Genomic DNA, 61,073 nt, shown 5'->3' with positions numbered 1-61,073 from the left:
GAATATGTTAAAGCTGTAGTGAAATGCTTCTTCTAAGCATGTAGTTATTAAAAATAAAAAAAAATGATTAAAAAATAAGAATTAGTAGATGTGAAAAACATTACCATTGAAATCTACCTGATGACTTTATATCTGTGCTCAGATGCCAAGGAGCTCAGAAAGTAACCGACTGTCACTAGTAATAATCAGATATATAGAGATTACAAACGCTTGTGCAAACATCTTTATGTCAATTGCATTAAAAATGAACTTTTCTGTATGTAACTGTGTATTTTAGTAATGAAATGGAGATCGTTTTTAAAGGTTAAAAACTTGTTTAATTTTATGTCTTATAGGGGTTATACTGAGTACAATATTGTATAACTGCACTAATTCAACTGTAAACCTAAAAATTTACAGACAATTTTGAAAAAGATGCATCTTAGCTCAGAAAACTGTTATTGAATATGTCAATGTTGTTGTAATGAAATGCTTCTTCTAAGTATGTGGTTATTAAATAAATAGTTAGCTGGACAAAAAAAAAAGAATATTAATCTTAGTATCATTTAATTATCTTTTTATTTTATATCTATGAGTGTTTTGAGTATTTTATGAGTGTTTTGCCTGCATGTATATAAGTACCTCCATGTTTTCACTCAGCATCACATCTTAAATTTATATTTTATTGAATTTTTGTGCATTTCATACATCTTAATCATACTCAGACCTCCCTCCCCTCTCTGCATTCCTCCATAGCCGACCCACTGAATTTTATGCACCCTGTCATATATGTCAAGGTCTACTCTATTAAGTTTGTATACCTAGATGTTCCCGTGCATGAATTCATTCACTGGGGCCTGTTCAGCCTCTCTAGTGTCTTTCCCTTAAAGGGGATCAACTGCCTCTCACCCAGCAGTGATCACTTCCAACTGTTCTTCAGCTAAGGTTGGGGCCTCCTGCCCATTACCCTAGTCCTGTACTGGATTTTTGTCTGAGTTTGCATCGATCTTGTACATGCTGACGCCATTGCTGTAAGTTCATACAAGCAAGTTTCCAAGGCCTGGAAAACTCCCTTTCCTTATGATCATGTACCACTCCCGGCTCTTATAACCTTTCTGCCCTCTCCTGCAATGATCCCTGGGCCCTGGGTGGATGAGGTTTAATATAGGAGTCCTATCCAGAAGCATGCACTCTGCAGTGTCTTATTCTCCCCACTTTGGTCAGCTGTGGCCCTCTGTTACAGTTGAGAGACGCAGCTAGGGGCTACAACAGTGAAGAAAGGACTTGCCAGTGATAGCAGGGAATGCAAGTCCAGATACCCCATGTAGAATTCTTATACACCATTCTCCACTTTAGGAAAATTCCATTCATGCAATTTGCTGTAACTTCTTCGTCAAAGAATTTCTTCTACATTGGAGTCAATATTTCCTTCCAAAAGAAGAAATTGTCACTTAGCCTTGTCAGCTTACAGGAAATAGAGTCTCACAATAATCCAAAGTATGCCACCTCCCAAGATCTTTCTTGCCTCTGTCGGGTAGTGTGTTGGGAATAACCTGGACATTGCACCTACCAGAAATTTCCAGAAGCAGCTTTACATTGTGCATTAAATATACTATACCACAGTGTGCAAAAGAAATTGCATGATGAAACAGAGCCTGGAATCCACAGCAGAAAGGTGTGTGTTCTAAAGTCACAATGGCAGTTTGTTGTCCAGATCCTGGTTACGTCACAGTGAGGCACTGCTGAGCATCACATGCAGTCATCCTGGAAGTGGGAAAGACAACCTCATGTGCTTTAATAGGCTAGCTTTTCATCAAGAGAATGCCTAAATGTTGACCAAATTCTTTTATGCAGAGTCTGCGAATGGCTGGGCCTGCATGTGATGTGCTTGCTGTTCAGAGGATACTGATAGAAAGTTCTTTGAGGCCGCTGTTCCCAGAGTTTTCACATGCAGAGCGTGGGGGCTGGGCAGAGACTTGTGTTCAGTGGTCTCTTTCATGTCCTGAGAAGGACAGTCATGTGTTTTAGTTTAGCTGATACATTCCAATAAAACGGTTTTCAAAGAGAATGGACAAATAATAGGGGCTTTACATATGGTGGCCGTGGATGTCACATGGACCTAATTTTCTCATACACAATATATTTGTTATTCCATGAGCTGGTTATAATTCATTTAAGACTCGTTTTTATTCAATTTTATCTAATAAACTAATGAAATGGCCCAGTGAAGTCTTTATGGTCAGTATAATTTGGGTGAGTGACTTAGTCTACATTTCCTTTAGGATGTTAATGATATCATTACTCTCCCTGTGTTTTCCCCTTCAAAAAGCTCAAGGAAGAGAAAGAACCCCAAGTCTGGGTACCATTATGATATGTGCATTTTAAATCATTCTCAGCATGAAGATTTTCATGGAAAAAAAGTAAGCTTTAATTTACTTTTCTTCTCTACACAAATAATTATTAGCAAGTGATTTTCTTTATTTCTCATGGTGTCAATGTCAGACATAAACTGCCTTTTATCCTTTTAATAATTTCCTTATTATTACATGAATCTCCTTAATTGAGACTGGGAAGATAATTCAGTCAGAAAAGTGCTTGAAAGGCAATTGTGAAGACCCACGTTTAGATATCTAGTACACACATAAAAAGCTACCACACCTAGAATCCTAGCTCTGGAAGTTGGAGTCAGGGCAATCCCAGCAAGTACTGACCAGCCAGTCTTACCAGATTGGTGAGATCCAGGCCTGGTGAGAGGACCCTTTCTCAAAAACCGAGATGAGGAGCATAGAGGGAGACATCAAACATCAACTTTCAACTTTTACACACATGTGTGATCTCTGTCTCTCTCACATACACACAGAATCTCTTTAATTTATTGATATTATTTATTGAAACAGCCTCTTTTATCTTGGATTGATGATAGTCATGAATATGAGATGTTATTAAAGAATATGTATTAGAAAGAGGACATTTCTACTGAAGAAAATGGACCATCCAGGAAATTAAATAGTAGGTGATGAAGAGATAGTGCCCAACGTGTAGAAGCTGTCCTTGCAAAACGACAAAGTAGCTGGGCACGGTGGCACGACTCTACTCCTGGCACTTGAGAGGCTGAGGCAGGAGGCCTGCAAGTTGCAGGCCAACCTGGGCTATGTAGAGCTACCCTGTGTGAGAGAGAAGGGGGGAGGAAGGAGAGAGAGAGCAAAAAGAAAGAAAGAGAGAGAGGTAGGAAGGGAGGAAGGAAGAGAGGATGAAGGAAGGAAGGAAGGAAGGAAGGAAGGAAGGAAGGAAGGAAGGGAGGACTTTTAAAAAATTTCAGGAGATTTTTTTTTGAGGGGGAGTTCTTTGCTCATTGCTTGAAATCTAAAGCTGAATTTGTTCACCATTTTTTCAGATCCAACATTGTTTTTACCACTCCTGCCCTTGTAAGAGTTGCCTTGACATGGGTCTGGAATGAATGATGTCATCATGTAACTAAATACCAAATGAAGAAGCCAGCCATTTCTGCTACCACAGGAACACACACATGTGAGTGACGCAATGCAGTTATAAACCAGAGCTAGTACAGAGGGCTCTGCAGTGTGGCAGGAAATGCAGTCCAATTAACCAGGTCAAAATGCTCAGCATCAGCGTGGCTCAAAGCTACTGTGCATGGAGCAGGAGTGGGAGTATCCCAGGCGTATCCTGTCTTTGCCAGTCAGTGTGGGTGATATCCTCGGTTAAGCAAGTGAGTGATGTGGGCTGGGAAGCCTTGACCTCTGTGTGACTGTAGATCCTCTGGTGTTGGGAGGAGAACATTTCTTAGAGAGAGGTATTCCTTGACCTCCAACCCAGCATTAAGTATGCTACTCACAAAAGGTAAATGTGGACCAAAGGGAATACTTCGACATTTGAAATAATTTCCCCATTTTTATACTTACAAACTTGTTAAAATGAAATAAGTTAAGAGGAAGGAAAAGATCAGATGGGGTGTAACTATTTATAGTTGCAACTTAGTGTGACGTTGCCTAGATTTTTTTCAGCTCTATAGGTCAAAGCAGAGCTTCAGACATGCTATAGGCAAAGGCCCTGCCTCTGAGGTCCTTCCCAGCCCTTTATTGTCTGGCGTTGACGGCCTCTGTCTACATAGATATATGCTCCACCAGCATGTTGAATACATAATGCAAATTATTTTCAGGTAATATTATGGTGTATTTTATTATCTACCGATTTAGAGAAAAATGTTTTAAATCACAAGGGCCATAGGAAACCCAATATTACCTTTTCAAGAACATTTTATTTGTCTTTACTAAGGTTCTAAAGATCCTGACATAGCATTTATACTGTTTCCTGTACAAGCTTATATTCTTTATTTGTTATTTCTTGTTTGTTTTTTTTTTTTTCTTTTTTTGAGACAGGGTCTCACTATATAGCCTTGGTTAGACTGGAGCTCACCTATGTAGACCAAGCTGGCCTCAGTCTCACAGAGATCTCCCTGTTTCTGCAGTCCTAGTGCAGGGATTAAAGGATTTAATCCTTTAAAACCTTTGCCTGTTTTTTTTAAAGGTGCTGGAATTGAATTTAGGGCTTCGCGCAAGCTGGACAAACATCCTGCCACTGAGCTACTTTCCCATTCTGTTAAGCCAATACTATTTTTTATTCAGTTTTATTTTTAGTTTGTGTGTGTGTGTGTGTGTGTGTGTGTGTGTGTGTGTGTGTGTATGAGTGGAGGTGCCTGCAGAGGCCAGAGGTTTGGTTCCCTTGGAGCTAGAGCTATAAGTCATTTGTGAACCAAACCACTAATGTGGATTCTGAGAATCAAACTTGCGTCCTCTGAAAGAGGAGCACATGATCTTAACCATTGAGTTTTCTTATCATTCCCAAGCTTATATTCCTTTACTTTATTATTATTATTATTTTGGTTTTTTTGAGACAGGGTCTCCCTGTAGCCCCTGCTGACCTGGAACTCACTGTGTAGACCAGACTGGCCTTGAACTCAGAGAGATCTGCCTGCCTCTGCTGAGATTAAAGGTGTGTGCCACCACGCCCAGCTCTTTTTACTTATTTTTATAAATAAATTAAAAAACTATTTGTGGCTCTGGCTGGCCTGGAACTCTCCATGTAGACCACTCTCACAGTGATCCACCTGCCTCTGCCTCCCAAGTACTGGGATTAAAGCTGTGTGCCACCATGCCTGGCTTGATTATTTTCTTGATGTCTTCTTTAAACTGCTGTTGGAATGACAGGTGAGCTTGAAACCATTCTGGGTAAATTTGGTCCAGCCCTTCCTCAGTTAAGTGGAAGAAATACTGAGTTGCACAGGCCTTCTAAAAGTGAGTTTACTCTTAGATATAACCAAAGCTTTCCAAAGAGAAGGATGGTAATATATTTACTCTGGTCTAGCTGGAGTTAGTTTAATTATAGGCATTTTGTTCATTTTCATACTGATAATCTACTACCTTGTTGGAGCATACAGTGCATTTTTTTAAGATTTAGATTTTAGTGCAAAGTTCTTGTATTATGTTATCTGATACATAATATTGAAATTAGTTCTTTTTTATTCCTTAATCTGGGCAGAGATATTGTTTAGTGGAAACAATTCTGGCATAATAGAAATTTTGTTTTCTGGTAAAACTAGGGGAAATGTAGTTTTGGTACAATTGTGAATTATCAACAGTTCTGTGGTCATACAGTAGTTTAATGTAAGATAATGAAGAAATGAAGTCATTTTTTATTTTTTTCCCCAAAATTTGGAAAGGCATTTATAGTGGTGATGATGTAAAAATAAGTATATCTCTGCCATTAAGAATTATGTGGTACAAGTGTTTCCTGCTGGAAGAAGTGCTAAGTTTCCCAAGTATGTGGAGAAAGTCTGGAATCTTCCACTCTGTTCTATCACTAGCTAGTGGACTATGATTTTCAATGCACCAGACCACTACCATAGAAGAAATTAATCATTTATGGAAATCTACATGAATTATTTCAGGCCAAATATTTCAGGTGAAATGACTGAAAGCTTATTGTTTTAGAATTATCTGAAAAATTCTGTATGTCTAATTAATATTCAATAAATATGTTATTTTATTAAGGAAAGTATGTGAATTGGTCTACCACTGGTTTTAGCAAGGTCAAGCATAGCTTGAGCCCTGACTGGGTTATGGAACAGAGCTAAACAGTAAGTGGCTCTAACTACATGGCAACAGGAACCTGGTTTCTCCCATGATTCCATTCTCTGTGCTGCCCTCATTTAATAATTTGCAAACAGGATTCTACAGGTTGAGACCTTGTCCTTCATTGTAGCTCAGAGACGATGAAGATGTCAAATGATCTGCAACATAACCTGGTGCTGCAGGCAGCTCTAGAGTTCTAGAAATATCTTCAGACTTAGGTCAAGAATGTACCAGGCTGATGGATGCTTGGGATCCTCTATTGGAGAGCGATCCACCATCATTCACTCAGCAGACCCAGCGGGGCTTTGCGAAATGAGTTTTAGTAATCAGTTTACTCTCCTTATAGCTTGTGTTTTATTTGGAAATTGCTTAACTTCTTCTAGCTTCAGAGCCACCTACAATATTCTTTGAGGATTAAATGAAATAATATCAAATAGGGCTTTAACAGTTATGACACTTTATACTTAACCTTAGATAACAATGACCACACTTTAAAATATAGCTGTTGGTGGCTGGAGAAATGGCTCAGTCATTAACAGTACATCTTGTGTGATGGTACACGCCTTTAGTCCCAGCACTTGGGAGGCAGAGGCAGGCTTATCTTTGTGAGATCGAGACCAGCCTGGTCTACATAGATAGTTCCAGGCCAGCTGGGACTACAGGGAGACCCTGACTGAAAAAGACCAAAAAAGAAAAGAGAGCATCTTGCTCTCTCAGAGGACCCAAGTTAGGGTTAACAGCAATCCATAGCATTTTATTTGGCAAAGAGTTATATTATAATTATCCTGTATTCATTATATTATAATATAATAATCCCATTAGATGGGATATTTAAGTGTAATTTGCTGAATTTTTCCTATAGTATCTGAAGTATAGAAGGTTTTAAAAATGTTCTTAATCTGTTTTGATAAACATATGAATAGATGATGCCATATGAAATTGGTGTATAATTTTACCTCATGACTCACAGCAGCAGTTTAACTGTTTAGTTGCTCATCCTTTACTCCACTTTCCCAAAACCCTTCAAAGTATTCCAGGTAGTGTGTTCTGCAGGCAAGGGTGACTTTAGAATTGTGAAATGAATTGAGCCCCAGAGTCCCTTTATACACTGGAAAAATCTAGATTAACCATAAAGACATCAGGTGGGTAAAAAATCACACCATCTCCCCCCACTTCTTCATAAGCGATCAGCCTCCTCAAAGTGTTTTTCTAGCCTCTTTACAGAGTAGTCATAGAAACGGACACATTCTACCTCATCAGAACAATGACCATTCATGCCAATCAGTAACAAAATCTTACCTTATATGAGTCCAACACACGTAGGATGGAAATCTGCCTCTTACAAGGCAGCAAGTCCTCACAAAGTATTTCATTGCTCACATGTAACCTCTCCCTAGAAATAACGTACAATCCTTAAGCCTTCCCTTTTTTCTGCTGCTCTTTTAAGCAGATCATGTGAATACTGTACACTTAAACACAGTGATGATTGTGATGCAGTAGTTGTCTTTTACAAGGGACCGTAGAATAGAAAGGTGCACAGCTGTCTATCTGCTTTATGTTTATATTTGCTTATATATGTTCATGATAAATGTCACTTTACCAAAACAACTGCTTTGCAAAATCATTGACTTGTTTGTATTGCAATTACATTTCTTAGACAATATGTATTTGAGGGTAAAATCAAAACAATAGGCCCACATCCTGTGTGATCATTGTCTGACTTGTACAAAATGTGACCCAGTACATCTCTACTAGTGGTTGGGGTTTTCTATTGTATATCTGATCCGTAGATGTAGTACAGAGGGAATAGGGAGACTGTTTGCAAATACAGATGTGTGAAAACCTTGCATCACTTTGTACTCATGTCTGAATGTAATTTTTCTTTCACAGCAAGGTTTGCAATTCCTGGATTTACTACAGAATCTCACAGTGTATAAAAGGCCCCCTAAAGAAAGGAGGTTGTCTTGCCAAGATGATACAAGGCTATAAAGAAATGTGCCAGCCTCCCTATGCCAAGACACCTACTGGGAACTCACCTCCTACTGAATCTGGTGTGGAATATTGACGGGCTGAACCCAGCCCGGCTCAATGGTCATCTAAGTCACCATGTCATCACACAGCAAAATACAATCAGGTACATATGAACCACAGTCAGTAAAACACAATCAGGTACATATGAACCACAGTTACAACTCATTTTTCGGGTGAGAATGTTGCCCCTCACAAGGCAGCAAACATGCAGTTTTAGCTGCAAGGCAGGATCAATCCCAGATAAAGGAGGAAGGGGATTAGTTTGGTTTCTTGACCTCCTACTGACCATCTCTCTTAGCTCTTTCCCTATCTCGGAACCTTTCTTTTGTTAGAAACTTTAAAAAAAATTTGTCCATCAACAAATTCAGCCATCTGGCACTTCTGGAAAGAGCCCATCTTCTGGGTTTATCACACCCAGTGGCCAATCAGTTGAAACCTTTGAGTCCAGATTGCGATGAAGTACATCATGTGATAAGGCCAGCAGACTCTTTATCAAGGTAAAAAAATAACTCCACACCTCTCAGGTAAGTCTTTTGATACAGGATGTGCTTATAGTCACTGACTATAGTCAGCTTGTTCTATAGGAGACAGGAAGATCTCAAAGCATCACTGGCACTGTCCAGTATCAGTGCAGATCAGCACCAACCAGTTCTCTCTGTATTGAGGTTCTAGAGCTTAGAATTATTTAGAATTCTGACAAGTTATGGCTGGGATTGTAGCTCAGTACTGGTAGAGTGCTTGCCTCACACACAAGAGAGTCTAGGTTCAATTTTATCCCTAATACTTTCTTAATTTACTGAAGTATTTTAACATACATAGCATGTATGATATACATATAATCTACACATACAATTTCATATATGCTGGGCTGGAGTGATGGCTCAGTGGTTAAGAGCACTGGTTGTTCTTGCAGAAGACCCGGGTTCAAATCCCAGCACCCACATGGCAGCTAGCAACTGTCTGTAACTCCAGTTCCAGGGGATCCGATGGCTTCTTCTGTCCTCCACAGGCATTGCACTTACTGACATGCAGACAATGTACTCAAAAACATAAAATAAAAATAAAAAATAAAATATTAAAAAATATTCTAAAACCATTTCATATATGTGAAAAGTGCTACTTACCAGTTTTATTTCTATTCCTTTCCCAAGAGATTACTATTGTTATGAATTTGGCATCCAGTCATCACTCAGTATTCTTTCTAGGATCCCGAAAGTTACCAAAATCTGTGACTGCTCATGTTCCTTCAAATCTGAATGGCATGTGCATAAAACCTATACACACATCCCCAGATACTTTAATCATGTCTAGATGACTTACAGCCCAGATTCAATGTAAACCTTACACAAATAGTGGTTCTATTGTATTGTTTTATAAGGATGAGAAAATAAAGTCTGTACATGTTCACTACATTTAAAAAAAATTACCTTCTATCTGTAATGGGATAAATCACATACAGAATTAATAGACACAGAGGGCTGACTATACTTAGGATCTTTGAGACCATAAGTTGCAAATGAGATTTAAAAAAAAAAATCTCATTCTGATTTTTCTCTTCATCTGGAGTCAGTCCAGGACATTCAAACTAGTGTTCTTTTTTAAGTTATAGGATGATGTTTCAGATCCTTTCAAATTGAATACCTAAAGCAGGGAAGAAAAAAGATGGTCAAGGGCAATTATTAAGTTGGGGCAATTTACATTTTTAATAACTTTGGGAGGTTAGGCAGGTCACATTCTAACTGAATATCTGTCATCTCCTCGGTGTCTGTTTCTTTCTCTATTTGCATAAGCAATTGACAGCTCATTAAGAACTCATTAGGAACAGAAAAGACCCTGTGATCAGGGAAACAAAAAATCGAGCAGTCCTAAGGAAGGACTCTTTATTGGAAAATTTCTTTGACATCTCACAAGAATATGAAATCCATCAATGATATCTGATGCGGAAGGTAAATAAGCCAAATACACCTATAAACTATAAATAAACAACAATGGAACTCTTCACTAAATCTGAGCCTGTTTATCTTAATAACGAGTGATATGGGTGAGGGAATATAAAACTCCATGATTTTGTCATGAAAGCAAATGCTAAAAGGCCCACATTCCTAGTCTGAACGTTCTTATTTTATGTATGTATATAATACATACATTAAATATATGTGTGTATGCAAATGTATTTACATTATATTTTATAATTATATATAGATACTGTTAAATTTTAGATAGCTATATATTGGAGAAACAAAATGATCTTGTGCTATGTTTTATAGAACACAGGAATCGATTTTATAGAACACAGCACAAACAAAATGATCTTCTGAAAAAGCTTGATCATACTTCTTCCTGATAAAATATGTTCAACCTATAAATTCGTTCTTTTTTACTTGCTCATATACTCTTGACCCAAACAAAAGAGACAAAAATCAGGTCTCCTTTGAATAAACCTTTGCTTGAAACTTTTAAATCTCTAGGTACCATGAACCCATTGTAAAAGCAAAGGCAACACTAGTTGCTCTTTTTTCCCCTCTTGTGCTGTGTTTTATAGAACACAGGAATCGAAAGCACTTTTAAAAACTCAGGGATCAATAGGACGGAAGCAGTAGGCACAACATAGTTATTCCCACTTCAATTTCAGGTCAGCAGTTTTGACCAGATGTTGTGGAGTTTCCAAGTCAAATCTATTTACCCCCTGAATATCGGCTGAAAGATACGGTATTTGAAAGTATTAAGACTCTTTCAGTCGCTGCTGTGTTTATTTTATATTATACTTTTTAAGTAGCATCAGAGAGAGAGAGAGAGAGAGAGAGAGAGAGAGAGAGAGAGAGAATAATTTTTTTTTTTAAAAAAAGAATTTTAGTTGTTTTTTCCCCTCTTGTGCTGTGTTTTATAGAACACAGGAATCGAAAGCACTTTTAAAAACTCAGGGATCAATAGGACGGAAGCAGTAGGCACAACATAGTTATTCCCACTTCAATTTCAGGTCAGCAGTTTTGACCAGATGTTGTGGAGTTTCCAAGTCAAATCTATTTACCCCCTGAATATCGGCTGAAAGATACGGTATTTGAAAGTATTAAGACTCTTTCAGTCGCTGCTGTGTTTATTTTATATTATACTTGAGAGAGAGAGAGAGAGAGAGAGAGAGAGAGAGAGAGAATAATTTTTTTTTTTAAAAAAAGGAAATTTTAGTTGAACCATCTATGTTGCCTTATTTCTTATTAGCATTAAAAAGTAAGGAGGGGCGAACCACAGATACATTTGCGTGCTTCTTACTTGGGTTATATTTTGAATGCCCAATTTGATCTCGACGGCACATTCTTTGTGACATAAAATAAAACATGATGCTCGGGAAAGTAACAGCATACACACCCAAGCCCTTTCAGCATAGTCTGTAAAGCTAAGCCTTGCCTCTCTGTGTGGCAGTTTCCCTTTCCTTTCTTTCCCTGTGACAAGCCGCCATTGTCCCCTTGGTGAGATCTGCAATATTACTTTGACCCCAGCCCATCAATCTGCCTCAATTGGATAATGATCTGTAATCACTTTCTTTCAGGGGAGTCTATAAATTTGCCAAGGCCCCATTCTTTTCTGAAGGACTCCTTATGTGCAAATGAGCTCTCTTTTGCAGGGCTAAATAGCCATGCACATGGTCCATTCTGTGGGGAGGCACCGGCTGGTTTTCTGTTGATTTTCCACGCTTTAGTCTCTTAAAGGAGACTAAGTCTGACATACAGGCACACGGTGGGGGGTGCCCTGAGCCAGGCCACATCACAGGCAGCCGCTTTTCTCATTAAGACTGACCCATCATTAGGTCACTTCAGTGCCACCCTCGCAATCAATGAGCTTAATGTTGACTGCAAACAAAAGTCAGAAGGAGTCGGGAGGTGGATGGGGACTGGAAAAGGAAGGGAGAGCACAGAAAAATCTGATAATCCATTGGTCTTAGCAAAGGCTATGAAAAATTCAAATATTATACATGTGATTTCTCAAACAACCGTACTCTGTCCTGTTTGTAAAACAAAACCGCTTATAAGGACACTGTCCCATGGTCTCCCCGTTTCTTAGTAAGTACGATGAAAAACTCACTTCTTGACTAAAGCTGGCCAGGTGGTCAAAGTCCAGAAGCTCTGGGTGACTGGGGTGTAAGAGGGATTACTATTAGGTAATAAGGATTTGTTTTATTCTTCTGTGGCACTCCAAAGAGATTTATAACTACAGCCAAGTGGAACAGATCAACTAAAGATCACAGTTTGGACGTGGTCTAAGCTGCTCCCTAATTAAAAGTGGTGAAGAAAATTTTGGTCTTCCCGTTTCAAACACAGAGGACTTCTCTGTGTAAGTAGAAAACGAACACCCTTCAAAAACTAAGTGATCAATAGCAGAGAAGTCAGATTAGCAGAAAGGTTCTTCCCTTTGAACAATAGTAAACAGAATAATTCTAAAGATAATGAAACTCACTGGAAATCTCTCTGATTAGTTCTTAGTTTCTAGCAAAGCAATGTTTTGCAATCAAATTTAGAGAAAATGGCACTAACAACAAAAGGTGTCAAAAGAAAAACACAGTTATTAAAAACAATTATTTGCAGTGTCTACTATCTCACATGGGGAGAAAAACATAATTGAATTCTTACATTCTCAGGGTCCTAGTTTTGACTGTTAAACACTTAAAAAATAATCATATAAAATATATGTTATTATAAGGAAATTTACTTAAATAAACATTGATTGATTTATTGATTCAATTATAGCATGCTTTTATAACTTTTTGCTTACAAAGAGACACACAGAAAATACATAAAATTCAAATACAGACTTCTAGATTTTTATGCAATAATTATGAAATAAACACTAATGTAGCCAGGGTACTGGTTAAGGAATTGCCATTTGTAATTGTAATATTGAAGTCAGAGGTTAAATAGAAAGATTAACTCTTTGAGAACATCCTGTCATGTGTCATCATGGGCTATTTTAGGCCTGATGAAACCCTTCTAGGTCATAGCATCAACATGACCAGATGGAAGAGACTGATCCCAGAGTGATTCTGTGACTTATCTGGGGATGAGTGGGGGCTGAATCCCAAGGGCCTCCAAAGAGAAACTTTAAGACAGCTCTGTAATGCAGAAAAATTGTGTGCTTCTGATAGATTCTGCTTTTCCTAACTGAAACCATTCTACCGAGTAGAATTGTAAGCACTGGAAAATGAAGCATTTCAAATATGGAGAAACCATTTTGTGTGACTTATAAATGGTCGTGCATATAAAAGTTGTGACAATTACCAATACTGACCCCAAAGTCATATGTAGGTAGTTTTGCTATTGATAAATATTCAATTCATAAGGCATCATTACTATTCAAATTTTATCACGTGTAAATAATGTCTTTTTGAATTATGATTCTTTACTTAGAAGATAATCATGAAATGACAAGATCTATAAAATAATCAATAATAACAGTATACATATTTTGCAAATACTTTGTTCTGAATATGTAAAGCATTTCCTAGGACATGCTATGTATTGAATGGCAACTATAGGATCAATAGAAGTTAAAAAAAATAAAATTGAGGGGGCGGTGTGAAGATATAGCTCAATGGTAGAGCATTTGGCTAACTTGAAAATTTCCCCTAGAGTCAATCCTCAGTACCAGACAAAGTTATGAATTTAGTAACAAAGAACTGTTGACCTTGAACATGGCCACAAAAGTGATTTTCTATTAATTTTTTTTTGCAGTCTTCCAGTTGTTAAGACTTTAAAGTTTTCTTTTTCAAATCTTGTTGGTAAATTTGGCTGTTGTTTTATCGAAGCTGCTTCATATATAAATATCACAAAAAGAACTTTATTGTTTTACAAAGGGAAAAACTGAGGCTCAGAGAGGCTTTCCTATACCTAATGTCATATAGCAGTTTAGAAACTTTGTTAGGATTTAAACATAGACCAAAGTCATATATATTTTCTTCTACACATTAAATTTAGTTAAATATTCATTTATTCCAGTATCCAAAATGTACAACCCAAAGTGAAAATTGTAACATTTTCTTTATCCAAGAATTAGAGGCACCATGGAAACAAAGACAATACACTGGAGTGTATCTCTTAAAGGTATTCAAGACTGGGTCTGGAGAGATGTCTCAGTGATTAAGAGCACCTGCTCCTCTTGCAGAGGACCTGGGTTCAGTTCCCAGCTCCCACATGGTGGCTAGCAACTGCCCATAACTCCGGTCTGAGGGTATCTAGTCTCTTCCGGCCTCCACGGTCATTGCATGACATGGGTGCACTTACACACATGCACACAAAACAGACACACAAACAAAATATATATATATTTTTTAAGTAGTCAAGGTTTCAGGATGGCAAGATGTCTAAATGCATACAGGCAGAAACCTGTTGACCTGAGTTTCATTCCTTGAACCCATACTGGAAGAAGAAAACTGATGAGAAAGTTGTCCTCTGACTTTCACACTTATGTATACATACACACACACACATACACACACACACACACACACACACACACCAAAATAACAACAAATAACATTTTTTAAAAAACATTCAAGGTTTCTCTGCAACAATCTATGATCTAAACAGACATTTTATGATTCCAAATGATTGTTATTTATTATTTAAAGCACTACTCATTCTATTCTGTGAAGATTTTCTTATATAGTTTGAGTTACTAAGAAATACATGATTAAAGGCCTTGCTTCTTAAATTTTGATCCTTCTGAAAAGGTAAATTTAAGTATAGCTTTTCGGGCTGGAGAGATGGCTCAGCGGTTAAGAGCACTGGCTGCCCTTGTAGAGGACCCAGGTTTGATTCTCAGCACCCAATGGTGGCTAACAAACATGAATAACTTCAGTTCCAGGGGAACCCCACGCCCTCTTCTGATGTCTGCAGTCATTGCATGGCATGGGAGCACTTATTCATATGCAGGCAATATACTCATACACATAAAATAAAAATAATACAAAAATTATTTTCAAAATAATAAAATAGCTTCTCTTTCCAGAAAGCTCCTTGATTAATTTTGACTCCCAAATATTGGACATAAAAGTCACCAACACACAGAAAGGCCCATGACTTCTCTCAACAATTGGAAGTTTCTTCTGTTTTGGTGCAAATGAGAAAAGTGAATTGAAAAGAAGTATTTCAGAAGACCCCAGGGTAATATTTTTAAAGATTTACTTTTATTTTTGATTATGTATATGTGTGTGAAGGGGGTTTGTGCATGTGAGTGCAGGTACCTGCAGAGTTCAAAGTTGGGTATCAAACCCCCCACTCTTAAGTGGACAGTCATCTTTCCCCTCCCTCCAGGATGATTTTTAAGTAAGGATTAAATTATTCCACCAATCAAAGAAAGTAGCATCTTGTGCCTAACCCACATGATCTTGGTCGGCCCCTTTTAGTCTTGCTTTAAATTTATCTTTGTAGGTTCAAGTACTAGTTTGTTTTAATTAATTAGGATTGACCTGAACAATAGTCCTGAAATAAATGTTCCACTATCTGCTGTAGCCTCACAAGGTCAGAATTCTGTAAGTGTAGTCACTGGACACCAGTCTCAGGTTGACCCAGGCTTGAATTTTAGTACCCTCCTCCCTACATTACCTGTGTGAACAGCAGTCAAATTAATTTCACTCTCTAAATTCCCAGGAAATCATAGACTTCTATAAAGTTGTCAGCCTTGTTCTTGGGACTACGGTTAGTGGAAATACTAGATAGAGCATTGACCCAGAAGCAGACACAGGGTCATTCTCAGATCAGTATCTAGTATGATCAATGTAATTATATCACCCTTCAGAATTAAATTTGAAGAGTACCATTGTGGAAAGACTGGTAGTTGTACAACTTTAAGAATATGATGTTATAGAGCTGGGTGTGGTGGCGCATGCCTTTAATCCCTGTACTTGGGAGGCTGAGACAGGTGGATCTTTGTGAGTTTGAGGTCAGCCTGGTCTACATAGCAAGTTCCAAGCAAGCCAGGGTTTCAGGGAGACCCTGTCTCAAAAAAAAAATGATGTTGTTCCTAAGATAGTTCTTAATGTTTCTCATTTTTCTATGGAAGCCTGGAGAATATATGGCTAAGATCAAGAGAGAAAATGATACTAAATTCTGGTGGGATTACAAACTCTTGCAACCACTATGGAAAGCAGTGTGGAGAACTCTTAAAAAATGAAAAATGAACCTACCATTCCACTCCTTGGCATATATCCAAAGGACTCATCCTACTCCAGAGATACTTGTACAATCATGTTTGTTACTGTTCTTTTCACAATAGCTGGACCATACAAAGGACTCCTGTAAATCAACCAGAAAAAAAAAAAGTTTAATGGTAAAATGAGCAAAATATATGAAGAGGTAGAGGGAAATCCTCAACCAAAGGAGAATATAGAGTTATTTGCTGTTAGACTTGTGCATATTTAAACAGATCTGGTGTTAGACTCTCCCTTACGCTCTATGACCTGTCTAATATCAGGTTCCTAAGTCTGATATCAGTGTCAGGTATGGACTCAATCCTATGAAGTAGACCTTAAGTCCAGTTAGAGAGTGGTTGGTCACTCTCATAATACGCAAAATATACATGCAGCTGTTGGACTGATGGGCATATCTTGCCAGGACACTTGTTATGGCAATTCACAGAATTCACAGCTGTGTAGAATTGATGATTGTTTTGTCCTTCCGGTAGCATGCATAGCACTTTCCAGTACTATGACAGCTAGCCAGAGCAATGAGGCTCTGAAGTCAGCACCAGTTCGATTTCTTCTTGTTTGCTCTACAGCGCATGTATGTAGTATTTTCAGCAATCGGGTCTTATCATCAAGTTCCAGTAGGTCATGAAGAGCAGGGACAATGGCCAGTATTGCTTGAAGGTCTACAAGACCCCCAGTCAACAGTTTCTAGAGGGGACTCTATTCCTGGCAGTGAGGTTTTATTTTGTTAGCCTATGATGTCTAGAGGGGGCAATGTCTTCCTGTTATAACTCCGTTTAATGTCTTTTGATAATATATGTATTCACTTTGGTAGATTTCTGTAATAGTGGGTTTCCATATGGCTTCTTCTGAAGGCCTTCAGGGTTACTTATCCCTCCCCATACTCCCTCCTCTGCCCTGCCCTCCAAATCCCCACCCCATTTTATCCTTCCTACTTTAATGTTCCCATTTCCCCCTTCAAATCACTCCTTTCTAATTATAGTATTAAACTGAGTCCTAATGACTTATGATCTATGGATTAATGTATATCTTTAACTTTCACCAGAGAATTTTCCTTATGCAGTAGATGGTGATTATCACAGAAATCCATAATTGGTCAATGTGCAGAGAATAAGAGACTGCAGCATCCTTATCCCTGAATAGGACATCTATATCAAACTTCTGCCTCCCAGGGTTCAGGGATTATTGTGGAAGAGGGGGCAGAGAGATTGTAAGAGCCAGATACAGTGGATGAGCACAAGGAAACAGTGTTCTCCAGATAATGGGTCAGTTACTCATATGAACTCACATCAATGCTGGCATCATACAAAAATCCCATGCAAACTCAAACGAGACATACTCCCAGCATAGTCCTGGGGAAGTGGGTAAGAAACGCTAACCCAACCTAGGGAACTTTTGGCAACTGATGGCCGCTGGAAGGGAGAAAGTCAGTCTCTTATAAGGATGAGAATCTTGATGGGTTAACCAGGTTCCAGTTGATGGACCCACTGAAGGGCATTTGGAGACACAAATTAGACTCTGTAGGTCATATTATGCATACAATAGAATACATTAAAATGATTGAGGGGTGGTAAGCAGAGGTGTGGATGGGGAAGAGATCTAAATACCATCAAATTATATTGTCTGAAAGTAGCAAATTTCAATAAAAATTGAGATCATGTTAAACGTATTAGAAAAAGAATTAGAAATACAGATAATGGTGGCATTGATGGGCTATGGGTGATGACCTCCTCACCCTTTGCCTGCTCAAGGGTGATTCAATGAACATTCTTCATAGAATTCAGTAATATCCAAGTTATAGACATGTTCTGTGGAATACGAAGTCTCAAGCAGGTTCATGAAGGAAATTGTGAGCAATTCAGCACAGTGATGCTTATGGAGATGGTAAACACAACAGGAAAAAAATATAATAAACATGAATTTTAATACTCATAAAACATCAGAATAATTACCTCAAACAAACCTCAAATAGGAAAGGGAATGGAAATTTATTAAAGATCAAATCTGAGGGTCTCTGCATGGGAAAGGATAGTGCGCTTCCATATAAGGGTAGAGTGTAAGGTGAATGTGCCCAGCTGTCTAAAACTAAGGGTTCATCAGCCCCAGAAATACCCTGGAATATTCCTCCTCAGGGCTCTGTTTAATGTCCTCATGATTTGTATGCAGTAGACAAAGGTGCGGTTATAGGAAAGAAATTTTGTCTTCAGGACCACAGTATGGAAGCTGTGGCTTGCTCATATTCAGGGCTGAAAGATAATAAAGTTCAGGTTCTTCTCCTGACCTAAGGGCTATGAATTCCTCGATATTTATGCCAGCACATCAGGAGTAACTATTGTATCACTATTGAGAACTTTGGGTGGCATTCTTGATGCAGGATTGGCTGAATACATCCTCAGCTCTTAGAGGCTGCCCCATTCCCATCATGGCAGCCTTCCAACATAGTCATTCATGTCTCCAGATCAGCAAGGCCCAACTCAGAACCACAGCTATCACATGCTTTTTTTGCAGATATGCGATCTAGAAAACAAATGACATGACAGTAAAGGGGAGCTGTTAGGAGGCAGGAAGGAGAGCAGGGAGAGAAAAAAGGGTAACGAGAGGGTGAGCATGACCAAAGCATGTCACACACATGTATGAAATGTCACCAGGAAGATCATTATTTCACACAATTACTTTATACTAATTTTTAAAGGAAAATAAGACCAAAGCGAACAAAAGAGAAAATTCAGTGTGAATTTTTAAGACTGAAGCATAATTATGACATGTGACATGATCAAGGGACCTTGAATAACCTTTGCCATGTTCTCTTGCAAGTCATAGTTCCCACCCACCCCCTAAAGATACTAAAAATGCTTGAATACCAGTCTGTGAATCATCGGACAGTCACTACAGAAGGAGACTCTCTACCACAGTTCTGAATTGCATAGTAACTCGTTATGCTAAGTGAAATAAGCCACTCAGAAAGGGAAGTGTCAAGTTTTCCATCATATGTGGCATCTATATTTAAATTTATGCACACACATGGACTCACACTCACATATATCCACATATTCAGGACATGAATGTAGACTGCAGATGATGAAAGGATAGAAGAGATCTAAACTTGCAGGCATATCTAACCCACAGGCCATCAGCCAAATACAACCAAGAACAGCTATGAAGACAGCCCAGCATAAACTTGAAAACTTTCTTAGAACATTGTAAGATACTTTTTGACCTTTTTCTATATCTCAATTATGAAGTTCACGAGGATGATCTCTGTAGATGGCATCACATCACATCACAATGTCAGTAGTTGGACATGGAGGGATGGGGGAGTGGGAGAGGCAATGGAATGTGATGAAAGCACAAGGACTTCTTGGGATGAAGATGAGGAACAGCAAGAGTGGGAGGAGGATGGGGAGGAGAGCAGCGTGCAAATGAAAACAAACCACGATGTTGTATATGGACAAGGTGCCATAATAAAGCCCATTACCTTTGAAGCCAACTGAAAAGTTAATTAAAGAAGCAGTAGAACATGAAATAGAGATCTATGTCTCTCCTAAATTAATTTTCGTCAGTGTTTAGTATATGAAGATCCAAGTTTTACCAAAGTAGACTTACTAATTTTATGACACCTTTTAAAAGTAAAGTGGGTCATATATTTTCACACCGTTTTATAATATTTTAGTTGATACAAGAGGGAATGATGGATTTGTTTAGTCTTTTCACATAACACAGAAAGCAATATACACAAACTATAAGTTCAAGTATATTTTTTACAAAGTGAGTACAGGCATCTTGCCATTATCCCGAACACGACTTTTGCCCATATCCTACAGTTACACCTCTTCCTTACTGACTTAGAGAAGTTATTTATATATTCTGGATATGAACTTTTATACTGCACAGGTAAAAACTGCAGAATGCCTGGAAGGCAACACTATAGCAAAGGAGACTTAAGTACCAAGCTGATGGCAAAAGAAATCATTACAAATTAGCTCACAGAATGGTAGATTCTACTTTAGAATTACAACCAGGTATAAAACACATGGAAACCAAAGTAAGTGTGGCAAATGTTATTTAGATTTCTGCTGTCACTGTACCGATCATGTGACAGTTTCCACCTGTCAATGTCAACTCTTCACAGATGAAATACTCTTAAGACACAAAGCAATCCAGGCCCAGTGCTGGTGGTGGTGGTGGAGGGGTGGATTGATCAACTTTTTTTTTCTCCAATCACCATAGATAAGGAGTAGTATAAAAACACAGAGCTGCCACTGGCCAGTGTCTATATAACAAAGGTGTTTCTTAGAAAGGCAAAGGTAGCTCATGGCCTAGACAAACACGCTGAAGCACATCTGGTCTGCAACACAGGGAGACAGTACTATGCAGAAAGAGAAGTGAGATTTTGCAGATAAAGAAATCTGTCTGGATATCAGCTTAATCACCTTTCCACTGAGGACATGTCCTCAAGGTACTGAAACCCTATAAATTAGATTACTCATCTTTAACACCAAGTTCACAGGAGTGTGCTATGGATGGGATCATTTACCCTCCTCCATGGACCTGCTATTTACTAATAAAATAATATAGAGGAAGAATTAGACTTCAAAGCTTAATTATATATACATATGACCAACTAAACTATCAGAAAACCTAACAAATTTGGAAAGTGATACAGGAACAAAAGAAAGTGAAGATGCTTATGGTAGAACTGGACATTAAAATACATAAACATTGTTTCCATTTAGTACCCAAAGCCTTTGTGAATAACACAAGTACTTGGGTCATACTTCATAGTAATCAAAATATATACCATAAGGTGAGATGAATATTGTGTTGCTGTGATGGGACCAAGTGAACCTTTCGACCGCACTCCCAAGGACAGCATCAAAGCAGAAGCAGAACCAGAAATGTGATATGTTTTGGGGACGCCCAGCATTCAACACTGTCCTTTATAACTGCAAGTGTATCTTCTATCTTATATCCTCTCAGCATCTACTGAGTCTTACACACTCCAGAGACCTCAGGCAAGTTTTTTGCCAGTATCCATTCAGTCACAGATATCCAAAAGACTAAAACAGGAAATTGGGAGTCAGATAAAAACTATCCATAGGTCTATCTACAGGAACAAGGGCTCCCTGGCATAGCAACTCGGTCCCCAGCCAAGTAACTCATCAGCACTGCATCGTGAAGATCAAAAGCCCTTGTCTGAACTGCTTGTTCATTCTCACACTAATTTTAGCCTCTGTAGAAGAGGCTGATCGTGTTAGATGACCCCTTTGATGCAACAGATCTTGATTCCTTCATCTGTGGTCATCATCTCTGCCTACCTGAACTTTTTTTTCCCTCACTTGGTTCTGCAGGGTTTGTTTATTTCTTCTCCTAGGGAATAATATCCATTTAAATTCTCTCTTCAATTCTTCCCACCTCACAAATAATAACATAGAACTTTTTCTTCCATATTCAGCCTTATGAAGTTTTATTGGCTAGTAACTCAACATGGTTATCTTGATATTTATTAATATGTAAGACACCACATTTACTCAGCTGTAATTTTTAAATTTTATTTTGAACTAAAACATAGAAAACACAAAACTGTCCACAATCCTGGAGCATTTTGAATGGAGTCACAAGCCATAAAATCATGTTATGTGTAACTATGGATTCCACATTTAATAGCACCCCTAGGAGACTATATAACCTGGTGATGTAGTCATCACTGTGTGTTTAAGTACACTCTGTGATGTTTGCACAATGACACAATCTGAAGACTGTGATCTCAGAATCTATTTTTGTTATTAAGCAACACATGTCTGGGCATCGAAATTAAGAATACCTTTCACAATCAGTTATTCAAAAACACTAACATGGAAAATTATATATGGATTTAAAGAGTTTTTTGAAAAACATGTCTGAATATTAATAAAAAATAGTTGGTGTAGTTATGCTAACAGCATGCAAAGTAGAATTTAAAATAAGTTTTCCTAGAAAGGAGATACAGTTCAGATACAAATAATAATTTATTGGCTGGGCGTGGTGGCGCACACCTTTAATCCCAGCACTGGGGAGGCAGAGGCAGGCATATCTTTGTGAGTTCAAGGCCAGCCTGGTCTACATAGTGAGTTCCAGGACAGCTGGGGCTACAGGGAGATCCTGTCTCAACAAGACAAAAAAAAAAAAAAAAACAAAAATCAAAAAACCTAACTAGCGTAAATCAATATGAATCCCATAACATTACTTAAATATACAGAGATCAAATATTGATAGAAGTAGAGAAAAATCATAACTGTTGTGGGAGACTTTATCACAGTCTCATCATAATTGCCAACACTCTCAGATAAATAGAAGGGAAACCATGACAGAGGTTGGCTTGTGATTTTTCTTTATTATCACAACTCTTTTAATTTTTATATCAATGTTTTACTAACCTCATCAAATACATTTAGAGGGAATGCTTTCCAGTATTTTGTAAATTAATTGTTAGAGATCTCTGGGATAGTATTCTGCTTTACTGGAGAGCCTTTAATCACATCTTTTGTTCCTTAGTTGCAGAAAAGTTTAGATTTATCTTTTTTCTGTTACTTTTGAAAACTTGCTCCTTAATAGAGAATTTTCAGCTTTTTCCACATTTGTAAATATATTAATATTAAACTGTTCATAAAATCTTTGGTTCAAATGTTTTCTTGTTTTCTGGGAATTTACTCTTTGACATACAGATTATTTAGAAACACAATCTTTCATTTCTAAACCAATGAGAATTTTCTAAAGTTGTTGGTTATTGATATTAGATCACCTCCACTGGGATCAGGAAACAAATTCAAATATTATTTCAGTCACTTCAAAAATGGCAAAGCTTGTGGTATCTTACTGGGTGTGTTCATTCTTCATGAGACCCAGGTAATTGACAAGCACAGACTTTATTTTCCTGTTGGGTGGGTGTTCTGGATATATTCTTAAATGGAGTTTGTTTGTGGTATTCAGACTTTCTATGGTTTCCCTTCTATTTATCTGAGAGTGTTGGCAATTATGATGAGACTGTGATAAAGTCTCCCACAACAGTTATGATTTTTCTCTACTTCTATCAATATTTGATCTCTGTATATTTAAGTAATGTTATGGGATTCATATTGATTTACGCACACATCTTGAACAAAGTGATAGGACAGCAAATGGAAAGACAGTTCCCAGTGATGATACCCAGGAACGGCAGCACAGAGACACATCAGAACAACACTGCACCAGGCATAATGGATGATTTTTCCTATTTTCTCAATGAGATATATGGCTTAACATGAGAAAATTATTGCAATTTATTCCATTAACGGAAAAGAGAAAAAGGGAATGCATACAGTCACCCCCAAAAGTACAGAAAGTTGATTGAACTTAACATCATTCAAGGGAAAAACTTACAAGATAGAGGTTAAAAAAGCAATTTTTCATCATTTGTTATCATGGAGAAGCCTGTGTGAGATCATCACACTAACAGAAAGCGCTGAGCTGTGCCACCAAAGCTCAGAAAGAGGACAGAGATATTCCCTCCACTAACCACAATTTGCATTTTACTGCAGATTCCACTTTGAAGTAAGGATTAAGAAGGTACAAATACATCACGGTACACACACAAACTACACATAGACTGGCACATTTTATGAGTGAATTTAGCCAGATTAAACAATAGATAGTCAAGACAGAAAAGCCAGTGCTGTCCTTACACTCAGCATGGACTATTAGCAAAACAAAAATTTAAATCTACTGTCAATGGACTGGGGTTGTAGTTCAGTTCTGGAGCACTCATAGAGTATGCACAAGGTCCTGCATTTTATTCCCAGCATACACACACACACACACACACACACACACACACACACACACGTGCACAAATATGTACATTTATTGATAATTCCGGAAAGCATCAAATATTATGAATAGAAAAATCTATGAAGAAAATTTATATAAAATGCTTCAAATAATGTTGAAAGACTCACATAAGTAGAGGAAAATAGCACTTTAGGGCCTTTGATGTGTGTATACCTGTGGGTATTAAATAATATGCTCATTCTAAATTTATAAAGAAATGAAAAGAATCAAGAATAACTGACTCTTGGATAAGAACAATGCCAAAGACTTGAGCAATGTGAACTACAGCAGACTGCTGCAGTGACAGAAATATAGTGGCATTGCAGGGCAGTTAGATAGTGGAACAGAAGAAGGCTCAGAACCAGACACGCGCACACACCATCATGGGTCTGCAATACACAGGAAACCAAATGATCTTTGCAGTAAATAATTCTAAATCTACTAGAAATCTTACTGGAAATGATCAATTTTAACCCTTCTCACACTCCAAGAACAATAGAAATTTTCAAATAAAGTATAGGTCTAACTTTGATAACAGATGTAAGTTAAAAGCAAGTTACAGAGAGGGGCAGTGCATTTGAACTGCTCTATCTAATAAAGACTTGCTCTGGTTATATGAAAAACTCCTACAAGTCACAGGAAAAGAGATACTTGATTAAATAGAACAATGGATAAACTATTCGATGTATTGTATTTTACATACAGTAGTTTACATTCAGGTTTTTTGCATTAAAAGTTGTAACTTTTTAATAAATATATTTTAAGTTCTCTTTTGTCATTGTTTTTGTTTTGTTTTGTTTTGTTTTGTTTTTGTGACAGGGTCCCCCTCTAGCCCCAGTTGTCCTGGGACTTGCTATATAGAGACCAGGCTGCCATTGATCTCACAGAGATCTGCCTGCCTCCTCATTAGGGCCAGGATTAAATGCATGCACCACTGTGACCAGCTAATTCCTCAGTTTTGTTAATGAAGAAATGAAAAATGAAAAAAACAAGTCCGTATAGGGCATGGGAGACGGCTCAGTGGGTTAAGCATTTCCCATGAAAGTTTGAGGACTTAAGTTTGAATCACCAGAACCCATATAAAGCTCACTGTGGTAACACATGTCTACAATCCCAGTTCCTACAGCAGGATGAGCCACTCATGAGCCAGCTAACCTGCTGCACACAGCAGACTGATAACAGGGAGCTTGTCCAGGCTGTTCTCTGACCTCACATATACAGCATGGCACATGTGCACCTGCACTCACACATACACACCCATCAAACACACACACCGCAAAAAGAGTTTTCTTAAAACAAATGACAAACACCTCAGTATAATCAATCCATTGTTCCCACATCAAACTGGGTAAAATGAGAAATTAGAAAATATCCATGCTGGTGAGGGTGTTGAGCAGTATAAGGATGGTCATAAGCTTAAAAGAGAAGTCTAAATTCGCACAAAAATTTAAAAAAAAGTTGGCTGGTGGTATTCTTTAATGTCATTAAAAATAACACAGTTTTAGTGCCCTTATGTGCACACCCAAGAGACAGCTATAAAAGCTAGCAGGCTAGCACTATTTTGGTCGTTCAAAGTGAAAACCACTCAGAAGAACAGATAAACAACTGCATACTTATTCAATGTGACCCTACAGAATTTGGCAAAGGAATTCTTATTGCTATGAGCAACAAGAAAATATATTGGGCAAAATATTCTAATATGTATTTAATGAATTACTTGACTTATATATTGTTCAGTAATCAGAGAAGAGCAATTCATTTGCTTAGAATTCAGGGCAATGGTTACCTTTGGGAAAAAGACAATGTGTCAGGTTCATCTGAACTTGAGTCTGTTGGTTTCTTCCTCGGGCTGCTGGCTGCAGAGTCTGTTTGCTTTGTTACATCTTGTTCATCCTCAGAGTTATGATTTGTGTATACAACCATAGGTTCATTATATTTTTGGTGTCTATTGAAAACTGAGAAAGTATTTACTTTAAAGGGGTTCCCTAGTGATGATAGAAGCATAGACTGCCTTAGTTGAGCTGGATGTGTGTGGTGTGTAGTGTGTGTACGTGTTGTGTGATAAAAATAAAATTTAGAATCAAGGAAGCAGGCAGAAAGCTGATAGCACATCACTCTGCTGCTATTGGGCATGGAAGTGATAACTAATTCTAGTGCATAAGCAGCTAAAAGAACTTGATTCAAACAATCCAGAACTTTCTGCTTAATTGTGGGTGCATGATTCAAAGCTATATGATTATTAAGTAATAAAATTGTTTCTCGAAGGGATGAAAGAAAGCCAAAATGGTTGATGTTAGGTGAAATATTTCATGTTTATCTTTAATTATGATTCTTTTCTATTCATTCTATAAAACCACTAATATTTTGTTGCATTCCAAATACTGTAGGAAAACAACTAAAGCAATTTTATGATTTCGATTTATTATTATTGTCTGATGTATGTGTTGGGGATGTGTGCTTATGGCAGGCATTTAGAGGTCAGAGAACAACTTTGTGAAGTCTGTCCTTTCCTTCCGTCTTTACAATTGTTCCAGGGACTGAGCTCAGCTCACCAGGTTAGTGTGGCAAGCACCTGTACCGTCTCACTAGCCCTAAAGCATTTATTAATTATTTATTTATTACTTATTATTGATTATTTTTGTGTATGATGCCTTGTCTGCATGTGCACATGCACCCGGATTTCAGAAAAAAAGCCCGATTCCTTTGGTACTGGTGTTACAGACAGTTGTTAGCTATCATACAGGTTTTGGGAAAGGAGCCCAGGTCCTGCAGAAGAGTGGGAAGTGCTCTTAGCCACTGAACCATCTCTCCAGCCCCACCCTAAAGCATTTTTAAAACCCAAATTCTTACTACATTACTATGAAGAGCTGAAAGTTTAAAATTATATACACTTCTTTTTGATGAAAAGGTGATTGTTAGGACAATTATCCATAGGTCAATGTAGCTAACAGAGTGAATTTAACTTTTAATTTTTGATATTTTATTTTATCAATTTCTATAATCATACAAGGTGTTTATTTTTCAAAATTAGAGTATATTTATAATTTATGGTGACTGATAACTATAATGTATAGATTTATTTTCTTACTTTTTGTGTCAATTCAAATACCATTTGATTAGTGAAATTTATAGAATTATCTTTATTTATGATGGGAAAGTACCAAGACAGAATTAAAATACAACATAGAAAACATTTCATGAATTACCCTCGTAAATCAGTTACCTAGGAAAAGAATTTGAGTCAAGAAATCAAAGTCTACATTGCTTGTACAATACAATGTGTTACTTTTCAAATCACAATTCACTTTTTTAAAGTTCTATCAAACCTCGTAATACAGATAATATTTTTAAATGCTGTTCCCTTTACAGGAGATATTTTACTATGTAAGCAATTTACTTCTCAAGTGGCAAATTCAAGGTTTTGAGCATAAATGCTCAGTGCCTAGAGAACTGTGACCTGTCCGTCCCAACATGCTTTGTTCTTTCCCATGTCAAAGCTCTTGCCCCCTTGCTACAATTTCACATCACAAATCTCCGTGTCTGGAAACTGTCAACCTCCTATGTGAAGGAACAATGGGATGTTTTCTTTTTACCACCTAATTATTACCCTGTTAGACAACATATTTGCTCCAAAGTGGCCCGGTAGAATTCATTGGTTACTCCATGTCAGGAAAAAGCGCAGACAGAGCCCTTGGAGCTGCTGAGACAAAGGCCTCTCTCCAGGCTCCAGAAGGGAAGAGGCAGATAGTGAGCAGTGGCCTGTGGCTCACAAACCCTTCCTGTGGTGGGTGGTCCACTGGGAGGTAACTGGAAATCTGCAATATATTCACCACAATCAACAAAAGGACACAATAGCTTCTCTGTAGGGAATTGGGGGAGAGGAATTTGTTTAAATAAAACTGCCAGCTTGTTGGAGTGGGAAAGGCATTCTCAAATGTTCTGGGCATTGTCTAAGGGCATGCAGATTAGCAGTCACTTAGTCTCAGGCCAGACCATTGCTAAAAAGTTTAAACTGAGGAGAGTGAGATACGAAAATGCAAGCTGTGTGTTATGACTGTCGGCACATTGGTGGCTGCGAGCTTTTAACAAACTCTCCTGTGACATGCTTAATGTGAAATTTCATTCTTATAGAATAGACCCAATAAAAGAACACATGACAAGCCTCTTATTAACTATTTGCATGTTTTACATTTCAATACTAGGTCTAAATAATAAAGGTTAAATATAGTTATTGGAAAAAGCAGACAGGGAGCAAAGTTGTCAGTGGCACTCAGTAAAGTTTTATTGACAGTGCAGTGTTTATCTGCTGGTTATCCTGGGTGTTTTAATAACATGGACTATAAGCATGAAAATTATTTGAGGCCCTTGGGCTCAGACCTCCAAAGAAATGAAATCATGGCTCAAATAAATTATGTCTGGAGGAAGTAACCGAGTCCCAGAGCAAAGCATTATGGGTCACCACAGCCACCCAGGGATTCTCCCCTTGGATGGTGAAGAGTATGAAGGGCCACCAAAAAGTTCACAGGCAAGAGTTTTGTGTACAGTATCTATCTATCTATCTATCTATCTATCTATCTATCTATCTGTCTATTTATTTAATGTGTCTGAGTGTACTGCCTGAATGTAAGTGCACCCATGTCGTGCAGTGCCCAGGGAAGTCAGAAGAAGGCATCGGATCTGCATTGTTTTACACAGCAAAGTCAATACCTGAACCTAAAGCTTTTCTGTTATAGTCTTGTCTTTCTATGTCTTCACGGTTCGCAGACCGCTCATGCTTTCATGGGAGAAGAGCCATTTCCCATTAGAGCCCACAATGGAAAAAAAGAATTACAGGCGAAGAATGAATCGCAAATGAGCAAAGAAAACCTTTTAGCAGCCCCTCCCTTATCTTTGATTTCTGGGTGTATACTTTGAGAATATATCTAAAGTGATTTGGAAAAAATATCCAAAGAAAAATCTTCTCCATCTCACTTTAGAACAAAGCAGTTTTCCTATCAGTAGTGTAGAGGCTGCACCCAGTCACCCCAGCCTGCTGGATCTTCAGAATAACTGTTCTGGATTCAATTACATGATCCATTGCTTTCCCTAAGCCAACTTGTTGATCGCCATTGTAAACAATCTAAGTTGGAGAAACAAATAGCTGTGCAAAGATCTCTGTATAGAAGAGCGTTAGAAAAGTTCACAGATGGCAGAGCAAAAGTTACCATAACAGAAGGTTTCTGAAAGTAACTTTCTGTGTCTACAGACTCATGTTGTAAAGGAAGAACAAGCACCACAGAAGGGTCTAGATGTGCTTTCCTATGACTGACATCGCCGTCCTTATTCCAGAACTGAACGTCCCCAAAACAGAACAAAGCAGCTGCTCTCAACAGTGAACCAAACCTGCTGGCTGCAGAGGGACTTGTAACAAATCCCTCAAAAGTCGATTCTCAAATTTGATTGAAAACTGATTTTCTGGTCAGCATCAGAAACGTTTCTGTTGCTGATGAGGCAATCTAGCAGGAAAAGAGGAAAGCCAGCCCCAGCATACCCTGTCATATCTAACGCCAATGGATTAGTATTTAATAAAGGTTGTGCACTGTCTATTTTTATTAGGAAATAGTGAATAAGACCACCAATTGAACGAAGCCAACATTGATTCTTTTTCCAATTACAAGAAGTAACTGAAATATTAAATAAATATGGACAACTCTGAAATCAACATCTGTTTATCCTGAAAATTGAGTAAAAAATGTTATTAGCAAAAACAATGAGTCTTTCTGTAAGAAACAGTGTATATTAAAATGAAGCGGAGATCTCTTTTAAAGGTTAAAAACTCATTCAATTTTATGTCTTACAGGGTTTATACTGAGTTCAATATTGTATAACTGTATTAATTCAACTGTGAACCTAAAAATTTTATAGCCACTTTTGAAAGAGATGTATCTTTGCTCTAGAAATTGTTATTGAGTATGTTAAAGCTGTAATGAAATGCTTCTTCTAAAAAAATTTTTTTAAATTTTTTAAAAAGTCTATTTTAAAATTCTACTTATTCGGCTTTCAATTACCAAAGGAAGTAATGAAAGAATAATTTTAAACTTATGGTTAAATTTCAAACAGCAATGTACCAATTTGCCTAAAGATCCTAACAACTGGCTATTTGGAACATTATTCAAAACTCCCATCCTTGTTGAGGATAAACTAATGTTAATTACCAATCTGTCCATGGACTAGAAATGTAACCTAAACTTAACGGTCATGATTTCTCTGGCTTCCATTCTTCCTTTTGATTTATTTTGAGGTGCAAGGACTGGAATCCCAGCTTCATGCATTCCAAGCAAGCACTCTACTACTGACATATACCCTTCTATTCAATTTACGCTCCTGTAGGAAAGCAACTCTGGGTAAAATTTTGTGGTATAGTACTGTTCCTGAAATTCAGTTTAGAATTGGTGTGAAAGACTGTGTTACGTGATAAATATGAATGTTGTCTTAGTTAATTTTCTCATGACTATGATTCAGTACCTGAGGAAGCAATTTAAGGGAGCAAGGTTTGTTTTGGGACACAGATGGAGGGATACAGTTAGTCCATCATGGTGGAAAAGGTGTGGCCACAGGAAGGGGACCAGCTAGGTGGTCACAACGCATCTGTACTCAGGAAATGGAGAGTGGAATGCCTGTTTTCGCCCTTTTAGTCAGTGTAGGACCCCATTCCCTGAGGTGATGCCTCCATAATTCAGGCTGCATCTTCCTTTCTCAGTTAAACCTTTCTGGAAATGCCCTCATAGACACACCTATATGTTTCCATGGTGATTCCACATCTTGTCCACTTGACAATGAAGATTCACCATCACAAAGCCGTGCTGTCCTTAGAAAAGGATACTTTCTACTGAGGCCACAAGAATATAATGGTTTTCAGGGCAAGCTTTCAAAATACAAAGTTATTGTAGGATTCCTTTAAGATGTTGGTGAGATTAATAATAAGCATGTGGAAAGCTCCCCCCTCAGCCAAGCAAATCCCAAACATGAAAAGAGTACACCTAATCTCCCACAAGTCTCACACAGAGCCACCAGAACTAGGAGCTCACAGTACCTTCAGTGCCTTGGGTCCAAATCCATCGAGGTCCCTGACTTTGTATGTAATAGGCCCATCCTGTCTTTGAAGCTCTGAGGTATGCAACTCTGTAAATTACAAGTAGCTTGAAAGCTAGGATTTAAAAGCATAAACAGTCTATGCAGGAGTTTTCACTCTGTCTACGGATGTCTGTGGGACAATAGGGAGCAGGAAGTCAAGCAGAGGGAGCAGCATTTGATGTGGCCTTCTGCTGCTGATTACTGACTTGGGGACTCTGCCCTCCCGGTTGTGACTCACTAGTGCCCTTTGATTAAACACAGGCATGGATTCAGTTACCACAGCATGCATCAGCCTGGTGCTTCCTTCCTCTCTGGCTTCCTGCTTCGGAAATGAATCCCTACCATCCATGGTCATTCTATCAGGCCTACACGCACTCTTAAGTGGATAGTCAGAGGTGGGCTGTTAGGCGTTGGAATACTCGGAAATGGAACTGGGAACTCTTTATCCCCAGATTGTGGTCCTGTCAGTACTTCAAATTGACAAGCAGACCCGACCACAGAAAGTGGATAGCTAAGGAAATATAGCAGTGTCTACTTGGATTAAAATTCTACCTCCTCCTGGCAGCCTTGAGATGGCTTAATTTTCATATATGTTCATTTGACATTTCTACAGGATTCATTATCTGCACTAGAATCTATTCCTTGTGGTCTACTACATGGGATCACATTCTCCATGGTCACAACAGACAGGATGCTCATGGAGTCTGCATTCCAAGATTGCACAAACTCTAATGGACTATGACTGTAATTTTCTTTCCAGAAGCTGTGAATATGAACGGTCCATTCAAGGAGACTATTCACTTTAGAGAAACCTCCCATGGGATGGTTGCAACTGGAAGTCAAAAGGCAATCTGGAGGCTGTCTGCTCAATATCCCCCTGCTTGATAAAATCTCTTGTGGAGCAGGTGATGCTCAATAGTGACTCTAAAGGTGGGAAAGTTCCTGACTTTATGGAATTTAGATCTACGTAAAATTTCTTCTCACAGCTTTCAGTTGTGACCTCTGGTAAGGAGAGAAACAACTCAAGACAAGCGATAGCAGATTAAGCTCTCAGGTAACATTCTCCTTACCAATGAGAGAAGGCTGTTGTCTTGTTTGCTGTTGCTATGATAAAACACTAACCTAAACCAATCTGGCAACTAACAGCCATCCGTAATTCCAGTTCCTGGAAATCCAACACCTTCTTCTGACTTCCACGGGCATTGAAGGACACGGGTGCATTTACACACATGCAGGGAATATACTCATACACATAAAATATAAATAATAAATAAAATATCAAAATTTCTAAAAAAGTAAAAATAGAAGGAAAAAGAGGCTATCCTTTTAATTACTTAGCATTCACAGAATTCTTTTTCTAATGTGACTGACAGAATGCTGTCTTGGGAGTCTGAGTTTTTTCAGTATGTATATTCTTTTTTTTGTAATTTTTACAAAAACTTTATTGAGAATTTCATACATGCATATAAGGTGTTTTGATCAAATCCATGCCCACGGCCTCCCCCCAACATTCCCCCCTCTGAAGAGGTAACCCTAAAATCTTTTAAGGATTAGATACAAGTTCCCAAATACTTTTGGACATTTTTGGCTTAGAACAGAGTACATTGCTAACAGGCCCAAGGACATTTTGACTTTTAGCCAAGAAACTGGCTACATTTCTTTGGGGTCTTTTTACCCTAACTGCCTAGCCAAGTCCTACCTCTTATTCTTATCACACCATCCTCTGAAGGGGTTACTCAAATTGCCAATAGGGAATAGGGATGCCGATCGCTCTGGCTTCTTCCGTGCTGAACAGGAATGCAGGGTGAAGCAATTGGAGTACCCCTTCAGTGGGTCTATCTAAAAGACTCCCAAATTGCATAACTTTTATCTCTAAGGGAAGAAAAATTCCTTGAATCATGAATGGGAGATGTGAAGGAGAAGTAAAGGCAAGAGGAATTAGCATTACAAGTTCTAGACAGGGAACTAGAAAAAAGTTAGAACAGTGCAATTTTCAAATGTTCTTATCCGAGTCCACTGGAGTTTCTTGACAAGGGCTTCCGAAAGCATCCCTCTATTGGGTTCTTCCTCATTTTTCTTTTGTTCTTCTAAGGCTGGGCTAATTGCCTGGGAAGAGTGGCTGGATATTCAGAGTTCAGTGACCCTGCTTGGCATTCCTTTAATGAACGAACACAACCATCAACAATCCCAATTGTGACTATGTTTAGTGATCAGGCTCAGCTGAAGTGATGATAGTAGTTATTTCATGCGGAAGAGACTCCTGTATATCATCATCTTATTAAAAGGACCTAGAATTTAAAAGGATTTGGTGCTGGAAGCCACATATGAGGGAGAACATATGCCGTTTGTTTTTCTGAGTCTGCGTTACTTCATTTAGTCTAATAGTTTCTAGATCCATCCATTTACCTGCAAATTTCATGTATATTCTTTTCATGTGGTTTTAGAACCAGGTGACCTGAGTTCAAACCCTGATATTTTTATTGAGCTTTAAAACCACAAGCAAGTTATTTCAATTCTTGGAAACCTGAGTCTACTAATAATATGGGAAAATGGCTAATTAAGAGCATTCATGTAAGAATTCGCCAAGGTAAAGACCAGAGGGTTTGGTGTTCACTCATCTCATCCTGCCCTGATATGGCTGAAGTGTCCTCATTGAAGTCTGCTTGCACGGAGTACAAAGAACTTCCTACAGTACATGCATCTCTGTTTAACTTAATCCAATTCAAGCAAAATCCATTGCGTACCTACTATGTACCAGGCACAAGGACAACAAAAATTATATTCTATTGTGTTCACTCTCTACTTCAGGCCCTTGGAAAATAACTAATTGCCTTATATATCTTAATTTTACAATTTTGGGTAGACATGGGTGGTGTTCAAGATATGTATTAAGTGCATGGTCCTGCCGTCTTCTAGAAAAGAAAACTGAGAGAGAATGTGCTTTTATTACCTAGCAAGAGGCAAGTCTTCCTGAAGTAATTGCCGAAACTGTTCAGGACTTCTGCTACTCAGGATGTCTTTCCTATCACTGTATGTTTGCTCTGCAGCATGCAGATATAGTTCAGCATGTCAGAACATCAAGTTCCGTTGCCGCCTCATGTCTCCCTGGGGCCCTGTGCCTTCTTCCCCTGCTCAGACTGTCTGAGTCTGAAAGGTTTTTTTTTTTTTTTTCAGGTCAAATCCGAGCTGTCTAGAGACTAGGAAGAAAACCCAGGGTGTGATTTTATTTACACGGTTTCTGTCTGGGAAAAAGGAACATACAAGGCAATCCATCACAAAGGAGGGTGTGCCTAAACTGCATTCATGAGCAATAAATCTGCTTCATATTGTCTCGTATCCACATTCCCATTTCAAGTATTAGGACATTGCTCCCTGTGAGTGAGAAAAGCTTATTTATAGTAAGGAGAATGGGAGTAGAAGGGCAGATTTTAGGGGATTGGAAATCACATTAAAACACAAGCTGAGAAGTATTTGATTTGGATGATAAATACTCAAGTGGAATTTAGACATTGGGAATCATAAATTCATCTGTCTATGAGAGACCAAGAGAGAGCTTGTGATAGAGTTCAGGAGCGTGAATGCTTAGGGTAGTATAAGCTAGGCCGGGACTTGATCATCAACACAGAAAGAGGGAGAAAGGGAGGGTGAGAGATGGAGGTATCGAGAGAGGGAGGAGGAAAGGGAGAGAGGAAACAAAGAGATTGTCTAATTCTCAAAAGTATGTAGCATGCTACGTATAGCAGAACACATTTACTGTGTAACTGTGTATGCACCCAGATTTCTCCAAATGACTGTGCCCTGGGGTCTACTCCTTTCTTAATTTTGTAGCTTATCAAATCATAGTATGTTAAGAAGAGAATCATTCTGTTGCTAAATTGTGCTAGCATGAATACTTTGTCCCCCTCAACATGTCTTGACCCTCATAGCTATCACTGTTTCAAGAGCTGTGATGAGGCTGAAAAGACAGTTGAGAGAACAGATCACGAATATCATGCAGCATCTGAAAAATTCAAAGAATGAGCATATGGAATGAGATGAAATAATCCCCCAACCTCCATGTTAATCTCAATGTCAAGTTAAACTTTCTGTATACTTTTCTACATAGTTCCTTAGGAGTGGCTTCCTCATAAATCTGCCAGCCCCCTCTTAATTAAACTCTTTTAATCATAATATGAAAGCAACTCACTAGGGACAAAAGGAGACTCACATCTTTAGCAATTAGACACTGGGTCAAAAATGAAGGCTGACTGTATGGCAGCCATACCACCATTCAAATGTCTCTTGTTTACAGTGTGTTGTGACAAAGTGAAATCTATTTCAGCTGTTATGTGGCTATGGCTGTTATTTATGAAACATAAAAAGATACTGAAATACAAAAGGGCTTGAAAAGACCAGGGTAAGATCAGATAAAAAAATGAGAAGAAAACAGGCATCCCGGGATGGTAACTACCCTGCCGTGGACTGACAGGGAGGTTGTATATTTTTAGGATATACTGAGAGGAATGGTGCTTTTACTTAGGTTTTTATGGTTTACCACGAGATGCAATTTTCTGGCCTTATATGCAGTTGTAACAAAAGTCAGGGACGTTTTATGATAGCTGCCACAGTTCATAAATGATGGGACACACTAAAATATTTATAGAACTGTAAAATCTTGATTTCTTTCTGGTTTAGCAGATGGGGCTCTAAAACCAGTTCCCAGATTGTCACATTTCTTCACCCATGATGACAAAGAAGCCTGTTATCAGTGTTCTCCTCTGGAGAACAAGTCCACCAGTGTGAGTCGGGTCACACTCCCAGTCAATTATCTAGATTTGAGGAATGCCAATTAAGGAAGCTTTGAACAGAAATTATAATTACTCCAGACATACATCTTGGCATGAGGCTCTGGGCTCATGTCGATAAGATGCCCTCTGATGTACTTTATATCCATTCCCTTGTCTTCATTTCTGGGAAAATTCACTTCCAAAGCTGTTATCTCCCACAGAGATAAGTATCATGCTGATATTAGACTAGTTTGTTTAGGTGGCTGAGAGAATTTCTGCTGTCAGCTCTGTGTGTTTCTTTTCAAAACTGTGTTCTACAATGAAATGGCTTCTCTAAGTAAGACTACCAAGCCCAAATACCTTTTACAAGTAAAGGAATAATCCTAAATTGGACAATAATAAGTAAATGTTAGAAATTATTGTTAATGAATTATAATGGTGTTCTATGAAACATTTTAAGGCATATTATAGGAAAAACAACTTTAGTCATGTTTAGGTAAATAAATGCATAAGATAGATAACTGATAGATGATTGTTATAATTGATAGATAAATGGATAAAATAGATGATAGATATGATGCGTAGATAATAGAAAGCAAGATGATAGTTATATTAGATAGGTTGATGATTGAATAGATAGATGATAGAGTGCACAGACTAGATAGATGATTGACATGAGATAGATGATAGATAGAAGATAGATAGATAGATAGATAGATAGATAGATAGATAGATAGATGGATAGAAAGAGAGATAGAGGATATTGGTGTAGGTAATATATTAGATAGATGATAGAGTAAGTAATAGATCAGATAAGGGGTAAAGTAAATGGATAGGCAGCCAGATGGCTAAATGCTGGATCACATCAACTAAGTCTGTAATTTGAATCAGCAAATCGATCTTTTTACTCACTAAAAATCAAGAGAAATCTCTCCTAGTGCCCCCATTTTCTGTAAAATAAGTTTTTCCTTTAATATACAATAAATATATCAAAAGTAAACATATTAAAGATATAATGTTTTCTGATGAAAATAATGACAAGAATCACCCAACCAGGTGCTTTTTCAGGATCATGAGAACTATCTAAACTCTTGGATTAGAACCTCAAGGCAGGCAGAGATAGGGAACTGTGCACACTGGGCAGGAGGGGATTGAAGATGATGAATTGAACTCGAGGAAGCTGGGGTTTAAACCGTTAATTTGGCACCAACGCTCAGTATTTTATCTTTAATATGTATAATCATTCTTAATAATATAGTGTACAAAAAATAATATGAAAACATGGACTCAGTTCTACTCCTCAAGATAGCCGAAAAATGAGAAAAAGCTCATTACTTCTGAGAAGATATTCCACGGCTCAGGGAACATCCAAGAAGAAGGGGCAGGAAGATTGTAAGAATCAGGACTAGAACAGCCACTGCTAGGTAGTCTCTTCAAGACCTCACAGGGAAACTGTGCTCATGAAATCTCAAAAATATGGCTTCTTAAACAAGATCTGAAAAATGACAACACTAGTTGGCATGCTGGGTGGGGGAAATTTCATAAGGTCCCACCTGTAGATGAAGATCTATAGTCAATCTATGGCTGCTGGAAGAGGAATCAGTTTTCTCCAGGATTGAGCTCCCAGATAGGTTATCAAATCCCAAGTGTTCTGCCATAAACTCATATATTCACAAAATGGACTCAGTGAATTATATATACATGTGTGTGTGAATAATTAAAGAGGTCTCAAAATTGAGGGAGGAGGCATGAATCACAGTAATGTGTAATCAATAAGATTATATTGATATTTTGGACTACTTTTATGGAAATTCAATTTATGTTTCTAGGATACAAATGTAGTGTGGATGGATCATATTTGATCAAAGATACCATGAATTCAAGGATCTCATGGAATGTTCTAGAATGGCCCTAGTGTTAGTGCTATTACACAGAAGATGTCAATTCACTAAATCCTAGCTGCAGAAAGCTGTGTGAAGGAACAAACTTGGGAAGGATCTATGGTACAGCATGAAGAAAGGTTTCAAACTTTGGAGAATACAAGTTGGACTTTGGGAACACTTTAACACTCATTTTAGATAGAAATTGGTGCATTTTTAGTGTGGGCACTAGAGGACATAAGCTCAGACTATAGCATAAATTAAATTACAAAGCCATTGGCTGTGATTTCATTGCTAATATAACAACATATTTTAATATCTCTAGGTATAAATACATATAGAATAATATTATTCATTGATTGACTGACAGAAATGTTATGATCCTTGGCTTATGGGAACCTAACCCTGCAGTTTCCCTAAGTAAATTGGTTCTATAGTTCTTTTAAAAATAGTTTGTTTATAATTTTTATTTTATGTGTATGAGTGTATTGCCTGAATGTATATAAGGGTATCCATGTCATGCAATACTCATAGAGGTCAGAAGATGGTGTCAGATCCCCTAGAACTGGTGTTATAGATGGTTGTTAGTCACCATGTGGGTGATAGGAACTGAACCTGGGTCCTCTGCAGGAGCTTCCAATACTCCTAACCACTGAGTCATCTCTCCAGCCCTGGCTCTATAGGTCTTAATTTAGTATCATGATAATTTTATAAAACACTTGTACTACAAAGACAACAAAGAATCAACTGCACTTAATGAGAAACTAGATATTGAAAACTTTGTTTTCTAAGTAATAAAACCAATGAAGGAATTTAGTTGAATAAGAGATTGAGAAAATATTTCATTAAAAAAAATCTGGAGGTAGAATATAGATTTTCTCTAAAATACGTTGGACAGGGAGGGAATCAATTAGAGCAGAGAAGAAGCATTAGGAAGTGATCACTGACTGCAAAGACGCTGACTATCCTACATGCATGTTGGAGTCCTAGATAATTACTGAATCCAGAGATGCTCAGGTTGGAAACAGACTAGATAACAAACGTTCTTTTCTCCTTATCATAATGTCATGGGAACTAGTATTGGGTTAAGTGTTATGCGAGAACCCTTGTGTTCAAAACTTGGTCACCAGGATGTAGTTACAGGGAGGTGGCAGTACCTGTAAGGGCCAGTCTAGTGGGAGGAAGTTAGGCCATTGAGGCATGTTCTTGAAGGGCAGGCTATGACCTTGGCCCCTTCATCTCTTCCTTTATGCTTCCCTGGCAGCCAATGGTGAGCAGTTTCCTCTGCCAATTGATTCACTATGGTATTCTGCCTTACCATGAGCCCAAAAGGAGTGCAGCCAATTGCCTATGGACTGAAATGTCTCAAATGCTGATCCAGAACAAAGCTTTCTTCTTGCTAAATTGTTATCACAAGTATTTTGTCATAGTTATTGAAATATGACAAACATATTGGGGAAGAAGAATACACTGTTTTCTTAAAAGTTGATTTTTAAGATTATTTAAGGATGTCTGCATTTGAATTGAAACAGTGAAAACTTTTCAGAAAGGTGCAATGATGCCAGAATTCTATAGTGTCTGTGGTAAGGAGAGGTCAGATCCTGTGTAACATGTTAAAGATGTTTCAGGCCCACTTTGAAGAGCAAAGCAATTTCCTCACCCATAAAGAGGATGAAGAAGACCACAGAGGTGTGAACACAAATGTTTTCTTGGCGAATTTACACGATGGTATAAATGCACAAGCACCTGAGTGAAGAAATGTTCCTCCATGCCACAGTAGTGCCAGGTTTGAATCCGACCTCTATATCCTACCCGTCCCTCCCAGGCTCAGGGAGGGTTACAGGAGAAGGGGAAAGAAAGACTGTAAGAGCCAGAAGCAGTGGACATCTACAGTGAAACATTATTTGTTGGACATGACACGGCCATTGCACACATGAACTCACAGTGGCCAAAATCCCAGCATGGACAGGGGAGGGGCTCCTGAAGGCCCACTACTGGGTGAAGAGATACTGACAATTGATGCAGGAGAGAGAGTAAATTTTCTTCAGGGTTGCAGCCCCTGAAAGGCTCCAGTAGATGGTCCTGTACCAGTGCATATGCAGGCAGCACTAAGTGGACTCAGTGGGTTTTGTAAAAAGAGAAAAAGGGGGTAGAGAGAAGTGTCAGCGTTTAAGAACACTGGCTGTTCTTGCAGAAGACCCAGGTTTGAATCCCAGAACCCACATGGCAGCTAACAACTGTCAGTAACTCCATTTCCAGGGGATCCGACAGCCTCTTCTGTCCTCCGCGGACATTGTATGACACGGGTGCACTCACCTACATGCAGGCAATACACACATATACATAAAATAAAAATAACAGATAAAAGATTTTTTTAAATACGGAGTTTCAGAAAAGAGAGGGAGAAAGAGTAAGTACATGAAGCTGGGAGGGAAAAGTGTTGGGGGGTTAGGGGAAGTACTTAGCAAAGAAGGAATGGGGGTGGGTTTGATAAAACACATCATATGCATGCGTGCATAAAATTCTCAAACAATAAAAGAGAAATTCTATCCCATCTTATAACAACAGAGTTCTTGGACATTTTATTTACTATCTACAAGTTTAAAATGAATAAGTGATTCAAACCAAGCCCTCCTCTTATCTTTTGGGTTTTTTCCCTTAGAATTTTTTTTTCATTAATATACTGTCATACCCAGTGGAATGTGGAAAAATCCTGGTACAGGGTGGCATAAGAAAACTGCCATGTTTACCTTTTAAATATTCACAATAACTTAAACACATAGACATATGTCATGGTCTTGGACTTGTGAGATATGAGTTGACACCTCACAATCTAGTTGAGTCTAAGCTTTAAGGCATCATGAGTTGTGGTTTGGTCAAACACTAATTCCAGTAATGAGTTGGGCCACGTCAAGTAATCATTTAATATTTAGCAAACTAAATTTGCCAAAATTTCAAAAACAATAATACATATGAAATCTCCTTAAAATCCAAAAGTGTATTGTAGCTGGTTTTACAACTTTTATAGAAGCTTGAGAATTGAGATAATTATCTCCTTGGTAAGGCTGTTGCAAAAATGGATTGACTTCTTGGGTTTTTTTCTTCTACAAACACAGATAAATGCAAATATTTTACTGGGAAGAGTGGTATATTAATGTTCCTTAAATGTAGATTTATCCAATAGGGAGTTTTTTTGAGAACAGGAGGAAATAAATATAGGTTGCTGATGAGGTAAATCACATTGATTGCCTAGCTCCATATGAAATAAGGCTTTGCAAGTTCTAAGCAACAATATCTCTCAAGGAGGCCGGGAGGGATGATAGTGTGATGCTCAGTACATGTTCCTTGAGTAGAGAATACAGGAGCAAAAACAAAGAAGTACTAACAGAAAAGGTTGAGACTAGGTACAGCCCTGCTGTCTACAGATCTTTGATTTTCCTTATTGTGATGGTATCAGTCTACAGAAAATTAACTGGGGAAGGGATGTTGTATCATTGGTTAAGTGGTTTTTAGGTGATATTCACAACTCAAATTTATACTACAATTCTCAGCTCTTTCATGCTGGTGAGGGTCGTATGGGTAAACAGAGATTGACTATAATCCCAGTTGTATCTCTGATTAGTCACACAGGCTCAAAAATGCAAGTAACTCATCATGTTTTAAAATTCACCTGCACAATGGATAAAAAGTTGATAACTACCTGTTTGATGAGTGTACCCATGGGGCTGACAAATTCAGTGTGCTTTAAAATTAAACAGACTGTCATATAAAATTAACACAATTGTGTACAGGGTTGAACTGAAACCAGACAATGTATTCGAGTTTGAGTGTGCCCTTAATTACTATAACATCTGCCATGCCTCTGGGAAGCTACCCTGGAGATATACCTGAACAAGAAGGCTCACCTGTGGAGGAATACAAGCTAATTACAACATTAGAATACCAAGGAAAGCTAGTGACAAATCATTCCTTAATAAGCTATCAGCTCTTTATCAATGTAGTGTCTTGAATAAAATCCTTTATGAAGGCCAAATAGATCATTATTTACTTTTTGACATGGATGAAAGTTTTACCTGCCTTATTTTCTCTATTTCTGTAATAAAATATCATGAAGGGAAAAAAAAAACTATGGTAGAAAAGCTTCATTTTGGCTTACAGTTCCAGAGGAATGCAGTACATCATGGTAGGGATGACATGTCACCGGGCACACAGGGCATGGGAGCAGGAGCAGGGGACTGGCTGGTCACACTGCAGCCACACTCAGGAAACAGAGAGTGAACAGGAAGTGGGGCTAACCCATAAAGCCTCAAGTCCTGACCACAGTGACCTGCTTTCTCCATCCAAGAGGCTCCACCTCCTAAAGTTTCTGTAACCTTCCCAAACAGCACCATTACTTGGGAACCAAGTGTTCAAACACAAGAGCCTATGGGGGACATCTCACATTCAAACCACAACATTACCCTTCCCATGAATCATACACATGTGCTCAAAGTCTGTAGCAAAGCTCATTCTACCTTTCTTTGTGCTGTTGAAATCAAGAAACTATACTTAGTTTCGTCTCACCTCTTTTATGTCTTGTGAAATTGTACTTCTTTCTCTTAGAAAGAAGCTTCTTAATTCATTAATTTCATTTGCAGCCTAAGTAGGAGTCTTAGGATAGGCTGAATTCTAAGACAGAGCCAATGATTCCCACTTGCTGGCCTACATGTTAAGTGTCATCACTTCAGTAAATATAATGATTAACATATCTTATATGAGCAAGAGGGAGGCATGCTCAATAATAACATCGTATTACCTGAGACTCAGTCATAGGCAACTGAGTAGAACTGCTGGTCTTGAAGGAGCAAAGCTGTGGTCCTGTGGTTCCCCTGAGAGATAAAAGTGACCCTCAGACAGACTGACTAGGATCCAGAAAACAGGGGTTTCCATCCTACAGTTGGAAGCAACTGAGTTCTTTGGGGAGGTTTCAGGAACTTGGAAGAGGGTACTGAGCTTCCAGTGAGATGGCCTCACATATCTGAACTTCTGCAGGGGACCAGTCTCCATGCAAGCCCAGTGGCTAGTCCTGGGAAATTTGGAGGAGAATTTGTGCTACTTTAAGCCACTGTATGGTAGTTTGTCATGCACCAACAGAAAACTATCGTGGGTATCAATACATTTGTTGAAGAAAACTACTTTTAGTTTTTGAGATATGGAATCACTATGGTTGAAGGAAGGGAGAGACTTATAGGAAATATAGATCCTGACAGGATGGACTGTTAAGCACAGAAGCCACTTCCAAAATAGAAAAATGATGTGCACACCATATTAAAATTGGGTATGAAAGAAATAAATGTGAATTTGTATAAGAAGATACTTATGAGTACTTTTATTTCTATTACAGAAGACCCAAAGCTTATGATGGTTCCAGTGTGGGTATTTCAACTTTGTGATGCCCATTCAGTGGAAAAAAAAAAACTATGAATTTTAAAATTAGATCTTTCCCCAAATTATCAACATTTAGTTACTCCTCTCTGTCCATACTGCATACAGGCAGTGACCACAGCTGCAAGTCAGCCATAAGGTCACAAGGGCCCACAGCCCACTCTCTACAGTGTTCTGGGTTGCTGCATACCTATGTTCAGTAGGCTGAGAGTGAGAAATGAATCTTTTGTTTATTTTCAATTCATCACATGTTATCAGGATATATTCCATGGTGATCTGAGGAGAAGTGCACATGGTTGATTAAGAATTTTATAGAAAAAAGCTGAAATACAAAGTCGTCTGTAGTTTACTATTTTCTCCATCATTTGTACTTTCTGGCCCTCAGCATGTACAATGTGACAAATAGGCACTTTTCCCTGTGTCTCCTGATTCTTCATAGTAGTGTCACCAAATTTCTTTTGACAGACAACATTCCATTTTCAGCCTTTGAAGTCATTTTAGAGGTTGCGTATGGATTCAACATGATAAACCATTATCAGAATCATTCTTCTCTATTGTGTATCAGAAAAGTTTTCATTATTGAGAAGTGCCACATACGTACCATCTGGATGCTTTATTTCTTCTCATAATAAACTGTGAAAACTGGGGGTGTTCCTAAGAGGATCAAATACCGAAGCTTGGTGTTCTTTTGTAAAACCACCTCACCAAATATTTTTAGTGTCATGTCCAACAAAAAACATATAGTCTCTTGTAATGGTTAGTGTTAATTGTCAGCTTGACAAAAATCTAGAAACACCTGATAGATGATCCCCTGGGGATGCCTGGGGGGGGCATTGTCTTGGTTATTAATTGAAGTGGGAAGTCACATCTTGTGGATGGGACCTATTCTATATATAATTGGAGCGACCGAGCAGAGCACCAGTGTGCATATAGTGATTGCTCTCTTCTGACTGAGAACTCCATGTGACCAGTTGCTTTCAGCTCCTGAGTCTGCAGCTTCCCTGCCATGCTGGACTGTAACCTGGAGCTGTGAGCTAAACAAACACTTTTCTATTAAGTTGCTTTGATAAGAGTATCTTATCACAGCTACAGGAAAAGAAACTAAGATAATACCATTTAAAAATGCAATTGTTCATTCAGAAAGCATGCCTGGTTATCAGATTTATGTAGCATAGTTTAATCATTAACTGTTCAACAAATGGTTCGCAAACACAATAATTATACTTAATGTTTAATAATGATGAAAATAAAGTAGTAAAATATTACACATTCATGTGTAATATGTATATTTATATACAAAGACAGAAAGATGAATTGATAGTTATGGGGAATGCGTGAATCTTACTAAAAATACTTTTTGGGGGAAATGACCCCCCAAAAGTGACCGCCAAACCTCTTAAATATATATTCAAGTAAAATTTTGAGTTTAATGATACATTTATCACAGATCCTTGAAAGTGTAAATCCTTACATTTATGGAACTTTCTTACATATATTAGTGAATGATTATTCTTACATATATTAATGAATGAATTTCAGAATATATTTAGAGAGAGAGAGAGGGAGAGAGAGTAGTTTCTCCTGGTGGAATAGAAAAACATTAATTTTTAGCACAATCATAAAATACAGTTTGTCCTGTATTTGAGATTATACCTGTCAGATTGCATTTTGTCCATCAAGTAATTTCTTTCATTGTTTTGTAAGAAACACATCTATTTTTTTCTGAAAAAGGAATCAGTAGAAATTCCATTAAGTTCTAGGAAATTTTAGATTGACATTATTAGTTTGCATCTGCCTTTCTAATATTCCTTATCAAATGAAGCATCTGAATTTAAGTTTTCTGGGAGAATGAGGATTTGTTATTTTACTCCATGGGTGGAGTTCATGGTCAAGCAAGTGTGTTTTTGAATGACTGAACATTATACCATGGACAGAGCTCTCCTCAACCTGAAGCTAAAGTCACTGTTCCCCGTGCTGGAAGTTTTCAGCTGCTTATGCTGAGAACTGAACTTTGCAAAGTCATAGAGAAAACCAAAGTCAAGGGGGAGAAATAGGAAACAAGAAGCTATTTAGATTTGCACAGGCACAAAAAGTATGAAGACGTGAATAACTTCAGGACTTACTTTTCTTTCTATCTCAGGCCAGCAACATATTTTTCTCAAAAGTGGGAGGGAACTTCTCATGTTAGCTTTCTCTTGACCCCTGCTAAGCACTTAAACCACAAAATTACAGATAGTAGGACTGTATATAAGGTTGTGGTCAACTCTGCTGGTATCAATCACATTACTTTTATTTGGGCCACAACAGGACATAAAATAATTAGATCTCATTCTGGCATGGGGTGTCTAATTCATTCCCTGCCCTCTTACTCCAGTAAGCTTCAAGGGGTAATAGTAATTTCCATCCAGAGAGTTGTAATAAATAATGCTGATCATATATTATTTTAATTATATGTGAATACTCCTGTTAAAAACCACGATAAACCACCACTGCCCAAAACTTTCTTGGAGGACTGTGCATAACTGGTAAATCATTTCAATTAATACTTTATTTCAGAGGACATTTGATGATTTATATTCATACACCATACATTTTTTTTCCTGTTGTCCCAGCAGGAACTGGGACATGATTTATAAGGACACAAAATTTCTGGCACAGATGGTATCCAGCCTCAGCATGTTTGCACTACCAGCGTGATGGGACGGGCTTTTCCTCCTGTGTATCAAAGTTCCCACATAGGTTGCACAAGACACAAGGCATGTGCCAACAAATCCTGGACTTTATTAGTACGGGGCATCCACTGACCCCTGTGACGGTAAATGCATGTGGTGTTTGTTTTCCAAGCAGGTCAATACCTAATGCCACCCATAGGGGAGGGGCTGCTTAAGTTCTAATTAGCCTGCTTGCTGTGTTGCCTTCTTAATGGACTCCTGGATCATAAAGGCATTGTGCTGGGATATTTGGCAGGTTTATTATGCTTACTTCTTCTTTTCAAGCCTACCATCTCTCAAGAATTACCTGCCCAAGATAAAAGCGAAAAAAGAACAAGTCTGAAAGTATAAAGTTATATAGAAGAGGAAAAAAAATATAACCTGCTTCATTCTATTCATGCAAATATGCCAAAATCAGATTAAAGGAAAAATATGTCTCAAGTTTCATTGTACTTACATCCATATAGTTACAAAACCTTGGATAACACTCTACTTTGGGTAATATATTTTCTCAGGAAATTGTCTAAGGAGAATGTACTAATTTACTGACCAGGTAAAAGTGGTCACCACAGCCATGTCATCTCCCAGGATGACATGACTGTGCTGTTTCCCATGAACTGAACAAGACGGCAATCCTAAAGATACAGGAATTAATAGCCCTCAGGTTGCAGTACTTCTAACTTCTAATAAAAAATACAATAAAATCTTTCAAAGGTATCTGTACCCAAAATGGGCAAGTCACACTGGAAACACATTTCAGTTAACAAACTGGATACTAAAATGCCATTGTAGGGTTGAAACTTTGGTTAGGCATTAGAAAATTCTTAGTAAAGACCTTTACAGTCAGAGCAAAACTGTTTTCAAACTTTAATCCCAGTCAGGGTAGAGACCATGTTAAATGTTTGAACAAAGAATGTACATTTGCCTAGGGAAGTAGCTCAATGGTAGAACATGTCCTTTGCATGCACAAGGCCCTGGGTTCAATCTCCAGCCCCTTAAACCAAACCAAACCAAGCCAAATGAACAATAATAACAGTAAGAAGTAAACCCCAATCTATATATTCATTAACAAAATCATAGAGACTCCAGTTCAATAGATTTATAATGAAGACTAATGATTTTTTTTAAATCTGCTATATAAAGTTGATGAGGTGGTCTGTGGAATCTGAGGTAGTCTGTTTTACAAAACAAAGAAAACAACACAACAAAAACCTGAAGATCTTTCAAAGCCAGGATTTTTTATTTAGGTTAATAGAATGCATATTGACTTCAATTACAAATTTTAGTCAGATTTCCTGAAATGAAACAAATGTATCTTTTTTAAAATTTAATAACCACATGATTAGAAGAAGCATTTCATTACAGCTTCAACATAGTCAATAACAGTTTCCAGAGCAAGGATACATCTCTTTCAAAAGTGGCTGTAAATTTTTAGGTTCACAGTTGACCAAATATGGCTATACAATATTGAACTCAGTTTAAACCCTGTAACACATAGAGTTGAATGAGTTTTTAACCTTTAAGAAAGATCTCCATTTCATTTTAAAATACGCTCTTTCTTTAAATAATAAATATAATCAGCCAAAAACAATTAATCAAATATGTCTTTCAAACAAAAATATAATCAGGCAAAAAAGGATTAATGTTCTAGATGACTGTACTAGTCAGTTTTCTGTCACTGTAACAACAAAGTATAAGAGGAAAGTTTTACAGTTTCGAAGTCTATGTTCATAGCTATGTTGCCTGCAACTTGAATATAATGATATATCAGGATAGGGAGCATGTGGGGGATGGGGTGCAAAGCCTCTCATCTAATGACCAGGATACAAAGGAGGAGAAGGGGTAGGTTCCATGAAGATCTCCCACTAAGTCCTACCTATTAATGTTTCTACCATCTTCTATGCCTCAGGCAGGGATCATATCTTTAACACAAGGACCTATTGGATAACATTCTAGATCTAAACTATAGCCATAGCAATCACAACCTCATTAGGTTTTGGCAATATTACTTACAGTATTTCTTCTAACAAGGCTTTGGTGACAGATATTTTGTCTCTGAATTTTTGCTCAAATTTGTATTTTTCTTGGATTTTTAATATGTGCTTTGTTTTAATGCATATTTTTATATGAGCACTTTTTAAAAATGAGGAATGGCATTTGTGTGCTTTATCTCAGGATCCATTTTGGATGCTAAGGGAAGGGTATACCCACAACTGTTAGGTCATTCATTCAATTCATTCATTCATCCATTCATGCATTATCACTTTCATTCTTTCCAAAGAGGCCTGTGTCTCAAGAAACATTCAGTTTGTTATAGAACAGGAGTGAGTCATAGAAATACAAAGCTGTATTTACCTATTGAACTGGTACCATCTTTGAATGCGTGATGTGTCTCCTTATGGCAAATCAATAGGTTCTATCAGGAGGGCATCTTTCCTTTGTTCAGTTCTCAACTGGTGAAATAGGGTGTGGCAAAGTGGTTGCTTAGTAACGGCCCAGTAAGACCATTTTTCCTCTCCCCATATGCATAGTTAATTGTCAGATTCTGAATTATTACAGTAATTTTTTTCAGTGGCCTTATTGATATAAGAAAAAAATAACAAAATTTCTCAAATCAAATTTACTGGTCCATTGTAACATATAGAAATAACAGTGTACTCTGAATTTAAGTAACCCACTCCCTAGAATTGAGATAAAAAGTCTCAGGAAGGAGGTAGTGACTTTTAAAGATTACTAAGATAATAAATAATTCAGCCCTAGAGGCTTAAACCACATCTACCTTCTGAAACATATGGCATGCTTTGATAAATCAACTCAAATATGTTTAAGTTTTATTTCACTATCATCATCATTAATTCATTTCCCTAATTAATATACTAGGCAAGGTTAGATACAAACCAACAGAAAATGTATATAGTATTATAAAAAGATTTTTACCTCTACACTGTAGAGTCAGAGAACCTAGTCAATGCTTAGCCAAGAAGCTGGACACCTCAGTAGTCCAGATCTAGTTCTGTAAGCCAGGAAGATTCCTAGAGAGTCACTGGTATTGAGTCCACACTGAAAAGTCAAGAACCTGGAGTCTGATAGCAGCAGTGGACCACATTGGTAGTGCTAGTCTCGCTGGTTCTTATAAGCTTGCACAGTGCTTTTTCCTTGGACTTTATTTAATCTGGATGGCCAGTGAGGAGGGTATGCCTGCACAGAGTGTGGTGTTTCCCTCTAGTCACCATCACACATATCAGTCATCTCTAGAAGTGCCCTCCCAGACACAGGTGCCTTTTGTCAATCTGAGCTCTTCCTTAACTCAATCAACTTACCAACCAAGATCAACACCCAAATATATCTTGCAACGTGCTTAATTTATAAATGAAGTCAAGGATGACAGCTTTTCCTACCATGATATAACTATCCCACATGCAACCAAACTAATTCTTCTACCAGAATAAGCCCTTTGAGGAACATTTCTTTTCTTATAACCTATAACTTAAATATGATGACATATATTTAACAGCACACCTCAATGACAGTAACTCAGTCAATGTTCTATTACACAGTAAAGGAGTAGAGGGAAAAGAAAACAGGATAACTGCTTGATATATATACGTAAACATAGTTTTATAAAGGAAGACAAACAGTCATTCTTATCTTCATTTCTGTAACTAGTCAAGTGCTTGTGACTGGTATTTATAACCACCTTCCTCTACTACCCATTCTGTATTCCCTCCAACCTCAGTAAAGCACCTCAGCAGGTCTTGAGTCTTTATCTGGAGGGTGAGCCACACCTTTCTCCTGAAGGGTCTGGGACCATTTATCATCCTGGACTAAGTTATTGTAGCTTTACATTGACGTTAATCAAGGGCATAGTAATGCCAACAGATGTCTGCCAAAGGATCCCCTGTACTTCAGGAATTTTCTGTTCCTTAATCCTGTATTAGTTACTTTTCTTCTTGCTGTGGTCAGATCCTCAACCAGAAGCAACTTACAGGAGGAAGGGTTGGTTTATTTGGCTTGCCTTTTGGGGGATATTGGCCAATGTGGTAGGGAAGGAATGAAATCAGAAACATGAGGAGGTTGGTCACATTGCACTCCATAGTCAAGAAAGAGGTAAACAAACAGGAAGTAGGGCCTTACTATCAAACCTCAAGACTTGCCACCAGTGAGGCTCCACCTCCCATAGATTCCACACCCTTCCAAAACAGTCTCACCAGCTGGGGACCAAGTTTTTAAACACATAAGCCTCAAAGATGCATTTCACATTCAACCCAAAACATCTCCATCTAATTTCCCCCAGTCATGTGGCTCAATCACACCTGAAAACATCGTACCCCCCCCCCTTCTTAATCTGTTGACTTAAGGGCATGAAGACCCCAGAGTGGCCAGGGGCAAATCTTAGCTTCTAGTTCAATGATATGTATGTTGTGCTTCCTGCTAGAAGCAGCCTCTGTTCCCACCCAGTACATGGAGCTAGTGTTTCTAGGCAAGGAAAGCATAGGGTAATGGGCACAGAAAACAAATTTTTTTCCTAGTCAGCCACTAGGAATGGTGGTTTCATTCCAGTTCCTACTCCTTGATTTCTGAACCCATGAATCCTGGCAAAATGATGCTGTATATTGGGTGCTGACTCAGAACATATACAGTCTCTGGGAAATCTTGTCCTATCCCTACCAGGCATTGATACTTAGCTGGCTTTAAAATAGTATCTTCAAAAGGCCGTTCCAATTTTCTACCAAACCAGCTGCTTCAGGGAGAGGGAACATGGTAAGACCTGTGAATTCCATGAGCGTGGTCCCCCCATCACACTTCTTTGGCTGTGAAGTGAGTTCCTTTGCCAGAAATAATGCTGTGTGGAATGCTGTAATGATAGATAAGATATTCTGTAAGTCTCTATGTAAAGGAAAATAAATCATGATGTGTAGAAAAGACAAATCTATATGTAGAAGTGTCTATTACAATAGGGACAAAATGTGTCCTATTTATGATTTAAGTTTTCCAACGCAGTCAACCATCAGATCACTAGCTGGTCTCCCTAGTTAATGGGTCCATATTTGGGGCTAGGATTGGTGTCTGCTGCTGGAAGAATTAGCACTTAGTAGTAATCATAGCCAGGTCAGCTTTGGTGAATAGAAGTTTATGATGCTGATCCAATGCATCAATTCCATCCCTGTCTCTACTAGACATCTTTTTCATAAGCCCATTGAACAACGATTGGGATGACCAGGGGAAAAGGTCAGCTACTAGCTACAGAATAGGGGATTCCTATTTACTTGGTTATTGAAGTCTACCTCTGTTGTGGCCACCTTCTTGTGAGCAATCACATAGGTCACAGACATCTTCATATCATTTCCCATATGAAGATGCCTTTCCACATTCTTTTCCCCAAATGTCTCTCACCAATTTTTCAATAACGCTCCTTCAAAGTTCCTGATCACACATTTTTCTTTCAAAAAAATTTACATTCTATATACTACACAAAGTTCTGCTCACTGGGAAGATTTCTCTTTACTGTTAAGAGCTATCGTAGAAAGAGGCTGTATGTAATGCCATGATTTTCTGTTTTGGGGGACTGCTGGTAGGGCACGTAGAAACATCTATAAAACCAGCCCTAATCCTCTTGTCAACCAAGCATAGGTCATACCCCATCAGACCATAGATACATGCAGGAGGACAGAAGGCATTGTAGAAAGAGCAGGTCCTATCACATTGGGGCAGTTCTTGGTACAATTTGCTTGTGCCTTCATGATCTCCTTGGGCCTGATAACATATATCCAACTTCCATTGATGATGAATTGTGAATATCCAAATATATGGCTTGGCTGGTCAGATAGCAACTAGTTAATGATGGGCAGCTTAGATCATGATGATTCACTATGAGGTGCTCAGTTATCACTAACACCCAGCAGTAGGCCAAGAGCTGTCTCTCAAAGACAGTAGCAATCTGCAAATGATGGTAGAGCCTTCTACCAAAATTCCTAGGGTCTCTACTGTGATCTACTTAGGGGCCTGATGAAGACTCCTAACAACATCCTTATCTGCCACTGCCACTGCAAGTACCACTGGGTCTGTTGGATCATATGGTTCCAGGAAGCAGGGCAGCTCACACAGAAGCATGGACCTGTTGCACCTTCTACGCAGTGCTTCTCTCAAAACAAGTAGCTTTTCAAGCCAACTGATGGCTGGTCAGAGTAAGATGTCCAAGCAAGGAATGTCCTGCCCCCTAAATCCAAATAGTCAGCTGTGCATTCTTCTTCTTTCTTGGTTGTAGAGGGAGCCACGTGCAACAACTAATCCTTTACCTTAGAATGAGTATCTCTGCATGTCCTCCATCAGTAAACTCCTAGAATAGCTACTAAGGTAGAGGATCCTGGATTTTTTATTAGATATATTTCTCTTTTTCTGATATGCAAATGCTCCACTGTCATGTCTTCTGCTCAAAGTCAACGTAATAGATGGAATAGATCAATGTGATACCTTGTGGGAGAGACAGGTAATCAATGTCACTGCAAGCTAAGTTATGACATGGGCCTGGAGAATTTATGTACGCTTGAGGTGTGCTCGTGAAGGTATACTAATGACCTTGCCAGCTAAAAGCAAATTACCTCTGGTGGGCCTTCTGGACAGATGCGTAGGAAAAAGCATTTATTAAATCAATAGCTGCATACCAGGTACCAGGAGATGCATTAATCTGCCCAAGCAAGGAATTCACATGTGGTAGAGTACCTGCAATTGAAATCACCACTTTATTAAGCTTTTGCTATCCAACTGTCATTCCCCAAGATCTGTCCGTCTTCTGCATAGATCAAATAGAGCAAATGGGTGTATGATGGGAATCACCACCTACACATCTTTCAAGATCTTGGTGGTGACACTAATTTCTGAAATCCCCTAGGGATTTGGTAGTGTTTGGAGTTCACATTTTCCCAGGTAGAGGCAGCTCCAGTTGGCCTTTCCAACCATGATACTACTCATTCCACTGATTCAAGAACTGTCATGAGGATTCTAAAATCTGCTAAGTATATTTATCCAAATTTTGCATTGCGGAACTAGAGAAATAACCTCAGAATGAGCTCAGGGAGCCAACTAAGACTCACCATGTGCTGAACGTTGCTAAAATTCAATTTATTACCTGCTCTCTAAAGCATATACTTTAACTAGAGGGTCAAAATGTGGTGCAGGATCTCCCAGAATGAATGCCAATTCAGAGCCAGTATCCAGCAAGCCCCAAAGATCCAATTTCTTTTGTCTACATGTTAAAATTGAAAGATTTGTTTGTGGGAAAGATGTGTGAATAATTAATAGCAAACCTTTTTCTGAGGGGTCTGGAGAGAGGGCTCTGTGTTAAGAGCACTGGCTACACTTGTAAAAGATCTGGGTTTGGTACCCAGCACCCGCCAGGCAGCTAACAACTATATGTAACTCCAGTCCCAGGGAGTATGACACTGTCTTTTGGCCTCTGTGGGCATTGCATGGCACAGGTGCACTTACATACATGCAGGTAAAAGCACTCAGATACAAAATTTTTTTTTAAATCTTTAAAAATAAAAAATAAAAAAAACCAAAAGGCCAAAACCCAAAATACTTTAATGTAGCAGGGCTTTTTTTTTTTTTTTCCTCTCTCTCTCTATGGGAATTGGATCCTCTTTCATTAAAAACGTTCTGGTCCCTAAACTGCATCAAATCTGGAAATTGGTTGAGGTGCAGTGAATCTCAGTTACTGTGACTTAAGATAGTTTTGCATTCATTCGTTCTAGAATTTTTCTGCACATACAGATTGGGCAAGAACTTAGTAGCCTCCCTGTTTGTTTCACTTCATGACTAACTAGAAAGTGCCAAAGATCTAGAAGAGTCAGTCCGTTATGAACACGTTCTTGCTTACTCTGTCCATGAGGGTATGGATGCTCACCTTACCTTTTGTGATTCAGTGCTGCCTCTTGGCTCTTGCCAAAATCCAGCTGAAACCACTGCATTTAACTTGTATGTAAGTGCACCAGTGCCTTGCAATGCCTGAGGATGCCAGAAGAGGATGTCAGACCCATCTGGAGTTTCAGATGGTTGTTAGCTGCCTTAGGGGTGCTGGGAACTGAACTCAGTCTTCTTCAAGGGCAGCCATTGCTCTTAACTGCTGAACCAACTCTCCGACCCACAGGTGACCCTTTTTAAAACTGTGTGAGCATTAGCATTAAATTCCAAATCTCTGCTCAATGGTTCCATATTCATAAACTCAGCTTGATCTCATTTCATTTTCTTCCTGCCATTATCCTTGAACTCCATTCCCACACATTCCCTAAACCTCTGCTTGTATGAGTTTAAAAGAACTGAGGGAGGCCTTTAGGAGTTCAGCACACCTCTACATGGGTCACATTGTACCTCATCTCTAGGGACCTATTGGGCCTGCTTATAGTTCTAGAGGCAAAGACGAATAATGAGAGTGGGTCCTGAGGGACATGAGTATTGTGTTGCTTGGCGTCTCTGTCAGAGAAGGCCATTTCTCGCTCGGTAAACAAGGCAGGACAAATTCTGGAAAAATTGGAAAAGTTAATGTTAGAGGGGAAGGAGTGTGGCTCCAGCTGCTACTAAGATAGGGAGGCTATTTCTTCAGTCAAAATAAACCCATTAGCATCTGAGTCCAGCATCCTCATTCATTAGGGTCCCCGCATACATCTGCCACCCGAGTTATAGGACCACACACTTTTCTAAGCAGCGCCCTTGCTTTGACTGCAGGTGCCCTGCACACTGAGCCTCATACTTGGACTGTAGTCAGCTACTGAGGGCGAGGGCTCGTGTTTATTTCCGGGAACTTCAGCCCTGTGAGTACTAGACAGAAGGGTTTCTTCCAGGGAACACATAAAAACCTTTAGACCATTTATGTGCATCTGAACCTAAGGAATTTCTCTTAAAATATATATTTTTTTAGACAGCTGAAACTCAACATGTAGACCATCCCAGCTGACCTCAGTACAGCAATCCACGTACCTCTGCCTCCTGAGTGCTGAGATTAAAGGCATGTACCTTATTTATTTACATATTTATTTTTTATTTTATGTGTATGAGACAAAGATCAGAATATAATTTTAAGTTTGTATGTGATGGTGGTATTCTTCAGGCACTGTTACCTTTTTTAAACAGGGTCTATCACTGGCCTGGAACTCAACAAATACACTAGACTAGCTGGCCAGTGAGTCCCAGGGTCCTCCTTTCTCTGACTCCCCAGTGCTGGGATTGCACAATCACACCCTCCTGTCTGGCTTCTTTGTGTGTGTATGTGGAATCTTGGAATCAAATTGAGGTCCTCATGCTTCCAAGGTCAGCACTTTACTGACAGCTGTCTCCCCAGTCACCATGTGTTCTTACTAATCACATTTTGGCGTTTTTATCAGTAATTCACAAACTCATTTCTTGGTAGATTTGATCTTTTAATATTCACATAGTTTTTCTAGTAGGTAAGGTTAGACATCAAAATTGAATTGCGATTAAAAATATTAAAAAAAAATATTTTCCAAAAGCTTTCTTTGTAAAAGCTCTTCACGTGCTCTAGAAGGCTGGTCTTATCCAAGGTGTAAATCTCAGAGGTTCCTTGAAAAGTGTTTCCCTCTAAATTCCCATTGTCTTGGCTGCTGTTGGCCACCGATCCAACATCAGAGTCAGTGAAGATCCTCTCTTGTTTGTGACATCTGCAAACATTGCTTTTCTGTACTCCTCTAAACTGGTGCCATCTCCTCTTCCCTCTGTACCTTCCACAGTCTCTCCAACCATCACAGGGCAGAGGCAGAACTTCTCTCACTACTGCCTTCCTGGCTGTATCTTCTTGATGTCTGTTTACATTCAGAATACATGGAACTCAATGTTTTTTTGTCGTTATTTCATTATTTGTCTGGTCTTCCCAACTAAAATTTAAGTTTTTATGACTCTTGGAGAGATGGTTCAGGGGCTAAGAGCACTGGGTGCTCTTGCAGAGGACCCAGGTTCGATTCCCAGTACCCACAAGATGGCTAAGAACCATCTCTACCTCAAGTTCCAGGGAATCTAATGCCTTCTTCTGACCTCTGCTGGCATTGCAGGACACAGGGGCACTTACACACACGCAAGGAATATATTCATATACATAAAATAAAAAGAATAAATAAAATGTTTTTTAAAATTTAAGTTTTTAAAATATTTTATTTATTATTTTTATTTTATGAGTGTACTGCCTGCATGTATGTGAATGCACCTGTGTCGTGCAATGCTGCGGAGGTCAGAAGAGGGCTTCAGATTCCCCTGGAACTAGAGTTAAGGATGATTTGTAGCTACCATGTGGGTGCTGGGAATTGAACCCCGGTGCTCTGCAAGAGCAGTCGGTGCTCTTAACCGCCACTGAGCCATCTCTCCAGCCCCCAAATTTAAGTTTCTTAAAGGAAAGAATTGGCTTGTGATGTTTTAAACGTTCTTTACCATAAGTGATACTGGAGCGTACATAAGCAATCGAAGATCAGGCAAAGTAGGGCTTCAGAACCTAAGTCATTGCATTAAATATATTTTAAATGGAGTATTAGGAAAAAATACATAACTGGAATATTTGTTTTGAGGACTATTTAAAATGCATATTTAAAGCACTGTTAGTGTGTCACAGTATCCTCTGGAAAGCATTTCCGAAAGGAAAAATTCATCACAAGAATCGTGACGTGTTTCATGAACAGGCACTGGTGTGTCGGATGCTGCTCACCAGAATGACTCCGAGGACGATAGCACAGAGCGGCAGAGCTGGGGATGAGATGGGCAATGAGGTGGAAGGAGCTGCAGCTGTTTCATTTCATTCATTCACTGAATTCTCTGTAAATACTGGTAGGGCTTGCAAAGTGGTAAACAGCATTTCTGTAAATTGAAATGACCGCTCATACGCTGGCAAGAATAACAGGGCCCAGGGTGTCAAGCAAACCAGAGAGTGGCATCACTGAGTTTTCCCCCTGGCTTATGCCATGGGCTCCTAGTTCATCTGCTGCACAATATTTGAATATATGTTTTAAGCATGCTGTCTCTTCTGTCAACAATATGCTCCATGCTTGTTTTCGATCGCTGCTTCAGAGACGTCCTCCTTGCCACATGAGTTGTGGCTGGTTTCCATGTTCACTGTGAGGTTTGTTTGGGTTTTGCTTTTAGTTTGCACTGAAGTTCCAAACAAACAGATGTCTTTTTTTAGGACTGAAATGACAGCATTTGAATGCTGCTGTTCTTATATTTGCATATTAATTACTTGCATCACATTTTATTAGTACATTATCTGATGAGGAATTCTGACTAATTAATTTCACCTGGAATTGTATGGCAGTGTATGAAAAATTACACTTGGCCATTTGTAGAGACCAGCTGTGTATTAGAAATATCTGATTCCCAGCTGCAGGATTAAAAAGAGAGAGAAAAAACAGCTGATTGTAAAAAAAAAAAAAGAGAGAGAGAGAGAGAGAAAGTCACTTCTCCTTGTGCCCTGAAGGTATTGTCAATGGCAGATACCCTCTGTTCCTCAGCCTCCTCCGAACATTAACCCAAAAGTGGACTCCGAGCATCATACAGCATGATGATTTTGGTTTTAATTTGCAGTGATGCTAATGTGGTTGGGTTTCCCCGATATGCACGCACTCACTGCAAGCAGTTCCAGCTTGAATCTCACACAGCCAACTTCATTTGGACCACAAATTGTTTTGGCCTCGCTGACAGTGGGAAGCAATAATCAAAAAATCTGAGAGAGCTGGGGTAGGATGGTCAAAGCCAACCCTCAGGATCAAACGTGGCTTCTTAGACCTGCAAGCAGATCCTATCACAGGACCTGAATGCACACACATGCTCCTGTTTCCTCTCCCTCTCTGTGTCTTGCTACGTATTTCAATTGCATTCTTTGTCTGCCCTGACAACAGATGGTGTTTTAATAAAGTCCGGTAGGAATATGACTGTGGGTAAACAACGCAGGGCATGCCAATTCCATAATTGCTGGGGACTGATTCAGCCTCTTACCTGCCGCATCCAAATTGGGAGAGAACCAACTGTGCTTGCACCTACCGGCAGAGCCCTGCTCAACCGCAGCTGGGGTGTGCTGCAGCAGTGAGCCTCACCACGGAAGGTAAATTGCAGTTCCTGTCATGGTGCCTGGCACTGGGGCTGGAGGACGGTGCCATCTGGCTCACCATCAAACGTGGCCATTGAATCTCTCGAAGATGAAATGGCTTTTGAAAAAAATCTTGCTATTTAAAAGAAAAAAAAAATGGATACACATAAAACTTATCATTCTCTTTTCAGACACAGTCTTTGCTCAAATCACACTCCGAGCTTATTTATGCAATGGCTGAGTGTTGTTTCTCTCCTCGCTGATTCCCACGCTCAAAGGGATTTATAGTCTAAACCTATTATATGCTAATGGAAAATTTAAATTCACCGGATCTGGCCCAGAAATGCATCCTCTCGCTTGCTCGACTCGCTGGGGAAGGGCAGCAGGTTTTGGTGACTTATCTGAAATAGTTTAGTCTTATTGCTTTGCGTTGTTTTTATCCCTATCTTTTTAATATAATTACTCAGAAAATGGTACAGCTGAAGCCAGTGAAGACAGTATCCAAGCACTTGTCATGTGTCACGTCCCAACAGTCTCTTCCAACTATCAGCTACTAGAGGCTCCAGGAAAATTAAGTGACTTTGGCCATGGAGAAGAGATGTCAGAGCTTACAGAAGGCCACTGGCATGTGCTATTTATCCAAGGATCATGTTTTAAGTGACACACATTTTCTTCAGATACATCTAGTTCCAACGGACCACTCTAAGTACTTTTGTTCTTGCCTAATATTAGAAAAACAAATACAAAAAGCAAAACAAATTGCAGACACTGTGGACCAGCCCTGGAAGTAGAGGACGGCCGAAGTCTGCCGGCTCTCCTACCCAGCGATGCCTTTTGATTCTTGCTTTACTCAAGAACAGGAAGCACACTAAACTGATAAGAATGAACCAATACTGCTTAGGACAATCGTTTGTCTTTATTTTACCTTTTTAAATGTTTTGTTTATTATTTTTGTTTAGTGTATATGAGTGTATTGTCTGCATGCAGGTAAGTGCACTCATGTTGTGTGATGCTCAAGGAGGTCAGCAGAGGTTGTCGGATCCCCTGGAACTGGTGTTACAGATGGTTGTTAACTGCCATATGGGTGCTGGGGATCAAACCCCATCTTCTGCAAGAGCAGCCAGTATTCTTTACCTCTGAACCAGTCCCATTTTTTGTCTTTAAACTGAGTTTATTAGCAGATAAAATGATTGTTTCCTGAAATGCTTGTATTTTATCATTTTTCTTTCTCATAGACATTTAGATAAAAATGAACCTTTTAAAATTTTCTTCTGTGCATGATGTGTGTATATACATGTGTGCATTTATGTGTGTGTATGTGTATGCAGGCACACCCGTGTCATGACTCACATGCAGAGGTCAGAGGACAGCCTCTGGTGTTGACTTTGGTTTTCCCCGTTGTTTGAGAAGAGTGAGAGAGGTGTTTGCTTGCTTTTGCAGATGTCTGCTACCTGGCCTGTGAACTTCCTGGAATTTCCTGTGCTCCTCTCCAGTCTCACCATAGGAGCCTTGGGATTATAGACACGCACTACCATGCCAGGTTTTATGTGGGTTATGGGGATCAAACCCAGACCCTCACATTTGTACAGCAAGCCATTTACCAACAGAGCCATCTTGCAAGCTCCTATTGGTTTTTTTTTTTTTTGGTGTTATCGTTTAATTTTAGAAATAGTATGCTCCAAAAACTGATACAGTGTCTTCCTGTAGCCCCAGCAGGCTTGCACTTTGCTATGTTGACTAGGCTGTTTTCCATCTCACAGGGATCCGCCTGTCTCTGCCTCTCATGTGCTGGATTAAAGGCATGACCACCACGCCTTGGCTTTCATTGATCATTCTTAATAAGCATCAGTCCATAGTGAATACTTATTATTCTGTCTTTATTTCATCCATTTCTCATTTCCCTGTTCTTGGTTTATTTGAAGAAAATTCTATATATCCTCTGAATTCAACTGTAAATATTTTTCAGTTTATTTTTTAAAAACGTAAAGAAATCTTTCAAGAGTAGAACAAGGAATAGGTAGTGACTTTTAACCAAATTTTCCATTTTATAAAGCTTCTATTATTTTAGTGTCTGAGCTACTGTTTCAAAAATTGTATCATAATTCAGAATCATTTCAGGTATGCTAGCTTTCTATCATTACTATAACCCAATGACATAAATTTAGTGGCACTATTTCAAAATGTAGTATCATATTTTGGAGCTTACCAGGCCTCAAAGGAATTTCTGGTGTTAATATAAAAATGGCAGCAGGTCTTTGTTGGTTGGGGACTCAGGGTGGATCTGTTCCATGATTTTCCAGCTTCTGAAAGTTCCTTCAGTTCTTCTGGTGTGGCATCTGCAAATTGCCTTGGCTTGGCCCCATCCGCCCTCAAAGCCAGTGCTGATATCCCTTTGAACTCTGCTGTACCTTCACCTCTCCTTTCCTCCTTCACACCCCATCTGCCTCTTAAAAGCTCGTGATTTTATTGAGTTCACCATGATAGCCCATAAGAAAAAGCTCTTATCTTGACATCCATCATCACATCTGCAGAGTTAGCTTTTTCATCTTAAGAAGCATGTTTATAGGTCCTGATTCACAAATCACCTAAGATGGAGATGGAGATACTGTATGTTTCTATGGGTAATACTTAGTGTATGCTCCCTAAAAATGAGGACTTTCAATTTCATAATCATAGTTGCATAGTCAAAATTGGAGAATGATTTGATATAAATCCCATAATCCAATTGCACCAAATCCCCCCAATTCTCCTAATAACAGTCTATATCCAAAACTAGATATAGCTCAGAATCCCATTTACAATTATGATGCTTAATACTGATTGTCAGTGTGCCAGGATCTAGAATCACCTCAGCCACAAACCTCTGGGCACACTGTGAGACATTATCTAGATTAGGTTATTAGGTAAG

The 61,073-nt window shown here is 38.6% G+C and overlaps 1 long non-coding RNA gene across 1 annotated transcript; it reads right to left on the bottom strand.

Moving 5' to 3' along the window:
- Nucleotides 1–1,608: 1,608 nt before the first annotated feature.
- Nucleotides 1,609–31,373, bottom strand: LOC115070104. Its single transcript, XR_003849301.1, has 3 exons — nucleotides 31,268–31,373; nucleotides 16,333–16,441; nucleotides 1,609–1,743 (listed from the first exon to the last, which is right to left on the bottom strand). It is a non-coding gene; the product is annotated as an uncharacterized LOC115070104 (long non-coding RNA).
- Nucleotides 31,374–61,073: the final 29,700 nt, after the last annotated feature.

This window comes from Nannospalax galili, unplaced genomic scaffold (genome assembly GCF_000622305.1).
Source record: "Nannospalax galili isolate Female #2095 unplaced genomic scaffold, S.galili_v1.0 scaffold72, whole genome shotgun sequence".
In the NCBI taxonomy this organism is placed as follows: domain Eukaryota; kingdom Metazoa; phylum Chordata; class Mammalia; order Rodentia; family Spalacidae; genus Nannospalax; species Nannospalax galili.
This window is presented reverse-complemented; position numbering and strand designations above follow the sequence as displayed.